The sequence below is a fragment of the Mesoplodon bidens genome (assembly GCF_964165515.1).
Source record: "Mesoplodon bidens genome assembly, chromosome: 20".
In the NCBI taxonomy this organism is placed as follows: domain Eukaryota; kingdom Metazoa; phylum Chordata; class Mammalia; order Artiodactyla; family Ziphiidae; genus Mesoplodon; species Mesoplodon bidens.
In genome coordinates this window covers 2,755,989-2,827,776 of record NC_138181.1, presented here as the reverse complement: position 1 = coordinate 2,827,776, position 71,788 = coordinate 2,755,989, and the positions used below count along the sequence as shown (strand labels likewise).

General features: G+C 45.2%; 1 protein-coding gene and 2 pseudogenes across 3 annotated transcripts; 2 read left to right on the top strand and 1 right to left on the bottom strand.

The window, feature by feature from the left end:
- The first annotated feature begins 36,700 nt into the window (after positions 1-36,700).
- Positions 36,701-43,255, top strand: LOC308608139 (uncharacterized protein C2orf78-like). Its single transcript, XM_081220832.1, has one exon. The coding sequence runs from the start codon at positions 36,961-36,963 to the stop codon at positions 38,308-38,310; it is 1,350 nt and encodes a 449-aa protein (XP_081076958.1). The 5' UTR covers positions 36,701-36,960; the 3' UTR covers positions 38,311-43,255.
- On the bottom strand, positions 41,070-59,849 carry LOC308608140 (RNA/RNP complex-1-interacting phosphatase-like; annotated as a pseudogene). Its single transcript, XR_014017939.1, has 6 exons — positions 58,166-59,849; positions 56,687-56,762; positions 55,577-55,709; positions 51,915-52,042; positions 48,536-48,592; positions 41,070-43,504 (listed from the first exon to the last, which is right to left on the bottom strand). The product of XR_014017939.1 is annotated as an RNA/RNP complex-1-interacting phosphatase-like (transcript).
- Positions 43,544-46,829, top strand: LOC308608186 (RING finger protein 11-like; annotated as a pseudogene). Its single transcript has 2 exons — positions 43,544-46,434; positions 46,654-46,829. The product of its transcript is annotated as an RING finger protein 11-like (transcript).
- Positions 59,850-71,788: the final 11,939 nt, after the last annotated feature.

Below are 71,788 nucleotides of genomic sequence, written 5' to 3'. Positions count from 1 at the left end.
ATATAAAGGGATTCACAGAGTGAGGACTCTTTTATCTGGCTTTTTTCACTCAATGTAATTATTTTGAGAGTAATTCATATTTTTGTGGGTATCAATAGTTTATCACTTTATTTTGCTGAGTAGTGTTTCACTGTATGGGTATACCACAGTATATTTATTCATTCACCTGTTGATGGGTGCTCGAGGTTGTTTCAATTCTGTCTATTAAAAATAAAGATGCTATGATGATCCATGTACAAGTCTTTGTATGAGCATATGCTTTCATTTTTCTTGCATAAACATCTAGGTGAAGAAAGGCTGGATCATACAGTAGGTGTATGTTCAACTGATAAGGAAACAGCGAAACTGTTGACTGAGGTGACTGTACTATTTTCCTTCCCACTAGCAGTGTAAAAGACTTGCAGTTCCTACACTGCCTCACCAATACTTGGTGTGGTTGGACTTTTCTAATTTTAGCCATTCAATAGGTGTGTAGTGGTATCTCCTGGGACTTTCATTTTCATTTAGCTAATAATTGATTACATTGAGCAACTTCATGTGCTTATTTGCATCCGTACACCTCCTTGGAAGGATCTCTTTTTTAATATTGTTACCCATATTGTTAATTTTTAATTTTTTTCTAATTACTGAATTTTGAGAGTTCTATACATTTTAGAGATACAAGTCTTTTCAGGTATATAATTTGTAAATATTGTCTTCCAACCTGTGGCTTTTCTTTTATTAATAATGGCTTCCAAAGATGAAACCCAATTTATCACTTTTTTTCTTTTATGGATCTTGTTTTTGGTGTCATCTCTAGGAAATCTTTGCTTAACCCAAGGTTAAAAAGATTTTGTCCACGTTTTAGAGATTTATGTTTTGATCTACATTTAGTTAATTCTTTATATGGTGTGAAGTAAGGATCAAAGGTCATACTTTTGCATATGGCTACCTAGGGACTATATCCATGTACTACATGCTTCCAGCACCATTTGTCAAGAAGACTATCCTTTCTCCTCAAAATTGGCTTTGCACCTCTGTTGAAAAATAAATTGTCCTTATATGTGTGGATATGTTTCTGGGATCTACATTCTATTTGATTGATCTATTATATCTGACTCTTGGTTATAATATATTCTTTCACTGATTTATTTTCACTTGCTCATGAAAATAGTCTCCCAGCCATATAGCCTTACCATTTGACTGGACATACCTAGGTATACCTGAAATGCATTTGATAAATCGATGGAACTTGCACTCAAACTAGGGTTACTTTCCAAAAACACTTGAAATATTGAGGTGTAAAAACGATGTACTCTACAGCCTTCCTGCCTCAACCAAGTGTATGTTAACACATCCCTACACAAGCTATTTTGCATGTGTATGGGGCTGTAGAGTCTGAGGTGTATGAGAGTGGTATGTGCTGTCTATCCCAAATGATCATCATAGAAGGCAAAGGAAAGATTAAGGAAATAGATAGGAATAGTCAAATGCCAAATGTAACATATTTCTCATGCATTTTTAATATTTACATTGAGATAAATAAGCAAATTATTATAAAATAAAATACAAAACTTTAGAGAATATTTCAAAATGCTCTTTTTTGCCAGATGCAACAAGATAATAGGAATAGAGGAATTTTCTGGAACCAGCTTGTCTTTCCTTCTTTTGTCACCATCGAGTGATGGGGTTGTATTTTGTTCAGTGTATTGTACATGTGGGTGTGAATAAGATGGAACTTGTCTCAAAAAGAGAAATGAGCAAAGAATATATGTTGTCAACTTGTCTAAAACATTTTTTCGTATTCTGACTCATTTTTCTTTGTATTGGCCTTTCAAGGCATTTTGTTTTTTAATTTGACTATAAAAAACTTGATAACTTCAGTGAAATCCCATGAAGATAATATAAACAACAGTAATGGAAAATGAAAAGATGATAATAGCAACCAGCACTGTGATATTTCTTGTCAGTGTTCTTTACTATTTAGAATAGTAACAAATCCCATATTAATTTGACTTTTTGAACTTTGGCCTTTACTTTGGTGGAAGAAGTTCCTTTCACTTTGCTTATTACCTGTGTGCAGTTAAAAACAATTAATGACCATACTTTGATATGATCATCTTAGAGTTGTATAGAGGGAGGATAGTTATGTAACTATTTATATATCTTGGGTTCAAGGAAGTTTAAAGGCTTGATATTTGAATCCTGTGGAATGTATCCTCCTTTCCCAGTGGGAAATGAACATATACATGTACTTAATGTAGTTTAAACTAAAGCAACACATTTTCGTAGAGGAACCTTCTATTCCAGGCATGTTTAGGTATAGGGAAGGGGAACAAGAGCTATAAAAGATAATTCTTGTCTATAAGGAGTTTACAGTTTAGGGGGATTGAGGGCACTCAATGACTCAAGGAGGATGAGCCTGATGCAGGTGGCTACAAGGTCACCCTTGAATAAACCCTGCTTTAGGAAGGACCAGCCTACTCTTATTCTGTTAAACTCTTTAATGTGGTGCCCAATAAACCTGAATATCAATCTCAAACGCCACTTTAGAAATGTTTCCAGGGGTGCTAACAGCCAACAAGTTAATATGATTCCTATACACTTGACACAACTCACCAGAGGTCTTGAGTTCGGTGAGCATATTGACCTCCTTTAAGAAAGATCGCCCATTAAACTTCGAATGCTACCTTCTAAGAGAATGAATTAAGTAATTAGTGATATTCAGGTTCAGAGTGGAAGAGAAAAGATGTCTCACCTTGAGTAGAACATTTTGTTGGATTCTCCTTAGTGGCAAACAATAAGGAGAACACTAACTAACTAAGACTCTGAATAAGTTGAGAAATAAGATGAAAGCCTAAGATGGAGGTCAAAATGTCCCCTAGATTTAAGGATAAACTTAGGCTGAAAGAGAAACTATTGAAAAAGATGTAGAAAATGCTAAATATTTCACAAAAAATTATTAGAACAAAAAATCTATTAGAATAAACCAACTTAGCAAAGTTTGTTTGCAGAATATGAAATCAACATACACACATCACTTGCAGTTCTGTACATTAACAATGAACAATCTGAAAAAGAAATTAGGAGAACAATTACATTTACAATACCATCAAAAAGAATAAAATACTTAGGAATAAGCTTAACCAAAGACATGAAAGACTTGTACACTGAAAACTACAGCAGTACTGAAATAAATTAAGGAAGACATAAATAAATGGAAAGACATCCCATGTTCATGAAGTATTGTTAAAATGTTCATGTTACACAAAGCTATCTACAGATTTAATACAATGTCTATAAAAATCCCCTATTTTTGCAGAAATAGAAGAAATGACTCCAAAATTGATATGTAACCACAAAGGACCCTCAATAACCAAAGCAAACTTGAAGACCTCACACTTTCTTTTGAAATGAAGTTTTCTTGCTATTGTGGGTTAAAAATCCAAAGTCCTAAGTGTCCATTAATTATCCTCCTAAATTTATATTTTGGTTCATTCTCAGTGACAGGGCTTTCAGTGCCTGAGTGGCATTGAGGGCCCCTTCAATATCTGTAGCTTGGACTCCTGTCACTGACATGGTGTGGGTATCTCACAGCCTTGGCTGTTTTACGAGCTTATCAAGTCCCAGATGAACCATGCTCAGAAGGGCCCCACACTTGCTTGGTTTCATGCTCTGATATTGCTGTCTTAATATTCTTAATGATTTTATCTTTGAACTTGCGTTCTGTAAGTAAAGTTTATGGGACAATAAAATATACGCATGAGCAGAGGAGACATGTGCAATATATGTGTCTGTCACCATTCCTGCTGCCCCATTCACATCTAATTTTCACCCTGTTTATGGTGTGCTTTCCATGACATGTTTATTTGGAACCCATTTGGAGTCTTACTGAGTTCCACCAGAATTCTGTGCTACTGGTCACATCCAAGACTAAGTGAAGGTGTTAACAGGTCCGGAGGCCATGCTTTCCATTTGAATCTGAACTTACTTCTAACACAGAAAGAAAGTGTTGTTTTTTTAAGAAACAAGAAGGTCCAAGGAATCTTATCATACCCTTTCTTATTCGTGTTACTTCCCAATATTAGCCAAACACTTCTGCTGAAAAAGATGACATGTATGAAAAAGAAAAGAGAGAACAACCCACAGAACCGATTTAGGGCTCACCCTAATCTAGTATGATGTCATCTTATCTCGATTCAATCTGAAAAAGAATTTACTTGGGCACATTCACAGGTTCCAGGTGAACATGAATTTGGGGAGGACACTATGCACCCCAGTGCAAGTACTTTCAACAAGACTTTATCTTTGCAGTTGGAACAAGAGGCACTATATTTTCATTTTGCACTGGAGCCCACACATTATGTCACTTTTTACTATTTCCTATGTTGGAAACTGGGGCTTCATGACATAGCCAAGTGAGTCTGTCAACTGAATTTTAGAATTATCCAGACTTACCCACTTTGTTGCAGCATGTTGTTTCCAGGCAAACCCATGTGAGAGGAGCATGTCCACAGTGGAGCAGAGAACTTTTGTTTCTCTATCACCAGACTCACTCCCAAGACGAAGGAAAGAAGAGCTTCCCAACTTTGCCAGTCAAGTAGATCACCTCACCTAGCCAGTGTCAGTGAATATAAGAGCAGGGAGGTTAAAAGTTATACTAATCAAATTCCCTTCACATGCTAGTACCATTAGGAATGATAAGGGAAACTGTCACTCATGCTCCCCTGTTTTTTTAATCTCTTAACCAACTCAACTATGCCTTGAAGCCTATAATTAATGGAATATGCCTCTCTCTTCAGGAAAAATAATAGACATTTATCAGGACAGTCTTGCTCATGCTTTTATGGGGCTACTCATTTGAGTGGCCTCTGGGAACTGCTGGTGGACGACTTAGAGTTTCATCCCAGAAGTCTCTGATATGGATGAGAAATTGCATTAATTTAAATTAACTCCAAGGCTACTCATATCCAATGATCAGAAACAACTTTTTGTTCTACCAGCCATCCACAACACAGCTAACCATAGACATTTGATGAGGTCAAATGAAAAACTAAGATTAAATACATAAAAGCATCCAGTAATACAATTCAGAAATCATAGAAATGTTGCAAATTTGAAAGTACACCTTTGCCAGTATCAAATTCTTCACAGAGAAATTAAAAGGGCACACATTACACGCCCTTATGAATTAAGGTTTCAAAGTATTAAATCCCAATTTTGAAATCAAGTTTCCTTGTTACTGTGGGTTAAAAATCCAAAGTCCTAAATGTCCATAAACCATCCTCCCAAACGTACATTTGGTTCATTCTCAGTGACAGGGCTTTCATTGCCTGAATGAGACTGAGGCCTCCTTCAGTATCTGTAGCTTGGACTTCTGTCACTGACACGGGTGTGGGTCTCTCAGGGCCTTGGCTGTTTTATCAGTTTATCAAGCCTCTCATGAGCCATGCTTTTAAAGAGTCTAAAGAGTTACTAAGATACAATTTGATTTTACAGCACTATCCCCAAAATTTAAAAACAATCTCAAAAGCAAGCCAATCCCCCTCTCCTAGAAGAGTGAAACTAGGCACATTTTTGTTCCCGGAATCCAGTAAAGAATTTGACCAAAGAACATAGCAGAAACTCAATGGCATTTGAGAGAAAGATAAAGTCTCTTCGGTTTTAGCCTCACTAGAATGTCCATTAGTCTATGCCATTTAACTGAAATTTCTGACCTGCGAACTTCAAAACAGGAGGAAACTTTTAGCTTGATGTTGATTTGTCACTATGAATTTGCCATGTGCAGTGCACAGCCCTGAGCATCTGTCACACATGGACTCTTGAGTTATCCTTCCTCTTTGATGACCTTGTTGTTTACACTACAGTACTGTTTATGGGTTCTGTCGAGTGGCATTACACCTCCAGTTCTGATGTGGAGATTTGACAGTCCTATGCCATCATGGCCATTTTCACTGCCTCCTTCTATGGAACTGCATAGACCAAAGGCAGCTGCCTTTAAGAGAACATTTCTTTCTCCAACATAATTGACAAATCCAGTGTCAGCTTGGGCCCACATGTAAAGGGAGTCACGAGCCTATGGTAGACCCTATGTGTCAATGCCAACAAGTTCTATAAAACACGTTTTCCTTACAATTGAGTCTTTGTCTCAGTCAAGCCTGCTTGGGAAAAACTGTACATGAAGAGTAAGGCAAGGTGGACGGCTGCCTGAGACTTTCCTGCCCTGTAAACTCCTATACACTCTCAAGTCAAGTGCCAGGTAAAGGTCTCTGTATACTAAAAATCCTCCAGGTGCCTTATTCTTTCCACTCCAGGTATTGCTCAGTCACCTGCAACTCCCTAACGCCCCTTTCCTTTATGTCAGACCATTATTTAAGTGGCTCGAAAGCAGCAGCCAATCTCCCACACCATAAGCTGCAGCCATCGGCCAAAATCAAAGTATCTTATGGCTGGTGTAGTGGGTTGGATGGTGGCCCCCAAAAGGATATATCCATGTCCTAATCCTTGACTGTTACCTCATTTGAAAAAAAGGTTTTGCAAATATCATTAAGGATCTTGAGATGGGATTTCCATCCTATATTATCTGGCTGGAAACAAGGTCACCTGATCACAAGGCCAGGGAAGTGAGGTGAGGGTTGTAAGGGATGTGATGGGAGGGAGGTGTGGGAGGTGACGTGGGAAAGGTGAGGTGAGGGAGGTGAGGTAAGGAGAGGTTTGGGAGTTAAGGTGAGGGACGTGCTGTGATAGAGCTGAGGGAAGTGAGGTGAGGGAAGTGAGGTGAGCGAGGATAGGTAAGGGTGGTGAGGGAGGTGAGGTGAGGGAGGTGAGGGAGGGAGGTGAGGTGAGGGAAGTGAGGGAGATGAGCTGAGGGAGGCGAGCTGAGGGAGGTGATGGAGGTGAGGTGAGGGCAGTGAGTTGAGGGAGGAGAGTTGAGAGAGGAAATGTGAGGGAGGTAAGGGAGGTGAGGGAGGTGTGGGTGTTGAGGTGAGGAGAGGTGAGGGAGGTGAGGTGAGGGAGCTGAGGTGAGGAGAGTTGAGGCAAGTGAGGGAGGTGAGGTGAGGGAGATGAGGGAGGGAAAGAGGTGAGGAGAGGGATGCTAGGTGAGGAGAGATGAGGGTGGTGAGGGAGGTGAGATGAGTGAGGAGAGGTGAGGGTGGTGAGGGAGGTGAGGTGAGGGAGTTGAGGTGAGGAAGGTGAGGGAGATGAGGGAGGTGAGGTGAGGGGAGACGTGAGGGCAGTGAGGAAAATGAGGGAGGTGAGCTGATGGAGGTGAAGTGATGGAGGTGAGGTGAGGGGAGCTGAGGATGATGAGGTGAGGGAGGCAAAGTGTGGAAAGGCAGGGAGGTGATGGAGGTGCTGTGAGGGAGGTGAGGTGAAGGAGGTGAGGGAGGTGAGGTGAGGGAAGTGAGAGAGGGAGGGAGGTGAGGTGAGGTAGGTGAGGGAAGGTGTGAGTTGAGGTGAGGGAGGTGAGGTGAGGGTGGTGAGGGAGGTAAGGGAGGTTAATTGAGGGAGGTGTGAGGGTGGTGAGGGAGGTAAACTGACGGAGGTGATGGAGGTGTGGTGAGGGAAGTGAGGGATGTGAGGTGAGGGAGGAGAGGTGAGGTGGGTGAGGGAGGTAAAGTGAGGTAGGTGAGGGAGGTGAGTGAAGTGAAGTGAGAGAGGTGAGAGAGGTGAGGTGAGGGAGGTGCAGGAGGTGAGTGTGGTTAGGTGAGGAAGGAGAGGGAGTTGGGAAAGAGAGGGAGGTGAAGGAGGTGAGGGATATGAGGGAAGGGAGGTGAGGTGAAGGAGGAAAAGTGAGGGAGGTGAGAGATGTGAGGTGAGGGAGGTGAGATGAGGGAGAATAGGTAGGGGGTCGAAGTGAGGGAGGTGAGTGTGAAGAAGTGAGGGAGGTGAGGGAGGAGATGGAGGTGGGGGGAGGGAGGTGAGGGAGGAAAGTTGAGGGAGGAGAGGTAAGGTAGGTGAGGGTGGTGAGGTGAGGGAGTTGTGGGAAGTTAGGGAGGTGAGGGAGGGAGGGAGGTGAGGTGATGAAAGTGAGGGAGGTGATTTGAGGAGAGGTGAGGGAGGTGAGGTGAGGGAGGGAGTGAGGGCAGGAGGTGAGGGTTGTGAGGTGAGGTAGGTGAGGAAGGTGAGGGTGGTGAGATGAGAGAGTTGAGGGAGGTGAGGTGAGTGAGTTGAGGGAGGTGAGGGAAGTGAGGGAGGTAAGGAGAGGGAGGTGAGGGAAGTGAGGTGAGGGAGGTGAGGTGAGGGATATGAGGTGAGGAGAGGTGAGTGTGTTGATGTGAGGGAGGTGAGGTGAAGGAGTTGAGGGAAGTGAGGGTGGTGAAGTCAGGGAGGTGAGATCAGGGAAGTGAGGTCAGGGAGGTGATGTAGAGGTGAGGGAGGTGAGGTGAGGGAGGAGAGGGAGGTGAGGTGAGGGATGTGAGGGAGGTAATTGACGGTGGTGTTTTGAGGGGGTAGAGGTGAGTGAGGTGATGGAAGTTAGGTGAGGGAGGTGAAGTGAAGCAGGTGACAGAGGTGAGGTGTGGAGAGGATGGGGAGGTGCAATAAGGGAGGTGAAGTGAGGAGATTTGAGGGAGTGGAGAAAGTTTAGGTGCGGGAAGGGGAGTGAGGGATGTGTGGGAGGTCAGAGAGATGACGTTAGGTTGTGGAGGTAGGTGAAGTGAGGGAGGTATGGTGATGTGAAGAGAGGTGAACAGTGAGGGAGGTGAGGACAGGGAGGTGAGGGAGGTGAAGTGAGGGAGGTGAGGGAGGGAGGCAGGTGAGGTGAGGTAGGGGAGGGATGTGAGGGAAGTGAGGTGAGTGAGGTGAAGGAGGTGAGGTGAGGGACGGAGGTAGGTGAGGTGAGGGAGATGTGGTGAGGAGGTGAGGGAGGGAGTGAGGTGAGGGAGATGAGGTGAGATAATTGAGGGAGGGAGGGAGGTGAGGTGAGGGAGGTGAGGTGAAGGAGTTTAAATGAGGGAGGTGAGGGAAGTGAGGTTAAGGTGGTGAGGGAGGTGATGTGAGGGAGATGAGGGTGGGAGGGCAGTGAGTTGAGTGAGGAGAGTTGAAGGAGGTGAGGGAGGGAAGGAGGTGAGGTGAGGGAGGCGAGGGGGGTGAGGTGAGGGAGGTGAGGGATGTGAAGTTACGGAGGTGAGGGAGGAGAGGAGAGGTGAGGGAGGTGAGGGGGGTGAGGGAGGTGAGGTGAATGAGGTGAGGGAGCTGAGGTGAGGGAGGTGGGTGAGGGAGGGAGGTGAGGTGAGGGAGGTGTGTTGAGGGAGGTGAGGGTGCGCTGGACATGAGGTGAGGGAAGTCAGGGACGTGAGGGAGGTTATGTTAGGGAAGGGTTGTGGGCGGTGAGGGAGGTGAGGTGAGTGGGGTGAAGGAGGTGATGTGAGATAGGCGAGGGAGAGAGGGCAGTGAGGTGAGGAAGGAGAGTTGATGGAGGTGATGGAGGGAGGGAGGTGAGGTGAGGGAGGCAAGGGAGGTGAAGTGAGAGAGGTGAGGGAGGTGAGGGATGTGTGGTCAGGGAGGGAGGGAGCTGATGTGAGGTAGGTGAGAGAAGTGAGGTGAAGGAGTGAGGGAGGTGAGGTGAGGAGAGAAGGGGGAGGTGAAATGAGGGAGGTGACATGAGGAGATTTGAAGGAGTGGAGGAAGGTTAGGTGAGCGACGAGCGGCGAGGGATATGAGGGAGGTCAGAGAGATGATGTGAGGTTGTGGAGGTAGGTAAGGTGAGGGAGGTATGGTGACGTGAGGAGAGGTCAGTAGTGAGGGATGTGAGGTGAGGGAGGTGAGGGAGGTGAGGGAGGTGAGGTGAGGGATGTGAACTGAGGGAGGTGAGGAAGGTGAGGTGAGGGAGGTGATGGAGGTGATGTGAAGGAGGTGAGGGTGGTGACATGGAGGAAAGTGAGGTGAGGGAGGGGATGTAATGAGAGGTTTGGAAGTTAAGATTAGGGAGATGCAGTGATGGAGGTGAGGGAGGTAAGGTGAAGGAAGTGAGGTGAGCGAGGATAGGTGAGGGAGGAGACGTGAGGGTGGTGAGGGAGGTGAGGTGAGGGTGGTGAGGTGAGAGAGGAGAGGTGAGGGAGGGAGGGAGGTGAGGTGAGGGAAGGGAGGGAAGTGATGTGAAGTAGGTGAGGGAGGTGAGTTGAGGGAGGAGAACTGACAGAGTTGAGGGTGATGAGCTGACGGAGGTGAGGGAAGGAGGCTGAGGAGAGGGATGTGAGGTGAGGAGAGATGAGGGTGGTAAGGGAGGTGAGGTGAGTTAAGAGCGGTCAGGGTGGTGAGGGAGGTGAGGAGAAGTGAGGGAGGTGAGGAGAGTTGAGGGAGGTGAGGGAGGTGAGGGATGTGAGGTGAGGGAGGATAGGTACGGGTTCAAGGTGAAGGAAGTGAGGGAGGTGGGGAGGGAAGGATGTGTGTGAAGGAGGTGAGGGATGTGAGGTGAGGGAAGTGAAGTTGGTGAGGCAAGGGAGGAGAGTTGAAGGATGTGAGGGATGGGAGGTGAGTTGAGGGTGATGTGATGAGGTGAGGGAGGTGAGGTGAGGCAGGTGAGGGAGGTGAGATGAGGGATGTGAGGGAGGTGAGGTGAGGGAGGTGAGGTGAGGGAGGTGAGGGAGGTGACGGAAATGAGTGAGTTGAGGTGAGGGAAGTGAGGGTGGTGAGGTGGGTGTGGCTAGGTGTGGGAGGTGAGGAGAGAGATGTGAGGGAAATGAGGTGTGGAATGTGAGGCATGGAGGGAGCGGAAGTGAGGGAGGTGAGAGAGGTGAGGTGAGGCAGCGAGTGAGGTGGGGGGTGAGGGAAGTGAGGTGAGGGAGGTGAGGGGGGGTGGGTGGTGAGGTAAGGGAGGTGAGCAAGCTGAGGTGAGTGAGGGAGGGAGGTGAGGTGAGGTAGGTGAGAGAAGTGAGGTGAGGGAGGGAGGGAGTTGAGGTGAGGAGAGGAGAGGTGGGGGAGGGTATTTGAGGGAGGTGAGGTGAGGAGATTGGAGCGAGGGGAGGAAGGTCTGTTGAGGGAGGGGGAGTGAGAGATGTGAGGGAGGTGAGGGAGATGATGTGAGGGTGTGGAGGTATGTGAGGTGAGGGATGAATGGTGAGGTGAGGAGAGATGAGCAGTGAGGGATGTGAGGTGAGGGAGGTGAGGTGAGGGAGGTGAGGTGAGGGAGGTGAGGGAGGTGAGGGAGGTGAGGTTAGGGAAGTGTCTTAAGAAAGGTGATGTGAGGGAGGTGAGGTATGGAGAGGTTTCAGGGTTAAGGTGAGTGATGTGAGGTGATTGAGGTTAGGGAGGTGAGGTGAGGGAAGTTAGGTGAGTGAGGATAGGTGAGGAAGGAGAGGTGAGGGTGGTGAGGGAGGTGAGTTGAGGGTGGTGAAGTGAGGGAGGAGAGGTGAGGGAGGTGAGGGAGGGAAGTGAGGTGAGGGAAGTGAGGGTGGTGAGGTGAAGGAGGTGAGGGAGGTGAGGGAGGAGAGGTGAGAGAAATGAGGGAGATGAGCTGGGGAAGTGAGGTGAGGGAAGTGATGGAGGTGGTGTGAGGGCAGTGAGGTGAGGGAAGAGAGTTGAGGGCAGAGAAATGAGGGAGGTAAGGGAGGTGAGGTGCCGGATGTGTGGGAATTTAGGGAAGTAAGGGAAGGAGGGTGGTGAGGTGAGGAAGGTGAGGGAGGTGAGATGAGGAGAAGTGAGGAAGGTGAGGGATGGGAGGTGAGGTAGGGGTTGAGTGAGGTGAAGAAATTAGGGAGATGAGGGGAGGGAGGTGAGGGGAGGGAGGTGAGGGGAAGGGAGATGAAGGAGGTGAGGGAGGTAAGGTGAGTGAGGAGTAGTGAGAGGTGCAGGAGGTGAGGTGATGGAGGTGAGATGAGGCGAGGTGAGGGAGGTGAGGTGAGGCTGGTGAGATGAGTTGGGAAAGGGAGTTGAGGTGAGGAAGGTGAGAGGATAGGGAGTTGAGTTGAGGGAGGAGACGTGAGGGAAGTGCGGGAAATGAGGGAGGTGAGTGATGTGAGGTGTGGGAGGTGAGATAGGTGAGGTGAGGGATGTGAGGGAGGGAGTGAGGTGAGGTGAGGGAGGTGAGGGTGGTTAGGTAAGGGGGGAGAGTTGAGGGGTGTGAGGTGAGGGACGTGAGCTGAGCGAGATGTGGTGAGGTGAGGGAGATGAGGGAGGTGAGGGAGATGAGGGAGTTATGGCAGGTGAGGAGAGAGAGGTGAGGGAAATGAGGTGAGGGATGTGAGGCATGGAGGGAGGTGAAGTGAAGGAGGTGAGGGATGTGAGGCATGGAGGGAGGTGAGGTGAAGGAGGTGAGGTGGGGTGAGGGAATTGATGTAAGGTAGGAGAGATGATAGAGGTGAGGGAGGTTTGGTGGTGAGTTGAGGGAGGTGAGAGAGGTGAGGTGAGGGAGGGAGGGAGGTGAGGTGAGTGAGGTGAGATGACGGAGGTTAGGTGAGGAGATTTGAAGGAGGGGAGGCATGTTAGGTGAGGGAGGAGGTGTGAGGGATGAGAGGGGGTGAGGGAGATGACGTGAGGGTGTGGAGGTAGGTGAGGTGAGGGATGTATGGTGAGGTGAGGAGAGGTGAGCAGTGAGGGATGTGAGGTGAGGGGGTTGAGGGAAGTGAGATGAGGAGAGGTCAGGGAGGTGAGGTGAGGTAGGTGAGGTGACAGAGGTGATGGATGTGAGCTGAGGGAGGTGAGGTGAGGGAGGTGAGGCCCTCTGGTGTGAGGTGGATATTGCTTGGTGCCTCATCCCCTTGGTTATGTTGGCCGTTTGGTGTGATGTATTTCCTGCCTGGCTCCCATCCCCTTGGTGATGTGGGCCCTCTGGTGGGAGGTGGAAACTGCTGGGTGTCTCATCCCCTTGGTGATTTTGGCCCTCTGCTGTAGGTGGTTCCAGCCTGGTTGCCATTCCCTTGCTGATGTTGGCCCTCTTGTGTGAGGTCACTGCTGCCTGATTCCCATCCCCTTGGTTCTGTGTGCCCTCTAGTGTGAGGACACTCCTGCCTGGTTCTCATCCCCTTGGTGATGTGGGCCCTCTGGTGTGAGATGGATCCAGCTGGTTGCCTCAAACTCTTGGTGATGTGGGCCCTATATTGTGGGGTCACTCCTGCTTGGTACCCATCCCCTTGGTGATGTGGGCCCTGTGGTGTGAGTTCGATCTTGAAGGGTTCCTCATCGCCTTGGTTATGTGTGCCCTCTGGTGTAAGGTCAGAACTGATGGGTTCCTCACATTTTTATGATGTGGGCCCTATATTGTGGGGTCACTCCTGCTTGGTACCCATCCCCTTGGTGATGTTGGCCCTCTGGTGTGAGGTGGATCCTGCTGGTTGCTTCATCCACTTGCTGAAGTGGCCCCTCTGCTTTGAGGTGGTCCTTGCTGTGTTCCTCGCCATTTTATGGTGTGTTTGTGGTAGCTCCTGCTTGGTTCCAATTGCCATGGTGATGTTGGCCCTCGGGTGTGAGGTGGATCCTTCTGGGTACCGATCCCATTGGTGATGTGGTCCCTCTGGTGTGAGGTGGAACCTGCTGAGTGCCTCATCACCTAGATGATGTGGGCCCTCTAGCGTGAGGTCAGTTCTGCCTGGTTCATATCCCCTTGGTGATGTGGGCACTCTGGTGTGAAGTCAGTCCTTCTTGATTCCCATTCCGTTGGTGATGTGGGCCCTCTAGGGTGTGGGCACTCTGCCTGGTTCCCATCCTTTTGGTGATGTGCGCCCTCTGGTGTGAGGTGGAACATGCTGGCTTCGTCACATTTTTATGTTTTGGGCCTTCGGGTGCAAGGTCACTCTTGCCTGGTTTCTCACCTTTTTATGATGTGGTCCCTCTGGTGTGAAGTCACTCCTGCCTGATTCCCATCCCTTTTGTGATGTGGGCCCTCTGGTGTGAGGTGGATCCTACTGGGTGTCTCTTTACCATGGTGATGTGGGCCCTCTGTTGTGAGACCCCTCCTGCTTGGTTTCTCAAATTTTTATTTTGTGCGCCCTCTGGTGTGAGGTCACTACTGCCTGGTTCCCATCCCCTTGGTGATGTGTGCCCTCTGGTGTAAGTTCAGACCTGCTGGGTTCCTCACATTCTTAGCATGTGAGCCTTCTTCTCTCAGGTCTTTCCTGCCTGGTTCCCATCTCCTTGGTGATGTTGGCCCTCTGGTGTGAGGTGAATCCTGCTGAGTGCCTCACCTCCTAGATGATGTGGGCCCTCTAGCGTGAGGTCAGTTCTGCCTGGTTCATATCCCCTTGGTGATATGGGCACTATGGTGTGAAGTCAGTCCTTCTTGATGCACATTCCCTTGATGATGTGGGCCCTCTTTTTTGAGGTCACTCTTGCCTGGTTCCAATCCCCTTGGTGATGTGGGCCCTCTGGTGTGAAGTGGATCCTGCTGGGTTCTTCTTCCCCTTGGTGATGTGGGCCCTCTGCTCTGAGGTGGTTCCTGCTGCGTTCCTGGACTTTTAATGATGTTGTCCCTCTGGTGTGAGGTCAGTCCTGCCTGATTCCCATCCGCTTTGTGATGTGAACCCTCTGCTCTGAGGTGGTTCCTGCCTGATTTCCATCCCTTTGGTGATGTGTGCCCTCTGGTGTGAATTCACTCCTATCTTGTCCCCATCCCCTTGGTGATGTGGGCCCTCAAGAGTGAGATGGATCCTGCTGGGTGTCTCATCCCCTTGGAGATGTGTGCATTCTGGTGTGATGTCACTCTTGCCTGGATACCATCCCCTTGGATTTGTGGGCCCTCTAGTGTGAGGTGGATCCTCCTGGGTGCCTCAAACTCTTGGTGATGTGGGCCCTATGTTGTGTGGTCACTCCTGCTAGGTTTCTCACATTTTATGATGTGGGCCCTCTGTTGTGAGATGACTCCTGCCTGAATCCCATTCCCTTGGTGATGTGGGCCCTCTGGTGTGACGTGGAACTCCTGGCTTCCTCACATTTTTATGTTATGGGCCCTCTGTTGCGAGGTCTCTCTTGTCTGGTTTCTCACATTTTTATGGTGTGGGCCCTCTGGTGTGTGGTGGATATTGCTTGGTGTCTCATCCTCTTTGTGATGTGGGTCCTCTTGTGTGAGGTGGTCCCTGCCTTGTTCCCATCCACTTGGTGATGTGGGCCCCCTGGTGTGAAGTGGATCCTGCAGGGATGCTCTTCAACTTGGTAATGTGTGCTCTCTTGCATTAGTTCACTCCTGCTAGTTTTCTCAACTTTTTATGATATGGACCCTCTGCTATTAGGTAACTCCTGCCTGGTTCCCATTACCTTGGTGCTGTGGGCCCTCTGGTGTGAGGTGGATCCTCCTGGGGACCACATCACCTTGGTGATATGGGCCCTCTGGTGTGAGGTGGTTCCTTCCTGTTTTCCATTCCCTTGTTGATGTGTGCACTCTGGTGTGAGTTCACTCCGGCCTTGTTCCCATCCCCTTTATTATGTGGGCCCTCTGGTGTGAGTTGGATCCTGCTGTGTTCCTCATCCCCTTGGTGTTCTGGGCCCTCTGATGTGAAGTGGATCCTGCTGGGTTCCTCTTCCCCTTGGTGATGTGGGCCCTCTTGCGTTAGATCACTCTTGCTAGGTTTCTCACCTTTTTATGATGTGGGTCTTCTGGTATGTGATAACTCCTGCCGGGTTCCCGTCCCCTTGGTGATATGGGCCCTCTGGTGTGAGATGGTTCCTCCTGGGTTCCTCACCTTTTATGATATAGGCCTTCTACTTTGTGGTAGCTCCTACCTGGTTCCCATCCCCTTTGAGGGCCGTCCGGTGTGAGGTGGATCCTGGTGCATTCCCATCCACTTGGTGACGTTGGCCCTCTGGTGAGTGTTCACAGCTGCTGGGTTCCTCATCTTTTATGATGTTGGCTCTCACGTGTGAGGTCATTCCTGCCTGGTTCCCATGCCCTTGGTCATGTGCCCCTTGTGGTGTGAGGTGGAATCTGCTGGGTTCCTCATCCCATTGGTGATGTGGGCCCTCTGGAGAGAGTTCAATCTCGCCTGGTTCCCATACCCTTGGTGAAGTGGGCCCTCTGTTGTGAATTGGATCCTGCTGGGTTCCTCATCCCCTTTATGATGTTCACCCTCTGGTGTGAGGTGGTTCCTGCCTGGTTCCCATCCTCTTGGTGATGTGGGCTATCTAATGTGAGGTCACAACTGATGGGTTCCCTATCTTTTTATGATGTGGGCCCTCTGCTGTGAGATCACTCCTGCTATTTTCTTATCTCCATGGTGATGTGGGACCTCTGCTGTGAGGTCACTCTTGCTTGGTTTCTCACCTTTTTATGATGTGGTCCCTCTGGTGTGAGGTGGATATTGCTTGGTGTCTCATCCTCTTTGTGATGTGGGCCCTCTGGTGTGAGGTCACTCTTGCCCAGGACCCATCCCCTTAGTGATGTGAGGCCTCTGGTGTGAGGTGGATCCTCCTGGGTTCCTCATCCCCTTGGTGATATGGGACCTCTTGTGTGAGGTGTTCCCATCCTGGTTACCATTCCCTTGGTGATGTGGGCCCTTTGGTGTGAGGTGGTCCCTGCCTGGTTCCCATCCACTTGGTGATGTGGGCCCTCTGGTGTGAAGTGGATCCTGCAGGGATCCTCTTCAACTTGGTTATGTGAGCCCTCTTGCGTTAGTTCACTCCTGCTAGTTTTCTCACCTTTTTATGATGTGTGTCTTCTGGTATGTGGTAACTCCTGCTGGATTCCCATCCCCTTGGTGATGTGGGCCTTCTGGTGTGAGGTCACTCCTGCTTGGTTTTTCACCTTTTTATAATGTGGACCCTGTGGTGTGAGATCACTCCTGCCTGGTTCCCATCCCCTTGGTGCTGTGGGCTTTCTGCTGTGAGGTCACTCTTCCTTGGTTTCTCACCTTTATTTGATGTGGGCCCTCTTGTGTGAGGTCACTCCTGGTTGGTTTCTCACATTATTATGATGTGGGTCCTCTGTTGTGAGTTCACTGCTGCCTGGTTCCAATCCTCTTGGTGATCTGTGACCTCTGGTGTAAGGTCACAACTGCTGGGTTCCTCACCCTTTTATGATGCGGGCTCTCTGCTGTGAGGTCAATCCTGCCTGGTTCCCATCACCTTTGTGATATTGGCCCTCTGTTGTGAGGTGGATCCTGCTGGTTGCCTCATGCCCTTGCTGAAGTGTGCCCTCTGCTGTGAGGTGGTTCCTGCTGGGATCCTCCCTTTTTATGATGTGGGCCTTCTGCTGTCAGGTAGCTCCTGCCAGTTGCCAAATCCCATGGTGATGTTGGTCCACTGCTGTGAGGGGGCTCCTTCTGGCTACTGATCCCCTTGCTGTTGTGGTCCCTCTGGTGTATGGTGGATCCTGCTGAGGGCCATTTCCCCTAGGTGATGTGGGCCCTCTAGTGTGAAGTCTTTACTTCCTGCTTCATATCCCCTGGGAGATGTGGGCCCTCTGGTGTGAGGTCACACCTCCTGGGTTCCTCACATTTTTATGGTGTGGGTCCTCATATGTGATGTCATTCCTGCCTAGTTCCCAGGCCCTTGGTGATGTGCACCTTCTGGAGTGAGGTCACTCTTGCCTGGTTACCATCCCCTTGCTGATTTGGGCCTTCTGGTGTGAGGTGTATCCTGCTGGGTGCCTCATCCCCTTGGTGATGTGGGCCTTCTGGTGTGAGTTGGCTCCTGCTGGGTGACTCATCACTTTGGTGATGTTGGCCCTCTGGTATGAGGTTGTTCCTGCCTGATACCCATTCCCTTGTTTATGTGGACCCTCTAGTGTGAGGTCACAACTGATTGGTTCCTCACCTTTTTATGATGTGAGCCCTCTGGTGTGAGATCACTACTGCCTGATTCCCATCCACTTTGTGATGTGGGCCCTCTGGTGTGAGGCGGATAGTGCTTGGTGCCTCATCCCCTTGGTGATATGTGCCCTCTGGTGTGAGTTCCTTCCTGCCTTGTTCCCATCCCCTTTATGATGCGGGTCCTCTGGTGTAAGGTCGATCCAAGTGGGTGCCTCTTCCGCTTGGTGATATGGGCTCTCTGGTATGAGGTCACTCAAGCCTGAGTCCCATCCCCTTGATGATGCAGGCCCTGTGGTGTGAGGTCACTGTTGCCTGGTATCCATCCCCTTTGTGATGTGGGCCCTCTGGTGTGAGGTGTATCCTGCTGGGAGCCTCATCCCCATGGTGAGGTGGACCCTGTGGTTTGAGGTGTTTCCTGCCTGGTGTCTATACCCTTGGTGATGTGTGCCCACTGCTGTGAGGTCACTCTTGCTTGGTTTCTCACCATTTTATGATGTGGGCCCTCTGGTGTGAGGTCGTTACTGCCTGGATCCCAACCCCTTGCTGATGTGGGCCCTCTAGTGTGAAGTGGATCCTGCTGGGTTCCTTTTCCCCTTGTTGATGTGGGCCCTCTTGCGTTAGGTCACTCTTGCTAGGTTTCTCACCTTTTTATGATGTGGGTCTTCTAGTATGTGGTAACTCCTGCCGGATTCCCATCTCCTTGGTGATGTGGGCCCTGTGGTGTGAGGTGGATCCTAAAGGGTACCTCATAGCCTTGGTGATGTTGGTTCTATGTTGTGTGGTCACTCCTGCTGGGTTTCTCACTTTTCATGATGTGGGCCCTCTGCTGTGAGATCACTCCTGCCATTTTCCCATCCCCTTTTTGATGTGGGGCCTCTGCTGTGAGGTCACTCTTGCTTGGTTTCTCACCTTTGCATGATGTGGTCCCTCTGGTGTGAGGTCACTCCTGCATGGTCTGCATGCCCTTTGTGATGTGCACCCTCTGGTGTGAGTTGGATCCTACTAGGGACCTCTTTACCATGGTGATGTGGGCCCTCTGGTGTGAATTCCCTCCTGCTTGGTTTCTCAACTTTTGATTATGTGGGCCCTCTGGTGCGAGTCACTCCTGCCTGGTTCCCATGCCCTTGGTGACGTGAGCCCTGTGGTGTGAGGTCGATCCTAAAGGGTTCCTCATCGCCTTGGTGTTTTGTGCCCTCTGGTGTAAGGTCAGAACTGCTGGCTTCTTCATATTTTTATGATGTGGGCCCTCTGCTGTGAGGTCATTCCTGCCTGGTTCCCATCCCCTTGGTGATGTAGGTCCTCTGGTGTGAGGTGGTCCCTGCTGGTTGCCTCATCCCCTTGATGAATTGGGCCCTCTGCTTTGAGGTGATCCCTGCTGTGTTCCTCACCCTTTTATGATGTGGGCCTTCTGCTGTGAGGTAGATCCTGCTTGGTTCCAATTGCTATGGTGATGTTGGCCTTCTGGTGTGAGGTGGATCCTGCTGGGTACTGATCCCTTGGTGATGTGCCTCATCCTCCAGATGATGTGGGCCCTCTAGCGTGAGGTCAGTTCTGCCTGTATCAGATCCCCTTGATAATGTGGGCACTCTGGTGTGAAGTCAGTGCTTCTTGATGCACCTTCCCTTGGTGATGTGGGCCCTCTGGCGTGAGTTCACTCTGCCTGGTTTCCATCCCCTTTGTGATGTGGGCCCTCTGGAGTGAAGTGGATATTGCTTAGTGCCTCATCGCCTTGGTGATGTGGATCATCTGTTGTGAGGTCACTCCTGCAGGGTTTCTCAACGTTATATAATGTGGGCCCTCTGGTGTGAGTTCACTCCTGCCTGCTTCCCATCACCTTGTTGCTATGGGCCTTCTTGTGTGAGGTGTATGCTTCTAGGTGCCTCATACCCTTGGTGATTTTGGCCCTCTGCTGTAGGTGGTTCCTGCCTGGTTCCCATCCCCTTGCTGATGTTGGTCCTCTGCTGTGAGGTCACTGATGCCTGATATCCATTCCCTTTGTGATGTTGTCCCTCTGGTGTGTGGTGGATCCTGCTGGGTGCCTCAAACCCTTGGTGGACCCTATGTTGTGTGGTCACTCCTGCTGGGTTTCTCACTTTTTATGATGTGGGCCCTCTGTTGTGAGATCACTCCTGCCTGATTCCCATCCTGTTTGTGATGTGGGCCCTCTGGTGTTAGATGGATATTGCTTTGTTCCTCATTCCTTTGGTGATATGGGCCCTCTGGAGTGAGTACACTCTCACCTGGTTCCCATACCCTTGGTGATGTGGGCCTTCTGGTGTGAGGTGGATCCTGCTGGGAGATTCCTCCCCTTGGTGATGTGGGCCCTCTCTTGTGAGTTGGATCCTGCTGGGTTCCTCATCACCTTGATGATGTTCACCCTCTGGTGTGAGGTGGTTCCTGCCTGGTTCCCATCCTCTTGATGATGCAGGCTATATACAGTGAGGTCACAACGGATGGGTTCCTCACCTCTTTATGATGTGGGCCCTCTGGTGTGAGGTCACTCCTGCCTGATTCCCATCCCCTTTGTGATGCGGGCCCTCTGATGTGAGGTGGGTCCTACTGGGTGCCTCTTTAACATGGAGATGTGGGCCCTCTGGTGTGAGTTCCCTACTGCTTGGTTTCTCAACTTTTTATGATGTGGGCCCTCTGGTGTGAGGTCACTCCTTCCTGTTTCTCATCCCCATGGTGATGTGCGCCCTGTGGTGAGAGATGGATCCTGCTGGTTGCTTCATCCCTTTGCTGAAGTGGTCCCTCTGCTGTGAGGTGGTCCCTGCTGTGTTCCTCACTTTTTTATGATGTGGGCCTTCTGCTCTGAGGTAGCTCCTGCTTGGTTCCAATTGCCTTGGTGATGTTGGCCTTCTGGTGTGAGCTGGATCCTGCTGGGTACTGATCCCTTGGTGATGTGGTCTCTGTGGTGTGAGCTGGATCCTGCTGAGTGCCTCATCCCCCAGATGATGTGGGCCCTCTAGCGTGAGGTCAGTTCTGCCTGTTTCATATCCCCTTGGTGATGTGGGTCCTCTGGGGTGAGATCAATCTGTCTGGTTCCCATCTCTTTGGTGATGTAGGCCCTGTGGTGTGAGGTGTATCCTGAAGGGTTCCTCATTGTCTTGGTGATGTGTGCCCTCTGGTGTAAGGTCAGAACTGCTGTGTTCCTCACACTTAGAAGATGTGGGCCCTCTGATGTGAGGTAATTCCTACCTGGTTCCCATACCCTTGGTGATGTTGGCCCTCTGGTGTGAGGTGAATACTTCTGGTTGCCTCATCCCCTTGCTGAAGTGGGCCCTCTGCTGTGAGGTGGTCCCTGCTGTTCCTCGCCTTTTCAAGATGTGGGCCTTCTGCTGTGAGGTAGCTCCTGCTTGGTTCCAATTGCCATGGTGATGTTGGCCTTCTGCTGTGAAGTGGATCCTGCTGGGTGCGGATCCGTTTGTGATGTGGTTCCTCTTGTGTGAGGTGGATCCTGCTGAGTGCATCATCCCCTAGATGATGTGGGCCCTCTAGCGTGAGGTCAGTTCTGCCTGTTTCATATCCCCTTGGTGATGTGGGCATTCTGGTGTGAAGTCATTCCTTCTTGATGCACTTTCCCTTGGTGATGTGGGCCCTCTAGGGTAAGATCACTCTTCCTGGTTCCCATCCCCTTGTTGATGAGGGCACTCTGCTGCGAGGTCACTCTTCCTTGGTTTCTCACATTTTATGGTGTGGGCCCTCTGGTGTGAGGTGGTTTCTGCCTGATTACCATCCCCTTTGTGATGTGGGCCCTCTGGTATGAGGTGGATCTTGCTGGGATCCTCATCCCCTTGATGATATTCACCCTCTGGTGTGAGTTCATTCCTGCCTGGTTCCCATCCCCTAGGTTATGTGTGCCCTCTAGTGTGAGGTCACTCCTGCCTGGTTCCCATCCCCTTGGTGATGTGGGCCCTGTGGTGTGAGGTCACTGATGCCTGGTATCCATCTCCTTTGTGATGTTTTCCCTCTGGTGTGAGGTGGATCCTGCTGGGTGCTTCAAGCCCTTGGTGATGTGGGCCGTATATTGTGTGGTCACTCCTGCTGGGTTTCTCCCTTTTTATGACGTGGGCCCTCTGTTGTGAGATCACTCCTGCCTGATTCCCATTCTGTTTGTGATGTGGGCCCTCTGGTGTTTGTTAGATGAATATTGCTTGGTGCCTCATCCTCTTCATGATGTGGGCACTCTGGTGGGAAATCAGTCCTTCCATATGCACATTCCCTTGGTGATGTGTGCCCTCTGCTGTGAGGTCACTCTTCCTTGGTTTCTCACATTTTATGATGTGGGCCCTCTGATATGAGGTGGTTTCTGCCCGATTCCCATCCCGATTGTGATGTGGGCCCTGTGGTATGAAGCGGATATTGCTTGGTACCTCATCCTCTTGGTGATGTTGATCATCTGGTGTGAGGTCACTCTTGCTGGGTTTCTCAACTTTATATAATGTGGGCCCTCTGGTGTGAGTTCACTCCTGATTGCCATTCCTTTGGTGCTATGGGCCTTCTTCTGTGAGGTGTATCCTGCTAGGTGTCTCATCCCCTTGGCGATTTTGGCCCTCTGCTGTAGGTGTTTCCTGCCTGGTTCCCATCCCCTTGCTGATGTTGTCCCTCTGGTGTGAGGTCAGTTCATTCTGTTTCCCATCCCCTTGGTTATGTATGCCCTCTAGTGTGAGGTCACTCCTTCCTGGTTCCCATCTCCTTGGTGATGTGGGCCCTCTGGTGAGAGGTCACTGCTGCCTGGTGTCCATCACCTTTGTGATGCTGTCCCTCTGGTATGAAGTGGATCCTGCTAGGTGCGTCAAACACTTGGTGATGTGGGCCCTCTTGTGTGAGGTCACTCTTTCCTTGTTACCATCCCCTTGGTGATGTGGGCCATCTGGTGTGAGATGGTTCCTGCTGGGTTCCTCACGTTTTATGATGTGGTCCTTGTACTGTAAGGTAGCTCCTGCCTGGTTCCCAACCCCTTTGTGATGAGGGCCCTCTGGTGTGAGGTGGATCTTGGTGGTTTCCCATCCACTGGGTGACATTGCCCTCTGGTGAGTGGTCACATCTGATGGGTTCCTCACTTTTTTATGTTGTGGGCCCTCATGTGTTAGGTCATTCCTTCCTGGTTCCCATGCCCTTGGTGATGGGCGCCCTCTGGTGTGAGGTGGAATCTGCTGGGAGACTCATCCCTGTGGTGATGTGGGCCCTCTGGTGTGAGTTGGATCCTGCTGGGTTCTTCATCCCCTTCATCATGTTCGCCCTCTGGTGTGAGGTGGCTCCAGCCTGGTTCCCATCCTCTTGATGATGTGGGCTATCTAGTGTGAGGTCAAAACTGATGGGTTCCTCACCATTTTATGATGTGGGCCATCTGGTGGGAGGTGGTCCCTGCCAGGATTCCATCCCCTTAGAGATGTGGACCCTCTGGTGTGAGTTCACTCCTGCATGGTCCCCATCTTTGTGATATGTGCACCCTCTGGTGTGAGTTGGATCCTACTGGGGGCCTCTTTACCATGGTGATGTGGGCCCTCTGGTGTGAGTTCCCTCCTTCTTGGATTCTCAACTTTTTATGATGTGGGTGCTCTGGTGTGAGGTCACTGCTGCCTCGTTCCCATGCCCTTGGTGATGTGGGCCCTGTGGTGTGAGGTCGATCCTAAAGAGTTCCTCATCGCCTCGGTGATGTGTGCCCTCTGTTGTAAGGTCAGAACTGCTGGGTTCCTCGTATTTTTATGATGTGGGCCCTCTGCTGTGAGGTCATTCCTACCTTGTTCCCATCCCCTTGGTGATATTGGCCCTCTTCTGTGAGGTAGTCCCTGCTGTGTTCCTCGCCTTTTATGATGTGGGCCTTCTGCTGTCAGGTAGCACCTGTTGGATCCAATTGGCATGGTGATGTTGGCCCGCAGGTGTGAGGTGGATCCTGCTGGGTACCAATCCTCTTGCTGATCTGGTCCCTCTGGTGTGAGGTGGAACCTCATGGCTTCCTCACATTTTTATAATATGGGCCCACTGGTGTAAGGTGGATATAGCTTGGTGTCGCATCCCCTTTATGATGTGGCACTCTTCTGTGATGTCATTCTTACCTGGTTCCCATCCCCTTGGTGATTTAGGCCCTCTGGTGTGAAGTGGATCCTGCTGGGTGCTTCATCATCTTGGTGATATGGGCCCTCTGGTGTGAGGTGGTTCCTTCCTGTTTTCCATCCCCTTGGTGATGTGTGCACTCTGGCACAGTCACAGTCTAACCAAGTTTCATTCCACAAGCATTTATTTACAATTCTGAAAGCTTCCACATAATTACAAATGGGACAATGGTAGTAAACTACTATTTGGATAAAGAAAAGATACAAGTGAGAACAACATAGTTTACAAACTTACAATTACACACATTCAATTTGGTCCTAAGTCATAAAATATTCTTTTGCAATTTATGAAAAATATCCAACAGGCATGTAATGGCCAAAAAGTACAACTGATAGAAATATCTATAGACATGACAATGTACAAATTGTGATATAAATCTATCAGAAACTAGAAAATCTATGTTGGCCTTATAGTTCCAGCTTGCTAAAAGATACAGGCTTTGGGTGGGAACACAAAAAAATCCAGACCTGGCCATAACAGGGTTTCCAGAAAGTATGGGAAGTAGCAAAGAGTAGGCCTCTCGATGGGAGTGGGTGCAACATGAGATGAAACAATGCCTTAATGGGTATGTAGTATGCTGGCATGGAAAATATAGGAGAAAGGGATATTTGGAGAATCAGACAGCTATTTGACACTAACAAAATCGATGAGTATCCCATAGGGCCTCAGGTACCATGCAAGGGTTTGAGGGATTCCAGTATTTAATTAAATCACAATGTGACAATGGGAAGAATTAAGGAGAGCCTCAGGGGTAGATGAACTGGGGATGTTACACCAAGACATGTCTCAGTTAACCTGATGGTTTCAAAATGCAGGAAGTGGGTATACGGGACAAGACAATACCCTAACTCTAAGAATAAAGGTTTAGGTCAGGGTAGGGCCTGATGTTCCTAAGTGTTGAAATAGAGCTCTTTAGTTTCTTCCCCCTACATGTAAGATTCTTTTAGAGGTTAAGATGAAGCTGAGCCTGCAAGCAACAGTTAAATGCCTGGAACTAAGGAGAGAAAATAAGTTACATAGGATCAGAACCAGGAAAAGCCTAACTAAGGGTTTGCCTCAATAAAATTGAATGTTGGAACTGAATATTTTAATATGTAAACATTTTACTGATACCAAATTGTGCATTACCACACTTCCCCCAATCTCACACTACCCACCGTAACCTGCAGTAGCTATGGGTCCCTTGATTTCCATGGAAATATAGAGAAAAGAGACACTGATCTGGCTTGATGGTATTTAGTAAGTTGTTAGCCTCACATCACATATTAGTATCATGTAAGTAGGCCATCTGAAGTAGGAAGATTAGGGGAAAAACCCTGCAAAAAACTTAAAAGCTTAAGCCACATCTCTATACAACAACACCTTTCACAATTTCTTCTCAGATAAGCATCATCCCCATCAGTGAAACAACTCATATCTCATAATAGGAAAAACAGGCCTAAAAATTAAATGTGTGTCTTTGGAGGTCCCATCTATGGAATATCTTCATGGTACTAGAAAAGTCCCCAGGAAGATCAATCGTTGCACCCCTCCCTGAAAGCTTACCACTAAGGAAAATAACTGGATCCATAGGTTTCCTCCCTCAAACCAGCTAACCTCACATATAAATCAACAGCAACTCAGCCCTTACTCACAGTATCACAGTCACAAGAGTGGTTAGGGAGAAAAGCACTAACCGCGGGAACTAAAACAGAGGCAATCCAGGCCACGTTGGGCTGATGGGAGATATCTGCTCCTTACGCTTGGGTGCATTATGCGACTCATCACAATGCCTTTTTCACAGACACTTTTTAAACTTTCTCCACAAAATCCAACAGGTCAAGTTCGTTCATGATGCTTCAAGATAAACAATCGTCACGAGAAAAACATGCAATATGTCTTACAATGTTGGAGTCCTTAAAAATATGAGAAGGAAATGACCATGTAGACAAAACCAGAGCATTAAAAAAATCTGTATTCTACAAATATACCAGTGAATTCTATTAAGAATGTAATATGACATAAAACACAATAAGAAATACATGTAAGACTGTTCTCTTTAGTGTACAGAATTCATGGCAGTTGCTGCACTACTGAGCTACTTATATCTATGACTGTCTTTTCTGGTCATACAAAATGCGGCCAAAGTGTGTCTACTTGTTTCCCACAGAAACCAACAAATCTACATGAATCTCTTTTCTCCTGGGCCCTTTCACCTTATCTGCTCCCAGTTCTCCAGCAACGTCCTCTTCCTTCTCTAATTATTCTCCTCTTCATTTTGCTTGGCCTTGCCCCCAAGCATACAAGACAGAGAATCCTAGAGGTCCAAGATTCTAGAGTGGCTGTTTGCAAGGGGGAGGAGATTACAGTAACTGCCACACTGTACATACTTTTGTGCAAAGAAAAAGGGGCAGTATTCAGAATATCTCTCACATATAAAAGAGCTGCATGGCAGGATGCCAGTGTGGCCCAAGGAACCGGATGTAGCAAATTATGGGCAAAAAAATTGCAACCAAAGGCTGGAAGAGGGAAGGTCTGCAACCAGCTCTGTCTCCTAGCTCTCTGCTATTTGCTTCCAATGGGCAGAGTCTATTCTGTGAAGCATCAGGCACTGAAAAGAAGGCTCCTGCTGCTGGAAGTTGACAGCAAGTAACATCCATGAGGGTAAGAATGCAAGATCAAGGCTTGTCAGAGAAACAATGCCGAAAACGGGGGAAAAAAAGAAAGAAAGCAGAAGAGAAACGTAAGTCAAACCTGGCTAAGCCTAGCCCAGCCCAAGGAAGGCAGGAGTCAAGGAGAAGAAACTAAAAGAGAAGAGCCTTGGACCACAACATTCTCCACAAGGTACACTCAACAAACTTCACCCTGCTCTTTAACCAAGTTACAAAAAGAGCTTCTGAATCCCTACTTTTGCTCCTTAAAAGCTGCTATAAGTTCATGAATTAGACAGACATGAATTCAGAACAACTGTTAAGAGTTCAAACTAGATGGCTCTTTCCTTCCTAAGGATATTAATAAGATATATAAATAGCTCTAAGTATATGATACATTAAATATAATACTCTGTAGAATATAAGTAACTGTTTGTTAATTATATTAATGAACGTAAGAAATGTTGCAATGTTTTCCCTAACGTAAGAGCCTGGGGGAAGAAAATCTGTCTTCTAGGATTTCCTCCCAAGGGCTCAGAAATTTAGGTGGTGTTTTAGCTCTCCTACACCCTCTCCACCCATCCCCACCTTCCTCTTGGGGATTGGACCTCCCCATTGGCTATCTCATACCTTTCAACTGCCTGCTTTCTGACATCATTCTTCTACCAAACCTACTACTACTTGGTAGGGTCTTGGAGTTTCCGTGGAGTTGTCTGTAAATAAATTTGGATAACCACAAGTGACCAGTGACCTTTGTACTGGACACTTGCACCGTTCAGCTGCAGCCAATCAGACATCCATTGGTGTTTTCTCTTCATCCCTTGCATGTGCATTTGATGTTTCCTCTTCTTCTCTGACCATGTCAGGTAAGAAAAGAGACAGTTTAGAGTTTTTCGTTAGATTTATTTTGCCCCTAAATTTAGTACTAGATTCAAAATAGCATGGAATAATGAGGGAAAGTATTGAAGTACAAGTCTGGAGACCTAATTTCACTTTTGACTTTGGCATTTACTATCTGTGTGACTTTGGACAAATCATTGACTGTCTCACAACGCCTGATTTTTTCCTTCTCTGTTATGTTAGGATACTATATTGGTTGATCACTCTGATCCCTTTCTGTTCTAATATTGAGTCTTAAAGGGTACCCATGTAGAAAATGAAATCAGAGCCTTTTCAAGAGTGTTTCAACAGAAACACAGAAAAGCCAGGTGACATAGAAAATGAGCAATATATACCAAGATGTTTCATCTCTAATGGTCTCCCTCCACTAATATTTCGACTAGTTGAAAAGAGAAAATAGGGAGAGAGGATGGAGAGTACTGGGCTATAGGGAGGCCCAGAGTCAAACATAAGGAAGTTTAGCATTGTTTTCATCAGCCCACACCGACAGGAACCAAGTGATAGGAAAACATATAAGAATGAAGAGGGAAAGCATAGAGGAGCTCTCAAGTAAAACGGAGTTTGCAATGGAATGTTGAGGGGAACCAAAGATTTTAAATTAAAGGAGAAACAGCATAGAGTGAATTCTGCTCAGAGCAGGGCAAAACAAAGTTGATTTTAGCAAATCCTTATTTTAATTCCACCCTGGGCACCCATGCCAGCACCCAGCTGGGTTTTGGGAGCAGAGTGGCTGCCCAAGACATGAGCTGCATCTTTCCAGCTCTCAGCATTACAGCAGGAACCAGGGGGCCCCCGAGCACCACACACAGCAATGGGGGAAGCGTGGGCCTGAACTCTGGGGCCCTCCTCACCAGAGCTACCCCCATGGTGACCACGGGACCCAGCAATAAGCATCGGTTTGAGGACATTACTGCTCCCATCTTAAGTCACATCCCTGGGGGCACACCCAGGCAGGGCCCCCCTACTTGAAGCAGAGGGTGCAGCCCATGCCCAGCCAAGGCTGCCTTTAGGGGCGTGTTGGTTCCGGCCTCTACTCCTAGCAGCCTCACCTCCACAGTGGGCACAGCAAGCTGCCACCTTGCTGTTACGGCAAGGTGCTTGGCTGGACATAAAACCACTGGGACATCAACCAAGTCATTCTCCTCCAGGCCGAGATTCATTACCTTGGGGTGTAAGAGGAGAAAGTTGGCCTGAGTCAATAAGTTTGGGTAGGGTCCTCCCAGGCTGGGGCTCGTCTGGAACCTGTTTCGATGTGAAATGGATGACTTAGCCCTAACCTCTGTAATGCTGGAGCAAACTGGGCATGCAGAGATACAGCATTCCGTTCCCACCCCCGGCCTGCAGTCTTCCCCCCAAAGGTGGATGGTTTGAGGCTGTTGCCCCATCCCAGCGCTCAGAGTCCTCAGGACAGTAAACAAGAGGCCCTGGCCTCGTCCCCTTCAGTCCTGAAACAAGGGGATGCCCCCTGTTGCCTGTAGCTGACTCCTCCCCTCTCCCTGTTTTCCTTCCAGAACCCTTGTGTTGTCTTCATAACTTGTAAGAAAGCTTTGTTCTTGTTCTTTTGCATAACACTCACATGTCTGTGATCTGCAGATCAAGTGTGGAAAAGCACTGGCTTGTGTGAGTGGTGACATGGAAAGCCAGACCTGTTTACAGTTTCCTGTGGACCCACTCATAGGGTGTGGAGAATAGCACAATGTGATGGCTACAAGGACTGACCCCTGAATATTAAAAGTGTGTTTTCAGTTTAAGTGATGCAGCCCAGGATAAAATGAGCCCAAGGTAGGGATAAATAGGGAGGATCATCCTTGTCTGTTGGAATTGCTACTTCTCACCCACCTCTGACTTGGAGGGGGCTAGGTCATCCCGAGTGTACAACAGGAGCCCACACTCTACACACTAGTCTTTTCTAATGCAGCAAATCTCTTTTCTATTTTCTACTTTTTTACTTTTAGAGTCCTAGGCAAATCACCTACATACATATCTCCCCTAAAGAGTATGGGCTTGGCATCAAAGTTTCTGGAATGGGTCAAACAAGGAAAGCTTTAATTCTAGGATGTGACATCTCCTGGAGTAATCTGTGACATTCTGCTTTAAAGAAAGCAGAAGGACTCCATGAATGCATCTCTTCCCTTTTCCAACAAATCAAGATGAAAGGGAGCTATCTGCAGAGGAAAGAAGTAAACATTAATTTTAATTATAAGAGATTAAAAGACTTCCAGTTTGTGGTCCAATATGTTTGGAGCTTAGAGATCATGAGTTCTGTCATCACATTAAGAGAAAAGCTGAACAAACTGAAAATCAACCATTCTTAAATCCGTCAGAGAACTGAGATCACATGGCAAGTTATCACCCCCACAAGAACTAGATAAGTGAATACAGAGAATCTCATTTTCACAAATCACAGGACTCTGCTAGAGCCTAGATCTGGGGAGCAAAACTAAAACTGCAATTGATGAATTTCTGGAGGCTCATTGTGGACATGCTTAAAAACTCCAGCAGAGGGGGCAGTTTTACAAGGCCCTCCATCCTTTCATGGATTATGCCACCAGGAGTCCCACCATGATCTCAGGGTGAAGATCAAAGAAGAGCAACAGCCCCCCCGCAGTCTGTTCTCCATAAGGAAGCCTTCCCTCAAGGGAGACTGTTTTACCAGAGCACCCACCCTAGTTTCTATCAGATCGTAACTAGCCTGGAGAAAGGAAGTCCCCATATCTAGTGCTCTTGAGCTTTCCATGTGGAGGAAAGGAAGTACCCAACACCAGCTCCCTCTAGCATTCTCTTACCTAATGGGAAATATAGTTTGAAAAACACCTGTAAAGGTTAAATCCCAGGGACACAGGCTGAGATCTAATCACAGAACTGTAGACAATTCCCCTTCCCCTACATTCCCCCTCCACTGCATTAATAGGGCTCCTGTATCAAAATGGGATTTCAACGGAAAGAACTTCAAGTCTCAGATCTTAATGAAGAAGTCTCAAGGAAACCCCAAAGAGAGCAGGGAACACAAAATAAACTGAAAAAAAGAAACCCCTGAAGAAAACAAAGGACCCCGGAAGAAATGATAGCTTCTGGCACCTATGACTAGCAACAAATGGTAAACAGTTTAATTCCTAAAACATAAAAACTCACATTAAAGGCCTATTTACCTCAGTTGTTTTTACCGAGTATGTTATGTCTAGCTTTCAACCAAAACTTAGAAGTCATACTCAAAGGCAAAAAAGGGCAAAAAATATTTGAAGAGCAAGCATCAGAACCACTAGGTGCAATGGGTAAAACCGTGGCTAAACAGATAATTTTGGCCCTCTTGGGATTTAACTGTTCATGGAAAAGACATATATTAAACAGATAATGACATAAACATTTAATAACATTTAAATAAGTGCTCCAAAAGAGAAATGAAAGGTTTCATTAAAAGACAAAACAGGATGATTCTAACCAAAGTGGCTCAGAGAAATGCTAAATCCTTAGGGAGAATAACGGTACAAAGGCCAGCTGAGAAGCATGTTAACTGGAGTGTGAAGGGAAGAAAGAGGTTAAGCCTCCAGCCTTGGAGGCTCTTTGAGGGTTTTGCATTGAGCAGCCATAAGAGGGTTAAGCAAGGGAGTGACATGATTAGATGTGCCTTTGGCAGCTGCATAAAGAATGAGTTGACAGGGTGAGAAACTGGAGGCAAGGAGGAATCCAAGCAGGAAATAATGGTCACTGGAACAAGGCGGATCCTCATTTTAACCATTATTTTTATTGGATGCATTGTATTACACTGTAAGGAATTTCATAACTTTTATTCATCTAAAACCCTCTACAGATGGACATTAAGGTTGTTTACAAATTTTCGTATTGAAAATTACAAACGTTATAATAAACATCCGCATGCAGTTACTTCCCTGTTGGAGCAGTGGTTAAGAATCCGTCTGCCAGTGCAAGGGACATGGTCTTGAGCCCTGGTCCGGGAAGATCCCACATGCCACGGAGCAACTAAGCCCATGCGCCACAACTACTGAGCCTGCACTCTAGAGCCCGCGAACCACAACTACTGAGCCCACGAGCCACAACTACTGAAGCCCGTGCGCCTAGAGCCCATGCTCTGCAACAAGAGAAGCCACCTCAATGAGAAGCCCACACACCGCAACTAGAGAAAGCCCGTGCATAGCAATGAAGACCCAACGCAGCCATAAATAAATAAATAAATAAATGAACTAAAAAAGAAAAACAAAAAAATCCTCATGCATATATCCTTGACTACCTTTTTCTTTTCTTAGACTAAGTTCCTAAAATCACTTCATCAATCTGCCAAATTGCCCTCTAGGAAGGATGTATCAGTTTTCACTCCCTTTATTATGTATTTCCTAAACTCTTACCAAACTTGGGCATTTAGTTTATTGTGAAGAAAAATTATATGATTTTTATTTTAATTTGCATTGCTTTGGTTATTTACTATTTTGAACAATTGTTTTTCTTCTTCATGAACTGCTCCCTATGTATTTTTGTCCGTTCTTCTATTGTTTTCATTATTCTTTTCTTATTGATTTATAATAATCTTTGCATAGTACTAATATAAGCACAGCAAAGCACCGTGCTAGATGCCCTACATATGTTATCTTGTTTTATCTTCTCAGCAACTCTATGAAGTAAGTACTATTATTGTGCCCATTTCCAGATGAGAAACCTACTGCAAAGATTAATTAGTAACTTGCCCAGGGTCACGTAAGTAGTAAGTGATGAAGCTACAATTTGGATTGTTGTCTGCCAGTTCCAAAGCCTGCTGACATGTTAACTAAGGCACTATGTCCTGTATATTGACCCCCTTGTTGTGTCAGGTGTTATAAATATGTTTTTCCAGTCTGTACTTTGCCAATTAATTTCATATATGTTCTTTCCTAATATACAAAATTTTAATTTTTTATGAATTAAAATTCATTTTCTTTATAGAAGAAACCATATATTGGATACCTACCACAGGAAGGCAATATAGTATACTAGTTAGGAGCACATTCTCTAGAGTTAGCTTGCCTATATTCATATCCTGGCTTAACCACATGTTGACCATGGACAGCAGACAACAGCCACAGGTTTTCTAAATCCTTTGACAGTTTCCCCACCTTCCTTTTTTTATAACAGTAATTTTTATAAAAAAAATGTTTATTTATTTAGGCTGCACCGGGTGTTAGTTGTGGCATGTGGGATCTTTGTTGTGGCATGCACACTTCTCACTGTGGCATGCAAAATCTTCACTGTCACATGCATGCGGATTCTAGTTCCCTGACCAAGGATCAAACACAGGCCCCCTGCATTGGGAGCGCAGAGTCTTACCCATTGGACCACCAGGGAAGTCCCTCAGCTTCCTTTTGTGAAGTACCTATCCTTTAGCATTGCTTTGAAATGCTGCTTTTTCACGTGCTTATCATCACAGTATGCTAAATTTTAATATATAAGAAATCTTCACTTTGCACAGTAGTGCCAGGCTGTAAACATGATCCTGCACTTTGAAACCATGCAAAGAGATCTTAATAATCAAGTGAGGGGAGGGGCTTCCCTGATGGCACAGTGGTTAAGAATCCACCTGTCAACGCAGGGGGCACAGGTTTGATCCCTGGTCAGGAAGATCCCACATGCCGTGGAGCAACAATGCCCCTGCGCTCCAACTGCTGAGCCTGCGTTCTAGAGTCTGTGAGCCACAACTACCGAGCCCACATGCTCTAACTACTGAAGCCCGCGCACCTAAAGCCTGTGCTTTGCAAGAAGAGAAGCCACATCAATGAGAAGCCCGCACACTGCAACAAAGCGTAGCCCCCACTCACCGCAACTAGAGAAAGCCCATGCACAGCAACGAAGACCCAACGCAGCCAAAAGTAAATAAACAAATAAATAAATAACTTTAAAAAATAATAATAATCAATGGGGGAAATTACCACTCTTCCATGACAAATGTTTTAACATTAAAAACTCTCCTACAATTATAAATGCACAATGAAATGAAAAACTAGTAAAACTAATATTTATTTAGTACATTGAAATCCAAAGCATTTAGAAGATTTAAGAATTAAATTTCTTTCTTTGTAAAATGCTTATCAAGAGTAGTTTGACTAGTGCTTGCCTCTCTCTTCTTGTCTTGTAACATGGAGCAAGCATCTACTCTAAGTCTTGGTGAATGGTCATACTCCTTTCTAAGTTTGGAACACCTTCCAACATTTTATTCTTTGAACTTTCAATCTCACGAAATCTGAGAATTCCTTTTATGTGAAGTTGTTGCTGACAGCCACTTTCCTCATTTATGTGGATAAGCTTGCCCTCACTAAGTCCTTCTGGCTGCATATCTATACTCTTTGAAGAAAGAAGTGTTAACTTCCTCATGATACAACTCCATGTATGCTCAATTTGAATTTCACTTCCAGCATTATCACTTCTCATTTATTTGCTGCACTTTCATTTTGTGGGCCAATTCTCAATTATCTTTTTTTTAAATGTCACATGGGTTTATCACTGGAAGACAAGGAAGCAACACAGCTACATTCTTTGCTGTCGATGAATGAACTGAATAAGAGATGTGCAGTGACTAATTACCAACAGACTTTAAAAAGTGACATGATTGTTCATTCATGGATGCATATCCAACATGATCCAAGTTGATTCTGACAGTTTGCGTTTATGGAGGAGAGAATTTTTGGAGGAACTTCACCATTTTTACTTATGTCACCTGTTCCTTTTGTAACTATTTCTAAATTTATTAGATAGAAAGTTGTGGAAAGGGATTTCCCTGATGGCGCAGTGGTTAAGATTCTGTGCTCCCAATGCAGAGGGCCTGGGTTTGATCCCTGGTCGGGGAACAAGATCCCACATGCATGTCGCAACTAAGAGTTTGCATGCTACAACTAAGCTGGTGAGCCGCAACAAAGGAGCCCTCAAGCCACAACTAAGACCTGGCACAACCAAATAAATAAAACAATAAAATATATTTTTTAAGTTGTGGAAAGAAGCATCCAGTACTGTAAACAAGACTCCTGCTGCTGGAAGTTGAGAGCAAGTAACATCCATGAGGGTAAGAATGCAAGATCAAGGCTTGTCCTAGAAACAATTCCCATAATAAAAAAAAGAAAGCAAAAGAGAAATGTAAGTCACAAGTCCAACCTGGCCCAACCTAGCCCAGCCCAAGGAAGGTAGGAGTCAAGAAGAAACTAAAAGAGAAGAGCCTTGGACCACAACATTCTCCACAAGGTACACCCAACAAACTTCACCCTACTCTTTAAGCAAGTTACAAAAAGAGCTTCTGAATTCCTACTTTTGCTCCTTAAAAGCTGCTATAAGTTAGTAGTTAGACAGATATGATTTCAGAACAACTGTAATAGTTCAAACTAGATGGCTCTTTCCTTCCTAAGGATACTAATTAAATAAGATATTTATAGCTCTAAGTATATGATACATAAAATATAATACTCTGTAGAATATAAGTAACTGTTTGTTAATTATATTAATGAACGTCTGTAAGAAATGTTGCAATGATTTCCCTAATGTAAGAGCCTGGGGGAGGTAAATCTGTCTTCTAGGATTTCCTCCCCAGAGCTAAGAAATTTAGGTGTTGTTTTAGCTCTCCTACACCCTCTCCACCCATCCCCACCGTCCTGTTGGGGATCGGACCTCCCCATTGGCTATCTCATATCTTTCAACTGCCTGCTTTCTGACATCATTCTCCTACCAAACCTACTACCACTTGGTAGAGTCTTGGGGTTTATGTGGAGTTGTCATAAATAAAGTCGGATCATCACAATGGACCAGGAACCAGTCACCAGTCACCAGTGTCCAGTGACATTTGTACTGTTCAGCTGCAGCCACTCAGACATCTTCTGGTGTTGTCTCCTCATCCCTTCTATCTTCAGGTGATGTTTCCTCTTCTTCTCTGGCCATGTAACGTAAGAAAAGAAACTTTTTAAAGTATTTCGTCAGATTAATTTTGCCCCTAAATTTAGTAGTAGATTCAAAATAGCATGGAATAATGTGGGAAAGTATTGAACTACAAGTCTGGAGACCTAACTTCACTTTTGACTTTGGCATTTACTACCTGTGTGACTTTGGACAAATCATTGACTGTCTCACAACGACTGATTTTTTTCTTGTCTGTTATGTTAGGATACTACATTGGTTGATCACTCTGATCCCTTTCTGTTCTAATATTGAGCCTTAAAGGGTACCCATGGAGAAAATGATATCAGAGACTTCTCAAGAGTGTTTCAACAGAAACACAGAAAAGCCAGGTAACATAGAAAACTAGCAATATATAGCAAGATGTTTCATCTCTAATGGTCTCCCTCCACTAATATTTCGAATAGATCAGAAAAGAAAATAGGGAGAGAGGATGGAGAGTACTGGGCTGTAGGGAGGCCCAGAGTCAAACGTAAGGAAGTTTAGGATTGTTTTCATCAGCCCAGACTGATAGGAACCAAGTGATAGGAAAAAATATAAGAATGAAGAGGGAAAGCATAGAGGAGCTCTCAAGTAAAACGGAGTTTGCAATGGAATGTTGATGGGAACCAAAGATTTTAAATTAAAGGAGAAACAGCATAGAGTGAATTCTGCTCAAAGCAGCGCAAAACAAAGTGGATTGTAGCAAATCCTTATTTTAACAGACTAAGGAGGAAAGTAAGCCCAGAACAGGGTAGCACCAGGAAAGACAGATTATCAGAAAAGTCATACTCAGTGTTTTTTTCTTTTATTGCCTCTCTGAATACAGTTGGCACTTGATACTTTTAAATATAAACATTTTAGAAATATATTTTAGTAATGATGCTTCCTATATACAAGAAACCAAAGTGGTTATCTAGGGGTCTGCTTTTCAATGTTTTATTCGTTCAAATTTTTAAACTATGTAGACATATTACCAATTAAAAATTTTAAATGATATCTTCTAAATTGAATCAGAAGGACTATTTCCTTTGTGCGATATGCAGGTTCTACGGCAAGGTTGCTTTTCATCTTCACAGTAATTTCCCTAACACAGAGAGCACATTGATCAACAGCCACTGTTCGTTTTTAGATCTTAGCTACCTAAGAAGGAATAGAAAAAGTAGAGCCCCACATCTCTAATCCCACATTGAGGGAATGTCCAGTGGTTAGGACTCAGTGATTTCACTGCCAGCACGACGTGGCGCGGCAAAGAAAAAAAATCTGCATTTATCTAAAACAATATTGTGGAGTCCTTTGGATTTTCCTACATTTGAAAATCTTTTTTAATTGGATTCAAGTGATGATGGTTTTTTTAGGTTTTGGGATGTCATCTTCTTGGATGCTGAAGATGATTATAATCTAAGTTCTAGGATACATACAAAAACCTTCTTGATACTTTTTAAGCTTCCTTTCTGCTTATGACATAATTCTATATTTCTATATAGAAATTTCTATATTTCTATTCTTTGAAATATATATTTCTACCAGGCTTAATACCTGTTACTTGTTGGGTAAAAATACGAATGAGCACAATAATGAAATTCTTTTATACTTATTATTTGGCTGTCTGCTTTGTACCAGTTTCAATTGAAATACTTGTCTATATGTAATTTGCCTACCTATACATTCACATTGATTGAATTTTGTTGCTTGTTATGCATTTTTACTAATATATCTTTAATTCTTTGAAAGGTCTTGATCAAACCAAAGGTCCCGACATGATGAAAGCCAAAGACACCAGAGCCATTCATCTTAAGATGAATCAGGTACAGGAAAAGCCAAGTGTCCTAAAGGTTCCCTCTGATCAACCCAGGAAGAACAAACATAAAGCCTCTGAGCCTATCAGTGGTGCTCCCAAGGCCAAAATCCAGCCAAAGAATCCTGAGTGCCTGTTAGGGGGAGAAGTGGTTCCATGCAATGCTGCAGTCAGTGACAGGGCTCCTCTGAACACGGCCAAGCATTCCAAAGGCAAACCTCAGAAAACTGCATCCAGAAAGATCAGCAAAACTAAGAGCCATGGGCAGGAAAAGACCACAAGGGCCAGGGGAAGAAAGAAGGCTGAAGAGAATAAGCAGTCAGGGAACAAAGTCAAGGCAGAAGAGAAGCCAAGAATTCCCCAGATGAAGCGGAAGGAACACCAAACTGAGCTTATCCAAGAGAACTTCAAAAAGCCTCGAACCTCCCTAGGCATGTGCATGCTGGAGTCTGTGAAGGTTTTTCATGCACTGGGGGAGAAGAATGACAAGAAAACTGGGCTCTCTTCCTGTCGGGTCTTGGGAAATTCAAGCAACCCTAAAGACCCCCAGTCACCCCCACCTAGCCAGCCATGGCAGCGTACCCCACGTGAGGGTAAGAGCCCTGAGAAACCTCAAGTCAAAACCCAGAAGCCAGACAGCAGTGCTGAAACAGAGTTTCCATCTCCATCCCAGGATCACTTGCCTCCTCGTGGGAAGGTCAAGTTGATACCTCTGCCTTTTTCTGCCTGGGACAAGCCTCAAGCTCGACCTGCTCCTCGGAGGCCACAGTCTCTGGTCTCACATCTGCCTACTGTGGCAGACCGTGCCCAGACTGCCTCTACTAACTCAGCTCAACCTGCTGCAGCCACTTCATCCCAGCCAGCTCCTGCCTCTTTGCCAGGTCCTGCCAAACCAGCTCAGCCAACTGTGACCAACCCAACCCGTCCGGGTTGGACCGACCATACCCAGCCTAGTGTCCCTCAGTCTGTTGCTCCTAGGCCTGCACCCTACAAAACTTCATCTGGCGCTTCGCTCCAGCGGGAGCCTGTTCCCCCTGCTGTGACTAAGCGCCACTCCCCACCCAAGCTCCAAACCGCATTTCTACTCCAAGACTTCAGCAAGCAACGAAGACCATGGAGGGAACCCAACGTTTCTGAGCCAGTCATGTCAAAGCCCATCGAACAAGAGCACAGACCAGAGCGGGAGGCCATGAAGAGGCGGGCTCAAGAAGAACGTGTGAATGCTGCCAAATACACCTCTTTGGGGAAACTGCAGTTTTTCACTGAGAGGCAAAAAGAAATGGAAATTGCTTACTACTACGGATATTTATAGTAAGAGCTGCTGGGATTGTTGGTGCCACCTTGGGTACCAGCTGTTCTTCATTATATAAATAAGATAGGTATAAATTTCTCTATTTATTTTGATATATTTAAAAAAATAAAACTGAATAAGTAAATATAAAAGAATTAATAGATGAGTAATAAAGCTTTTGAATTTTGAGATGCTGATAACTCTGGCGTGCTTTAATTTTTTTGGTTTAGTTTTGTTTTTGATGGGGTTGGAATCAAAGTCTGCATGAGAAAGGAAGGACTGAAAGTCGGATGGGAGAATGAAGGAAAGGGGAGGAAAGGGGTAAAAACTGAGGAAAGAGGAAGGAACGTGGCCCAGGGCCAGGAAGGTCGAAAGAGATTCATGGATTTAAGAAAGGATGCAGGAGTGAGGGTGAAAGGGCAGAAGTGAAAAGCAGGGTCAGAGGTCAGGGTTGAAAGAACAAAATGTGAGTAGAGCTGAAGATGACGGAAGGTGAGTCTAGGTTTACTAGAAGAAATAGAAAAAGTCTATTGGGGAGGTTGGCCTTAAGTCTCACAACCACCACAGAGGTATTTAAGAAAACAAGAGGTTCAGGACACATGTCTGAAAGGTTTGAGTTGCCTTATGCAGGTGTGATTATAGTGGGGGTATAGGGAAATCTCCCAGAGAGGTGGCTAGGGCTCAGAGTTATCCTAGGGGCAGCTGACGATAGGGGCAGGGCCAAGGGAAGTGCTGCATCAGGAGGGAAACGAATAGGGCCTGGAATGCAAGTCACCATGTACTCAACACCTAAGCACCAGGGCAGCTAATGCACTATTCAGTTAAGCCTGGCAACGACAGGCAAGGCCAGTATTCCTGTGCCACTTCACTTAGGTGAGGTGCAGCAAAGGGCTGAGGTCACATTGCATGTGGAGGTATAAGGCCTCAATTTGAGGCCCAAATGCCTCTGAAGTACTCAGTATTTGCAAGTGCCTGCAGGCGTCCAACGTGGCTTTCAGAGCACAGCATGCTGAGGTTACTGGTGGACGAGATCAAGCTTCTGGACAGGCCTAAGTATTAACTTGAGGGGCTTCCTTCATTGACGGGGGCGTGCCACCTTCTGTAAACATCACCATCAAGTGAAACGCTCAAGAAAAATCCTACGGACGCGTCCACTGTCATGGGTGAGAGCTGTGGGGCACGGGCACTGGGCAATGGCTCTAACAGCCACAGGACACAGGCACCCAGCGGTTCAGGGGCTCCCTGGGAGGCCTCGTGGGGCAGCTCGAGGGAGTGAGGCTGGGAGATAGTGGCAGGGGTGGGCGTCAAAAGGAATGACGTGGGGAGAAAGGAGAGATGGAGGCAGTGAATAGTGGATAGTGGATAGTGAAAATGGGAAAACTGGCAATTTTCATTTTCAAAATTATTTTTTTGAGATGTCATTCACATGCCATAAAATTCGCCTCCTGAGACTGCAAATTCAGTGTCATTTCGTACATTCTCAAGCCTATGCAACCATCACCGTCATCTAACCCATCACGTATTCATCACTCCAAAAAGAAGCCCCTGTAACCATCAGCTGGCTCTCTTCATCCCCTCCTCCTTCAGTCCCTGCAACCATTCATTTCCTTTCTGTCACTATGGTTTGGCCTTTTCTGGACATTTCATGAAATAATACAAATGTGGCCACTCTGTGGGGCTTCTTTCACTTAGCATAATGTTTTCAAGTTCGTCCATGTCGTAGCATGTGTCACTACTTCATTCATTTTTACGACTGTATAATATTTCACATATACACCACATTTAAAATTTCCATTCTCCCATTGATCGGCATTTCGGTTGTTTACACTAATAATCTCCATTTATTGACAGTTGATTCTGTGCCAGGCAGCACCAGGTTAAGTTACTGACCTTATTTCACAGATAAAGAGGCTTGGAGAGTGTGAAGAGTTTGCCCAAGATTAAGAGCTAGTAATTGGGGGAACTGGGGTTTGAACTCAGACGACCTTCAGAGGTACGAAATTCACATGACAGAACATTAGAAAAGGTACACAGGGGTATTCAATGAAAAGTCACCCTTTTCCCCATGTTCCTCAGCCACACATTTCCCCCCTCAGAGGCATCTGCTTTTGCCATGTTGTGGATCCTTCCAGAGAACTATTTATACCTCAACATGGATGTATCACAATTTATTGACTCATCTGTCCCACGGATTTGATATGTCACTTTTATGGTATAATTGATTCTTATACGTACTTATATTACTCTTTTCAGAGCTGTCCTGACTCCTTTTTGCCTATCTTTTATGTTTTCCATTTCTCTAAAATTCTTTTTATGTTCTATTTGATTTAAAAAACATTTTTCCTTGTCTTGTTTGTTTCTCTTAAGGCACTATCCATTATGCTCATTCACCTGTATTGTTTTATTTAATTTATTTCTTTTTGGAGGTGTCGGGTATTAGTTGCAGCATGTGGGCTCTTTGTTGCAGTGCATGGGCTCTTCCTTGCTACTCGTGGGCTCTCTAATTGTGGCGTTTGTGCTCCACAGCATGTGGGCTCAGTAGTTGTGGTGTCGGGCTTAGTTGCCCTGCGGCATGCGGGATCTCAGTTCCTCAAACAGGCATCGAACCTGCATCTCCTGCATTGGAAGGCAGATTCTTAACCACTGGACAACCAGGGAAGTCCCCACTCTTTTATTATTTTAAATTTAGTCGGCTTTTCTAAATTTTTTTCTTTTATTTTGAATTCTGTCCTGAGTTCTATCATCTTACCTAGTTCTGGTTTATGCTGTTCATTCATCTGTTTATTTTATTATGGTAAAATATACAGAAAACAAAATTTAGTAGTTCAACCATTTTCAAGTATACAATTCAGTAACGTTAAAGACACTCACAGTGCTGTGCAGCCATCAGCACTATCCAAATTCAAAATAATTATGTCAAGGTCTTCCCTGCTGGTGCAGTGGTTGAGAGTCCACCTGCCGAGGCAAGGGAAACGGGTGCATGTACCAGTCCGGGAGGATCCCACGTGCCGTGGGGTGGCTAGGCCCGTAAGCCATGGCCACTGAGCCTGTGCGTCTGGAGCCTGTGCTCTGTAACGGGAGAGGCCATATCAGTGAGAGGCCCGTGTAACACAAATAATAATAATAAAAATAATTATGTCAAAATATTGAGCAGGACCTCAGAAAGATAGAGGCAGGAGCATAGTTTCTGAATCTCTCCAAACCCTTTCATGGAAGAAGATCAAGTAAAACCAAACACCCATAGGTGGCATTTATCAGCATTTACCATCTCCGGAACTTTTTCACCATCACAAACAGAGACTCTATAGCCATTAAAAAGTAACTTCCCATTCCCTCCTCGACACACGTTCTTTCATCTTTTCCATTGTTTTTCCTAACATCTTTTAGCCAACTATGAAATAATAGGTTACAGTTTTGATCTGTTTTTCGGACCTGTTTTTTCCAACTTGATTTTATTGTCTGAAGAGATGCTATGCTGCTCCTTATTCTCTTTTTTTTTTTCTTACACTACCTCGGTATGGGACTTGATCCCAATCCTTTTCTTTTATTGATTTTTGAATGAAAAAGGTTTTAAAGCGCTTTGAAAAGGATGTGAGAGGCCAAGTGGAAACATGTTCTTCATGGCTGTTTCATCAATGCTTCACTTATACTCTTTTGAAATAACTGTTTTCCAGGTGGCATAAACCAGTGGGCTTTATCATTGGACAGAGTGCAGGGAAAGGACCCCACGAAAGCTGATCACTGTAGCAAAAATGATTTAGTTATGATTTCACCCAAGATTAGTCACAACCCAGACTGGGAAACTCAATGAACCAGAGAGGAGGTCTAATGCCATCTTTCCTTCTCTCTGCCTCAGCTCTCAAGGGTTGGTCACCTACATGTTATTAGTAATTATTAGTTGGTTTCTGTTCATAATTACTATCAGAAGACACAGCACTTATGGTCCTAATTACACTGCCCAGCTATGCACCATTCTTCTTCGTTTTGGCTTCCCGTCCACCAGCAGGAACCTCATTTATTTTTGTTCTCCCTTCACCACAGCCCAGTAATGTTTGTGAATGACTCTCAGTCTCACCAGAATCTGTATCTCTCACTCTGCCCCAACATCCCACTGCATCATTCGCTCCCTGAAGTGTACTCTAGAAATTTAGGTAACCTGGATATTTTACCACTGTTCACCATCTCTTATGAAACCAGAAGAAGAGCAGCTTTCTTATGGAATGACAGAGCCCTTGTAAAGAGAAAACACCAGTCTGCAGGAGAAAGGGAAGAAGACAATGATGGAAATAGTTTCTGGAAAACTATTTTTACATTAGGTTTTGTTTGTTCCTGGTAAATAAATGGAAATCTTCTAAACATTAAAAGAAAATCTAGGGCTTCCCTGGTGGCGCAGTGCTTGAGAGTCTGCCTGCCGATGCAGGGAACACGGGTTCGGGCCCCGGTCTGGGAGGATCCCACATGCCGCAGAGTGGCTGGACCCGTGAGCCATGGCTGCTGAGCCTGTGTGTCCGGAGACTGTGCTCCACAACGGGAGAGGCCACAACAGTGACAGGCCCACCAACAGCAAAAGAAAAAAAAATCTAAACAACTAAATTCAATAATATAGGAATATAACATTTTAAAAATTATTCTTTGGCTGTGCAGCATGTGGGATCGTAGCTCCCCAGCTAGGGATTGAACCCACGCCTGCTGCATTGGAATGGCAGAGTCTTAACCACTGGAGCACCAGTGAAGTCCCAGGAATATAACTTTTAGAGGAGAAGTTATAAACCCCTTGGTTATATGAACTGCAGATTTTTTAAACTATGAAGTCATGTATTTTAAATCAGTTGGAGCTTTAAAGAAAGGAAAAAAGGAAAGAAGAAAGGAAGGAAGGAAGAAAGAAAAACGGACTTCCTTTGTTGTGCAGTGGATATAATATCAAAAATAAATTAATTAATTAAATAAATTTAAAAAAGAAAAAAAATGCTGAAATCCACTGACTAATTTTAAGGCTGTCATATCTATTTCCAGATACATCCCTGTATAAACTTTTAGTAAAAGGTTATCTTATGTCAGAAGAAATGAATTACAAACTTTTCTCGTTTTCCAAAATTTGAGAAATTCCCGTACACTTCTAACTTCAAATTTTATAAAAACGGAAAAGTAGTGAAAAGCCTTATACTTACATCCAATTGCAGCATCTGGCCTCATGCCTTCTGTATCAATCAAATATCTACAAAACAACAAAATTTGAGTCATTTGTAAATAAAAAGAAAAGAAAATCAAGTCTTTGCAAAAAAGGTCCAATTTTGCTTTACAAATATATATATAAAAATCCTAAGAAAATATCAGCACATCTAATCAATAATTATTAAAGAATGATATACACCATGACTACAAAAAGGCGTTACTCCAAGGACGCAAGGATAACGCAACTTTAGAAGAGCTATTAATATAATTATTTACAATAATACAAAAATTTAATTAATAAATGAAAGAGAATAATATACAGGACCAAACTGGCAGATGTTAAAAAGTTATCTGATAACATGCAACAGTCAGTTTCGGTGAAAATGCTCTGTACGCTAAAAACAGGAGACTTAATATGACAGAGTATTCATCAAGAACCAACAAATAACAAAAGGCAAATCAGGATAAATATGAAGATCATATCTACAAAACCCTATCTAACCAACCATCGGAGCCAGAAACTTAGGAATCACCATCACTGATGGCTATTTCTCCCTCGCCCTCATCCTCAACCCACCACCAGTGCTAACAATGATACTGCTACATACCTCTAGAATCTGTGCACAGCTTTCCACCAAAATGACCACCATACCCTGCTCCAAGCCACCATTATCCCCAATTTCTACAACAGTCTCCTAACTTGTTTCCTCTCTTCCACTCTTTCTCCCTGCAGTGCATTCTCCTCTCGGTAGCAAAATGATAGGTTGAAAGGGCAGTTGGGTATGTTCCACACACTCACCTTCAACAAAAAAAGTTCAATTGTTTTCTATTACTCTTAAAGTCTGAAACCTTAAACATAAGCCCGAACAATTGAGCTCCTACCCCACACTTGTAGCTCCATTATAATCACATGCTCCCCCAACAGCCCCACTTTCCAGGCCAGTTCCTCCAACACAGCATATGCTTTCCTCTTATAGGGTCTTTTGCTATTCCTTATGCTCAGAAATCTCTCCACAATGTCCTTATCTGGTTAATTCCTACTCATCCTTCAGATATCAGCTGAAACATCTGTAAATAAACCTTCTCTAATCTCCATGATGAGATCAAGTCCTCCCTAAAATATGATCTCATGGTACCATGTTCTTCTCCTTGGCACCTGTCAGAGTTGTAATTTTACATGCAGAGTATGATTCTTGAATATCTATTCCCTCTCTGGACTGTTAGAATTCACAAAGCGCAGGTCAAGTCTCTTCACTCACAAAATTTCACAAGTCTTTTTGCTAGCACCCAGCACAGTGCTTAAACATAACACATGCTCAATAAGTATTTCCTGCATGAACAACCATAAACTGCTACAGTGTAGCAACATCCACCAAAAGCATAAGGACATAAACTCTGTGATGCAGAAGTTCCATTCTGAATGAAGTAAACTGAGACAAAGCATATATATTGAATGGTGCTCACACAGGAATGTTCATTACTTTCACGTTTTATAATATCAACAACTTCTGGCTTTTATATGTTCATCAGTGAGCAAAGGAACGATGCAGCATTAAAAATAAATAAGTAAACAAATGGGACCTAATGAAACTTAAAAGCTTTTACACAACAAAGGAAAGTGTAAAGAAGATGAAAATACAACCCTCAGAATGGGAGAAGATATTTGCAAGCGAATCAACAAAGGATTAATGTCCAAAATATATAAATAGGACATGCAGCTCACTATCAAAAAATCAAAAAACCCAATCAAAAAAATGGGCAGAAGACCTAAATAGATATTTCTCCAAAGAAGACATAGAGACGGCCTCCAAGATGGCCAAGAGGCACATGAAAAGTTGCTCAACATCACTAATTATTAAGGAAATGCAAATCAAAACTACAATGAGGTATCACCTCACACCGGTTAGAATGGGCATCATCAGAAAATCTACAAAGAACAAATGCTGGAGAGGCTGTGAGGAAAGGGAACCCTCTTGCACTGCTGGTAGGAATGTAAACTGATACAGCCACTACGGAGAACAGTATGGAGGTTCCTTTAAAACTAAAAATAGAATTACCACATGATCCAGCAATCCAACTACTGGGCATATACCCAGAGAAAACCATAATTCAAAAAGACATATGTACCCCAATGTTCAAGGCAGCACTATTCACAATAGGTAGGCCATGGAAGCAACCTAAATGCCCATCGACAGATAATAGGCTAAAGAAGAAGTGGTACGTATATACAATGGAATATTACTCAGAGATAAAAAAGAACGAAATTGGGTCATTTGTAGAGACGTGGACAGACCTAGAGACTGTCATACAGAGTGAAGTAAGTCAGAAAGAGAAAAACAAATATTGTATATGAATGCATATATGTGGAATCTAGAAAAATGGTACAGAAGAACCGGTTTGCAAGGCAGAAATAGAGACACAGATGTAGAGAACAAACGTATGGACACCAAAGGGGGAAAGTGGGGCAGGGCGGTGGTCGGTGGTGGTGAGATGGATTGGAAGATTGGGATTGACATATATACACGAATATGTAAAAAATAGATAACTGGTAAGAACCTGCTGCATAAAAAATAAATAAATGTTTAAAATTCAAATATAAATTTTAAATAATTAATTAATTAGTTAATTAAAAAAAAAGAATGAGGTTGGAAGACTGTCAAAACAGCACACGGAACACACACTCAAGCCCTGGAAGATGAGGAAGTGCCTTAAGACCCCACTTCGGATGACATCTCCCTGCCTCACAAGTCTCAGTCCGACTGGGCTAGCTTTGGCAAGGGGACGGAGCTGGGTCAGGAGCTGCTGCTGCCATATCTGGATCAAGTTCCAGTTTTGGTCTATCATTCAACACCTAGCCAGACTCGCCTAGCAACTCAGCTGAGAGGAACCAAATAGGATAGCTCAAAGAATAGGCTCACACAGCATCAGCCTAAAGGTGTTTATGACCCTGGAAGAAATGGATCAGAAGAAAGGATCCGGGGGACTTCCCTGGTGGTGCACTGGCTAAACACTCCACACTCCCAATGCAGGGGGCCTGGGTTCATTCCCTGTTCATGGAACTAGATCCCACACGCATGACGCAACTATGAGTTTGCATGCCACAACTAAGGAGCCCAGCGGCTGCAACTAAGACCCGGCACAAACAAACAAGAAAAAATCAATCAATAAAATAAAACCAATATTAAAAACAAGATCCGGGAGTGTGTGATCTGTATGATGGACTTTGCTTATGAGAACCCAGTTTGATTTCTGCTGTGTATGCAGATCACCTGGGCTGTACAGATGACTGGCTGATGAGATCCCTTACGTGCCCCTCCTGCATGGAGACAGCTGATGCAGCACTGCTTTTGTCCTACGCGTCTAACTGAGCCCGTGTCTCTCATCTGACTTCAAGAGAACCATCATTTTTGGTGGTTTTGATCTTTTGTCTTTGAGCCCAAAGAGCCGGGGATTAGGAATTAAGATCATGCATGAAAGTTTCCTAAAAATTCCTTAACAGCTGCAGATGTTGGGGAAAAGTATGTGATAGTTTAGAAATCTAGCGGGAAACGTAGGATGCTATTTTTATGGAAAGCCTTCACCCAGGGTTTAAAAATATAATTGTATTTAGATCTTGTTATTGCTCCAGTACATAGGATTTGTGTAAAGTGTTACAGCACCTATATATGTTTTAATTCTGTGTCAAGGATTAGCATAAAGACAGTGGTTGTTTTTCCTAAGTGAGATAACATTCTGCTTCCCCCTATCCAAATTCTTTTCTGAAGTTGCTGGCATCTCGGTCAAGGTTTTACTTAATAGCTACATTTTATAACACTGGCACACAAAAAAAGTAGTTTTAAGCTTGGTTGCATAGTTCTTGTTTTTAAGAATAAACATAGAGCATTTGTTTTTTACTTTATAGGAACTCCACAAGTTAAGGTCCCATTATTCTTTTGCTGTGATTGTTGTTACTATTGATGGTGCTCTTTTCTGTCTTTGCTGGTTCTTTCTAATCTATCATTTGTCCTTATTGGCATACGATCATCTCAGGGTCACAACATGGCTGCTGTAAAACCAAGTATCATATTCTAACAAAACAAGGAGGAAGCAAAAAAAGAGTCCAAATGGTCATTTTCCTAATGCATATTTATCTTTTTCAGAGAAAAATATCATTCTCATAAGCACAATAACAGCCTTGCCCTCATTACTCATTTGCCAAAACAGACTGATATGACCATTCATAAGACAATTTATGGCAAAGAGGGGTATGATAATGATTGCCTCAGCCTAACAAGGATTTATCCACTAAAGCTGAATGCTTCACTCCTCAAAGAAATCAACACTTTTCTACATACAAAACACAAGTCTCTTGAAGGGTTCTTCATAAGTGCATTATTGAAGAATTTGGTATGTCATAAGCACTTAAGGATTTGACATTCAACTGTAGTAGTGTCCATGTTGGTTAATTTTCTTACAAGCCCCATGATGAGTTTGAGAAAAACTCAAAGAATCAGAGTATCAGGTTCTATTAAATTCTTACATGTATCTTGCTTAAGTTTTTGTTCATTAATTTATATCCAACTACCTAAAGCAAATTTGGAGGAAAAAAATAATAAATAAATAAATAAGTAAATAAATAAGATTGAGGTCTCCAAATATTTTCATAGAAATATGTCCACCATATATTAAATTATAAACCAGAATGTCTAAATACTATACCATTAAATCACATGTACATACAGTTCTGTATATCCAACGGTTTCATATCCTACAGATATGGAAGGCCGACAATACTACACCATTTTACATTACGGGACTTGAGCATCCGAGGATTTTGGTATCCATGGGGAGTACTAAAATCAATCCTCTGCAGATACCAAGGGACCATTGTATATGCTTATATCTGGATTTTTTATGTCTCAAAATATATGTGCTAAATTGTTACTGGTCATAAACTCTGAGTACGGGGCAAAATTGCCTTCCACTTCATACATTTCTCTGACTGCAATTTTTGCATTCAGCTTACATTAACTTACATTACTACTGTAAACAGAACAATTTAAACATGGTCTGCCTCTTGGGGTTGGCCACTCACCTGCAGATGAGGTAGCCAGTCCTGTTTAAATCAGGGGTACAGTGGACACCAATAAGTCTGTATATAAAAAGGGAATATGGAATTAAGTAAGCAAAGTAGAAACACTAAAAACAAGTTATACAATTTTCTGAAGAGTAGCCTTTATTAGTTACCACAACACGACCACTATCCTGAAAAGGAAAAACTCTGAAGAAAAGAGTGTCTTTGCAGGAACATACTATAAAGAATTAAGTAGTATAAAGTCAAAATTCATTGTGTTTGGGAATTTTTGCATAGTCTCCAATCAGATGCAATTGTATGGATGGAGAATGTCCATCAGGAACTGATTTGACTATAGTAAAATTGAGTGGAAAAAAAACAGGCTATCAGAAGAATGGAATTTGTTTTTGAGGGAAAGAAATGGAATGCCTTCACTTTTAATGCTCAATATTAAAAAGGACAAACAGATTCTGAAGGGCTCTTGGGGTCCCAAAGCACCTCCATTCCTTCTCTCATTCACTGCTCCTCACATGCGACGGGTCTACGTGCCTGAGCAGGTCTCAGGTGGGTAGCACCGTGCTTATTTCACAATGAAAAAGTAAGGCTTCAGACGTAAGCCTAAGCTGCACAGCAGGCAAACAGAAAAGAGACTAGAATCGAGTCTCACATTTTTGCAATTATGCCACAGTATTTCGTGGACCAGTACTTAATAAAATTATATGAGGAAGTAAATAAAAACAACAACATGTAGCTGATCTCTGCAAAAGGTATGTATGTGACTACGTGGTGTCTGGCATTCGTCATCTCCTGCCTGGATTACTACCGCCCTACAATTCTAACAATCACTCCTATTTCAACTGATCTTCCACATGGAAGATGTTACCTTTCTAAAATAGGAACTTGGCTGGATTGCTCTGTTCCTTAAATATCTTCACTTAGCACAGAATAAAGCCCAAGATTTTAGCACAGCATTGAGTACTCTTTATAAACAAATACCAGTCTGTCTCTCCAACTGAATGACAAGTTCAAACTAAATTACAAGGACCTACATCATCCACCTCCCTCCTTTCCCCTGCCAGCCTCCCTGATCCCATTCTCTACTGCTCTGCCCTCACTCACTTTCCCCTGTCCAGCCACACTGCCCTCCATACTATTCCTCAAATATGCCAAGCACAGTCGTGCCTCAGGGACATTGCACCTACTTTTCCTTCTGCTTCAGAACACACCCTCCCAACACATCTCCGCTCTCCCAGATATCTAATGGCTTTTTTCTCACTTCAAGTCTCTGCTCAATTGACATCGTAATAGAGGGGACTTCCCTGATCACCTACCACATTCCCTCACCTCTTCATCTTGTGTTTTTCTATTCTCCAAAGCATTTACCACCACTTGACACTCCACATATTTTCTTATTTACTAATCTCTCTCCCGCACTAGAATGTAAAATACATAAGGGCACGAACTTGGTTCTGTTCCTACTGCCTCGAACAGTGCCTTCAACTTAGAAGGTGTTTTATAAATATTTGCTGAAAAGGAATGTATGAGTTCCTTGCCCTTTCACACTACACTCTAGTCACACAAGAGGCTGCCCCTCCAGAGCACAAGTTCAAGCCCTGTGCCTTCGGTACCTGTTCGCAATAGCTCAGCTGTCCTTTCCTCATTCCAGCAAAATCCTCTTCCACGAAGCTCAGCTCAAACGCTGTCTCCTCAGTCAGGCCTTCCTCAGTTTCTCCTCTATATTCCTGCTGCACTTGATTCTTTTATTATAATTAACCCACTTAGAGTCACTACATGTTTATCTTCCAAGATAACTGTAAGTTGCTACTGAACAAACACTTCTAGTCACCTCTGTATCCCCGTGCCCGAACAACAAACCTCTAAGGCTCTCGGCGTTTACTGAAACAATTTATTTTCTGAGTCTCTTCGAATTCTAGGGAGTGGATAGTATCGTCTCCTCCTCATTACCAGTGAGCCTGGCATCTGTGGGAGGGGCTTATAGCAGAGGAAGCCACCAATGGATCATAACTAAGGTCCTGAGACTGCAATGGCAGAGAGCATGGTGAAGTTAGCCCACTGCATGCAGAAGACCCACAGAGGAGTCAGCATATGCAATGGACTACACTTGGTATAACCTGTGAACAATCAAGGCTGACAAACGTGCTCTCATGCACTTGTAAGGATCTTCTAGCCCACGCGGATCACACAGAACACACACAAAGGAGCCTGGAGGAAGTGAGGAGGCCGGCAGCTGCACCCTAACATCTTAAGAGGTAACATTTCTGTGACTACAGTTTACACAAATCAGAAAATTTGCCTCCTTTCTAGACACCCTGGATATCACAGGCAAGGCCAAGCCTCTCAAGTTTTAAAGCTAAAGTACAGGGAAGATCTGTGAATAGGGCTTAAGATATTTAAGAGCTAGGACCTGCATTAAGCAACCAGCTTATAGAATGAAAATTTATCTTGAAATTCCAGTCTCTCCCTCTCTTTCTCACCTCCTAGCCCCTATCTTCCCACCTCCATCTCTATTCCTTCTTGCTACTCCCTGTTTTATGTATATGTCTTTATCATTGTTTATATATATGGAATATGTACTGTCTGTTAGGTTTATTTAATAAAGTGAACACTCCTCAGGCTAAATTTAGAAAGGAAAAAACGAACACTTTCTCATGTGGTTCAGTGGTGATCCAAAGACAAAAGATACCTCAGTCTTAAAACATGGCAAATACCATGTTCCTTCTGATAGTTAGATGGTAGAAAAAGGCAAGTGGATCCTTAAAATTCAGACGCTATTAAGACCTAGTATCAAGAGAGTACATCTTAAAGCAGAAACAAGAAAACACCAGCCTTTTAAGTTCTTCCTGTCTGTCAAGATAAGAATAAGAGGTGGCAGTGTTCTTCTTCACTTGCACCCAAAGTATAAAAGCAGCAAAAATATCTTAAACACATATGATGAGGAAGACACTCTTCTGGTCCACTCTGCTTTGTTTGGCTTCTAGGGATCTGTCCCACTCCGAAATTTTGCTTTATGTTTTCTCTTTTATATACACTAAGAACCTGAGAGTCTTAACCTTTTCTTCCACCTCTCAACCAATAAATAGGACCAAACAACATTTTTATTTTTTTATGTCTTTTCCATTCAAATGTTTAAAAAAGAGATAAGTAAGCTAGTTCAGTTCATATTTCTCACAAAATTCACTTTCCAAACTAAACTAAATTGTTTGTGACCGTAAACAGGAAAAACACCATATTGTATCAGCACCAAATGACATTTCCACCTTCATGTTACCAAACACAACAGGCCTAATGTCACAACTATTAAAAATGTTAAAAATCCCAACCCCACTCAAAATGCATACCAAAGTTCAGGTAAAGGGAAAAAAAACAAAACAAAAAGAACTCGCCATTATCTTTATTTTCTTTCAGAAATCCACTAACAGCACATTGAAATTTAATAATAGTATCATCATCTGGCACCGGATGCCCAATTGTACAAATGTTTAAATAAGGAATAATTTCTGGTAAGTCCTATAAGGCAAAACCATGAAAATATGTATTATTTCCTTTGTAGGGAAAGAATAAAAAATTAATTAGAGAAGGCGGAATATAAACCAAGAGAGGACATTAAACTTAGTATGTCAGTCATTCTGATAAGAGCCATTTTCTCCAAAGCTGCTTTAACCAGTAAGTATCACTTGATTTTCATTAAAACTGCAGAATGGACAGTTACTAGGCATGCAAAACGAAAAGCAAATCTATGTGAATGAATGCACATGTAACTCAAAATGATATAAACAGTTCTACCTATATTTATGTTCTATCTTACATTTCAGGGGCCATACAGAGGCTGTGATCTAAGTAGAATAGTAGAACAGAATCAGAAGAACTTGGATTCGAATTAGAAAATAGAGCAAATTTCAGACAGTGTTGAGAACTGGTATTCTTGGGGTGGGAGAAAGTAGACTATCAATAGAAGACAGAAAAGGATAAGTGAAAATTCTCTAGTTCTGAATTTAAATGGAAAGTAGCAGTATGAACCTATGACATATTTTAGAAATAGTAGCAACAAACATACATATTTCCTAGCTCTGCCTACTGAAAAAGTCTAGAAACAACTGATGTCATGTCAAAAGGACTCAGGAGTCACTGAGAAGCTCCAACTGGCCCAAGATAGGGCCTAAGTTACAATAATAACTATAGCGGAGTCCACAGTGATATGAATAAATAAATTTTAAAAAATTGATCACCACTGGAGGATATTTGTGAATCAACTCATTATTTTGAAAACTGTTAAATTAAAGAAGAGAATCATGCCTCTACAACTGGGCAACCAAATAGTTGATGAGGGGAATCTTCTCCTTATAGAAATATATCCAGCTTATAAGTGAAAAAAAGAAAAACAGAATTCACCATTTTATTTATTTATTTATTTAATTTTCAGATACGTGGGCCTCTCACTGTTGTGGCCTCTCCCATTGCGGAGCACAGGCTTTGGACACGCAGGCTCAGCAGCCAAGGCTCATGGGCCCAGGCACTCTGCGGCATGTGGGATCTTCCCGGACCGGGACACGAACCCGTGTCCCTTGCTTTGTCAAGAGGACTCTCAGCCACTGTCCCACCAGGGAAGCCCCCACCATTTTTGGAAGCCTTAACTGAATTAATGGATGTAGGTATGAATCATCAGTGACTGCTAATATCACAGAAAGAGAAAATTATACGTCTCCATGGAAGAACACATCATCACCTATGACACTGTCTTGCCAAAACAAAACACGCAAGCTTCATTCTGATCAACTACCAATTTACAGGAAATAAAAGGATTGAAGAATATGTTAAGAACACATGGAATGTAACCATCAAAATCTACATGGGACAAATTACGTGCTTTCTTTAAAAATAAAATTCAAGGAGGAAAAAAAAGTGAGAAAGACATGGAGGGAGAACCTATAGATTAAATAAGACTTCAGAGATCTAACAATCAACGGCAAAGTGTGGACCTTATCTGGATCTAATGTAAAATTCTTAAAAACAATTTTTTATGACATTTAGGAGACAACTGCAAATTTGAGCACTCACTGGGTATTTACTATTAAAAAATGATATTAAGGAATAAATGTCCTATATTTTAAATATACATACCAAATATGTATAGGTGGGGCTTTCCTGGTGGCACAGTGGTTGAGAATCTGCCTGCCAATGCAGAGGACACGGGTTCGACCGCTGGTCTGGGAAGATCCCACATGCCGCGGAGCAACTAGGTCCGAGAACCACAACTACTGAGCCTGCACGTCCAGAGCCTGTGCTCCACAGCAAGGTAGGCCGCGATAGTGAGAGGTCCATGCACCGTGATGAAGAGTGGTCCCTGCTTGCCACAACTACAGAAAGCCCTCGCACAGATACGAAGACCCAACCCAGCCCAAAGATAAATAAATAAGTAAATAAATAAATAAATAAATAAATAATTTTTTTAATGTATAGGTATAATTACATGTTGTCTCGGAGCTGCTTCAAGATAACATGGAATGGGGTGAAACAGGTGGGGGTATAGATAAAACATGACAGCCATCAGTTGGTAAATATTAAAGCTGGATGAGTTCATGGGTATACAGGGAAAATTTACAGTATTTTGTATACTTTTGTATATGTTTAAAATTTCTGATAATTGTTTAAAAACAAGACGACACTGTAGAAAACCATTTGGCAGTTTCTCAAATGTTAAACGTAGAGCTACCATACGATCCAACAACTCTGCTACTACCTACACTGCACAGCTAAAAGGACAGAAAGCAGGGATTGGAACAAATATTTGTACACCAATGATCATAGCAGCATGATTCACAATAGCTACAAGGTGGAAACAACCCAAGTGTCAATCAACCGATGAATAACAAAATATGGTATATACACACAGTGGGATTTATTAAGGCAAAAAAGGAATGGCATTTTGTTACATGCTATAACATGGATGAACCTTGAAAACACTAGGCTTAGTGAAATAACCCAGACATAGAAGGATAAATATTGTAGATTCCACTTACACGAGGTACCTAGAAGAGGCAAATTCATAGACACAGAAAATAGAATAGAGGTTACTAAGGGCTAGTGGGAGGGAAAATGGGGTTGTAACTGTTGGACGGTTACAGAGTTTATGTTGAGGATGATGAACAAGTTTGAGTTATAGACAGTGGTGATAGTTACACAACACTGTGACTGTATTTAATGCCACTGAACTGCATATTTATAAATGGTTAAAATAAATATGATTTATGTATATTTTACCACAGTAAAAAAAAGAGGAATAACTGAGTTGAAATTTCAGTTCTTCCTTGTCCGAGTATCAGTTTCATCGTCTGTAAAATTAGTAATTGTAGTTGTCTATCCTCTGAGCTTAGTGCAGAGTAAGCACTCAGAAGGAGATCTCAGTACTACTTCCACTTCAACAGCAAAGCATTGTTGTGAAGATTAACTAAGTCAATGGATATGAAAGAACTTTCTAAATGGCTATACAAATATTAACAAACTTTAGGTGTTACTGTCTCCCAAGGCCATGGGACAGGTCAGAAGAAGGATAATTCTTTTGCACTGGTATGTCCTACATGGGGCAAGAGAATATATGGGTTTCTGTACTCTCTCAGAAGGTATTAGGAAAAGAAAGCATAAAACTTAGAGAACGATTGTCTTTTACCCTGATGCTTAAACATGCTCAGGCAGCTGCTTCAAATAAGTGCTAAAGACATAATGGACATACCTTTCTTTCCTTTTAGGCTACTAATATTCTTGCTAAAAGTTTACTTCGTTTTCAAAACATAGAACATGGAAGCTTATAGAATTTATTCAGCATATCTACAGCCTACTGCCAAATACTATAGTTCAATTCATATCTTTCATCTCATTTTGAAACAGCAATTACAAATGTGTATTTAAGGAAACCACTAGCTTCCCTTTCTGAACCCATGAAAAGAAGGCCAGGATTCACCTTAGCATAAGATGATAACTACTGAATTACTATGAATTATGACAGTAACAGAAAGAAGGTCGTTTTCAACTACGGGTTCCATTTACCTCTGGCTTATAATAGCGGCACGTGTACGGTAGGTCAATTATCAGCCCGAGTTCTTCATTCTGTTCTTGGATTATGTTAAAAAAGATGCAAGGGGGAAAAACATTCTTCTGGAGCAAGATTCTTTTCAAAACTCTGTCAGAAAGTATAAAATAAGAAGGAACATGTGTTTAAAATCCTTTACTATATTATCCATTTATTCAAACCCTGTAATGCTAACATATGAGATTCAAAGTAAAGCTTCCTCCTCTGGAATTTAAAAGCGATATTATAATCCTTTCTTCCAGAGAGATTAGACAGAAGAAATAAGCTCCCTTCTATATATTTATTTCTATGTGTGTTTATTTCATGTTGGTCTCCTAACTGGGCTGTAAATTCCCAGAAGGCAGGGACCACATCAATTTTGCCTACCACTGGATTGCCAGCTCCAAGCAGAGTGCCTGTAAGTAGACACATAAATAAATACTTCTTCAATACCTACCTATATGAAGGATGGCTTGCACTGCTAAATATTCTTTTATGTATTTGGCTTATTTATGTTCTCTGTTCCATTGATCTGTTTGGTTATTCAAGTGCCAGCAACACACTTTTCTTTTTAAATTAGTAGACTAGTTTTAGAGCAGTTTGACATTCACAGCAAAACTGAGCAAAAAGTACACAGTTCCCACTTATACCCTCTCTCCTTCACCCACACAGCCTTCCCCATTATCAACATGCCATACCAGTGTGCTTCATTGGTGAGAATTCATGAACCAACACTGACACATCATTATCAATCAAAGTCCATAGTTTATTGCATTCATAGTACAAGTAACTGACCATTTCTTTATTTCTAGTATAGTCAACCCCAAACATTTACATACTGAGATACATATTGCTGTCTTAATCATTACTTTATTCTTTATTTATAGTTAGGGCATTCCATTGGGATTTTTTTAATTAAGTACAGAACTAGGTTGTATTTATCTATAAATTCCATTTCTGGATAGTAAAGGAGGTATTAAAAAGTATTTGCTATAAAAAGGCAAAATGGAGTATGACGGTGTTGAGAGCCAGGGCTCTATATGGTGAATTCAGATTTCTGGAAGAATACGGTAATAACTTTTGCTTACCTTTTTTAAAGGAACTTTGAAAGCAATGAAACGAGTCCCAGGCATCCGCTGTCCAACTGGGAGATAGTCCTTCCAACTATTAATACATTTTTGTTAGGCAAATTTTATGTTATGCTGTTTCCCTGCATAGGATGAGTGTGCCCTGAAAATGGAAAGCATACCCCTCTATAGTAGGTCCCTCTTCTTTCTGCTTTGCATTTTGCTGCTCCACTTATTCAACCCCACCTTGTAATAAGCTATACTTCCCTTGTTCCTGTTTCCCCATCTTGAAAACAGATAAAAGGCAACAAAACAATGCAAAGCTCTCAACAAATAAGGGATATCTAAACCCAGAGATGGCCAGAACTTCTGTATCCCTGATACAACCTAGCCCGGTGTTGACTACAATGGTATCATTAATACATGCATGTTGACTGAAAGTGTTGGAACTCAATTCTTCCACTTCACAGTTTTGTTTTAGTCCTCATACAAAACCTGATAATAAAATTCGTAATGCTAGGAATCACAGTGAACAATAATATCTGAACTGATTGCTGTAAGATGAGTGAGAACTAAGGTTAATTCAGTGTATCTGAAGCAAAGAAAGTGGGGGCAATAGTGGCACAAGATGGGGCTAGAGAAGCAGAGAGGATTCTAGACCAAGAAGAGTCTTAAAGGCCAACGGTGTCTTTTCTATTCTCAAAACAATGGTTTTGAGCGCTGTCTATGAGCAATGTTCCAACTTGCTTTTAAGGTTTCTTGTGTGAAGAATGGATTGGAAGGAAACAAGAAATATGGACACGAGTTAGGACCTAATTGCAACAGACAGGCAAGTTCAGTATTAGCATGTTGAGGAAGAATTGACAGATTCAAAAGAAACTCAGGAGATAAACTGAAGCGGGCTTAATGGGCTATGAGATGGAGGAAAGGAAGGACTTAGGGAATTAAAGGGTTTACTGCACACATGAGCAAAGTCCCAAATCAATCATTTGAACGTACAGAGGTAGATCTCTCAAATGACACCGGTTAGCAAGCAACAGTATGACCTTTATAATTCCCAGACACAAGACAAATCAACTGTTTCGATGAAAAATTCGGCAGTACCCGTGCGTTTTTTCACTCAACTTAGTTGCAGTTCCACTTACTCACATTTTCTCTGCCAAAACAACACAGCTTGTGGAATAGAAGGGGACTCCATATTGGTAATTAAGGAGTGTCCACAACACTCACAGTCCCATCTTAAAAAGCAGTCCCTCTGCATTTTACCCGAGGAGAAATGGCCAGAGCCTCCCTTTTAAAATGGTGGGGGGAAATCAGAACATCTCACACTGTCCCTTTCAACCACTGTGAACTGAGCCGCCAGACGACCAATACCCCCTATAACACAGCGCGGACGGGGCAGCGGCTGGGGGCAACAGTGACAGGAGACAGCAAGACACGAAGCCCAGGCCCAGGGGCTCTTAGCTCCACCGGCAACGCCCAGGGGCCGAGGCATATTACCTTTCCGGGATGTGCTTTCCGCCCTTCCTCCTGGCCGACGAACGTCCGGAAAAGCCGCGACGATGACCCCAGCGCATACGGGCATGATGCCACTGGCTCATGTCACACCCAACATGCCAACCACCCAACGCCAAGAGTGCCAAAGTCGCCAACCTGGCGGCCCTGGTGCCAGCACCCGGCCCCGAGCCACAAACGCCCAGGCAAAAGCCCACGCAGCAGCCCACGCAGCTCACGCACCCCTTTCTACTGCGCATGAGCCACGGCCCGTCCAGATGACGTCATCACGCCGGCGGACTGAGTCGCTTCATTAGGGGAGAGGACTCTGACGGCTGCAATTTCCTCCTTAGCCGGAGGCTGGCAGCAGACGTTCATTAGTTCGTGTGTGTACCCTTCAGAATTCCACTCGTATGGGACATGGAAAGTTGTCCCACTCTCCCAGTTTCTTGTGTGGTTTTTTCAGATATTTCCCAAATGCTTACATTCACACTTGTTCTATCTTGTACGTATTTCTACGTAATGGATATCCTGTATTTTATAGAAGAGCAGTAAAGTATACACAGTCTACAATCTGTCTTGGATACTGATGTTCCCAGTCAATTTTTGCGTACATCTCTTCTATTCTCTTTAATAGCTGCGTCACATTACATAATTTACATGGCCAGTCCAATATTCATGGACTTTTAGTTGTTTTCAGTTTGGGGATATTTTATTTGCTTTTTGTTTTTGACCTCTGTTACAGATAGGCTGCAATGTGAACCTTGTTATACATGTGTAGAGCTATATATAAATTTCTAGACGTAGAATTTCTGGAATGAAAGAGATGCAAACTTAAAATATTGAAAGATTTTCAATCAATCTAATCTGCCTCATCAACCTTCAAAAATATTCTATCAACTTATACTCCACTCATAGTGAAACATTTATTGGGTTTCTATTATGTGACTGGTATTATGCTGGAGGTTGGTTGACAGTATGTATTTACATTTTAGACAATACCACAAAAAGCCTGAGAGAGATAAGAGTGGAGCTCAAGTATAACATTTCCTCACAGTAGCAGGCATAGGGATGTGTGCCTGTTAGAAAGACTGTGAATCCTGCCACAAGTGGAACAGCAAAGAACAGCATGTCCTACAGTACGTCTGAAGGTATAATGGCATACTAAATACCATTGTTATTTATAATAACAAGTGTTGTTTGTTAGTTTTACTTTTTAGTTTCTAATTTCTGAAAGTATCTTACATGCACTGTTAGTAATCTTCACAACCATTTGAGGTGGGTAAACTGAGTCAGGAAGCTCAGAATTATTGAATGAATGAATGAATGAATGAATGAATGAATGAGTAAAAAGATCACTACCTTTAACGTATGTGGGACAGTCATAATCTAACCAAGTTTCAATCCACAAGCATTTATTTACAATTCTAAAAACTTCCACATAATTACAAATGGGACAATACTAGTAAAGTACTATTTGAATAAAGAAAAGATACAAGTGAGCACAACGTACACAACATACAAACTTACAATTAGGCACAGTCGATTTGGTGCTAAGTCGTAAAATATTCTTTTGCAATTTATGAAAATTATCCAATAGGCTTGTAATGGCCAAAAAGTACAACTGATAGAAATATCTATAGACATGACAATGTACAAATTGTGACATAAATCAATCAGAAAATAGAAAATCTATGTTGGCCTTATAGCTCCAGTTTGCTAAAAGACACAGGCTTTGGCTGGGTAAACAAAACAATCCAGACCTGGCCATAACAGGGTTTCCAGAAAGTATGGGAAGTAGCAAAGAGTAGGCCTCTCAATGGGAGTGCGTGCAACATAAGATGAAACAATGCCTTAATGGGTATGTAGTATGCTGGCATGGAAAATATAGGAGCAAGGGATATTTGGAGAATCACACAGCTAAGTACTTGACACTAACAAAATCGACCAGTATCCCATAGGCCCTCAGGTACCATGCAAGGATTTGAGGGATTCCAGTACTTAATTAAATCACAATGTGACAATGGGAAGAATTAAGGAGAGCCTCAGGGGTAGACGAACTGGGGGTGTTACACCAAGACATGTCTCAGTTAACCTGATGGTTTCAAAATGCAGGAAGTGGGTATAGGGGACAAGACAATACCCTAACTCTAAGAATAAAGGTTTAGGTCAGGGTAGGGCTTGATGTGCCTAAGTGTTGAAAGAGAGGTCTTTAGTTTCTTTCCCCTACATGTAAGATTCTTTTAGAGGTCAGGATGATGCTGAGTCTGCAAGCTAAAATAAAATGGCTGGATCTAGGGAGAGAAAATAAGTTACATAGGCTAGGAACCAGGAAGAGCCTAACTCAGGGTTTGCCTCAATAGAACTGAATGTTGGAACGGAATATTTTAATATGTAAATAATTTACTGATACCAAAATATCTTACCACACTTCCCCCAATCTCACACCACCCACCCTAACCTGCAGTAGCTATGGGTCCCTTACTTTCCTTGGATTCCATATAGAGAAAAGAGACTGATCTGGCTTGCAGGTATTTAGTAAGTTGTTAGCCTCACATCACATACTAGTATCATGTAAGTAGGCCATCTGAAGTAGGAAGCTTAGGGGAAAAACCCTGAGAAAAACTTAAATCTTCAGCCACATCTCTATAATACAACACCTTTCACCATTTCTTCTCAGATAAGCATCATCCCCATCAGTGAAACAACTCATATCTCATAACAGGAAAAACAGGCCTAAAAATTACACGTGTGTCTTTCGAGGTCCCCTCTACAGGATATCTTCCTGGTACTAGAAAAGTCCCCAGAAAGATCAATCTTTGCACCCCTCCCTGAAAGCTTACCACCAAGGAAAATGACTAGGTCCATAGATTTCCTCCCTCAAACCAGCTAACCTCACATATAAATCAACAGCAATCAGCCCTTACTCACATTATCACCGTCACAAGAGCAGTTAGGGAGAAAAGCACTAACCACGGAAACTAAAACAGAGGCAATCCAGGCTAAATTGGGCTGATGGCAGATATCTGCTCCTTATGCTTGGGTGCATAATGCGACTCACCACAGTGTCTTTTTCACAGACCCTTTTTACACTTTCTCCACAAAATACAACAGGTCAAGTTCGTTCATGATGTTTCAAGATAAAAAAATCATCACAAGAAAAACATGCAATATGCCTTACAATGTTGGAGTCCTTAAAAATATGGCAAGGAAATAACCATTTTAAAAAATTTAAAAAAAATTAAATAACCATTTAAACCATTTAAATAACCATTTAAAAAAATCTGTATTCTACAAACATACCAGTGAATTCTATTAAGAAGGTAATATGACATAAAACAAAATGAGAAATACATGTAAGACTGTTCTCTTTAGTGTTCAGAATTCATGGCAGTTGCTGCACTATCGAGCTACTTATATCTATGACTGTCTGTTCTGGTCATACAAAATGCGGCCAAAGTGTGTCAACTTGTTTCCCACAGAAACCAACAAATCTACATGAATCTCTTTTCTCCTGGGCCCTTTCACCTTATCTGCTCCCAGTTCTCCAGCAACGTCCTCTTCCTTCTCTAATTATTCTCCTCTTCATCTTGCTTGGCCTTTCCCCCAAACATGCAAGACAGAGAATCCTAGAGGTCCAAGATTCTAGAGTGGCTGTTTGCAAGGGGGAGGAGATTACAGTAATTACCAAACTGTATATACTTCTGTGCAAAGAAAAAGTGACAGTATTCAGAATGTCTCTCACATATAAAAGAGCTGGATGGCAGGATACCAGTGTGGCCCAAGGAAACATAGGTAGCAAATTATGGGCAAAAGAATTGCAACCAAAGGCTGGAAGAGGGAAGGTCTGCAGCCAGCTCTGTCTCCTAGCTCTCTGCTATTTGCTTCCAATGGGCAGAGTCTATTCTGTGAAGAATCAGGCACTGAAAAGAAGACTGGGATTCTCAACCTTATATGATGTGGGCCCTCTGGTGTGAGTTCACTCCTGCCAGGTTCCCATCTGCTTGGTACTCTGGACCTTCTTGTGTGAGGTGGATCCACCTGGGTGCCTCATCCCCTTGATGATTTTGGCCCTCTGCTGTGAATTCACTGCTGCCTGTTTCCCATTGAATTAGTGATGACGGCCGCTCATGTTAGGTCAGTTCTGCCTGCTTCCCATCTCAATGTTATTTTTGCCCTCTAGTGTGAGGTCACTCCTGCCTCTTTCCCATCACCTTACGGATGTGGGCCCTCTTGTGTGAGGAGGAACTTACTGGGTTCCTCACTTTTTCATGATGTGGGCCGTGTGGTGTGAGGTCACTCCGACCTGGTTCCCATCCCCTTTGTGATGTGGGCCCTCTGTTGTGAGGTCACTCATGCCTGGTAACCAGACCCTTTGTGATGTGGTCCTTCTGGTGTGATTTGAATCCTCCTGGGTGTCTTAAACACTTGGTGATGTGGGCCCTATGTTGTGTTGTTCCTCCTGCTGGGTATCTCACCTTTTTATGATTTGGGCCCTCTGTTGTGAGGTCAGTCCTGCTTGATTCACGTCCCGTTTGTGATGTTGGCCCTCTGGAGTAAGGTAGATATTGCTTGGTGCCTCATCTCCTTGATGATGTGGGCCCTCTGGTGTGCGGTGGTCCCTGCCTGTTTTCCATCCGCTTGGTGATGTGGGCCCTCTGGTGTGAGTTCACTCCTGCCTGGTCCCCATCCCCTTTGTGATGGGGGCCCTCTGTTGTAAGGTGGACCCTACTGGGTGCCTCTTTACCATGGTTATATGGGACCACTTGTGTGAGTTCCCTCCTGCTTGGTTTCTCAACTTTTAATGATGTGGTCCCTCTGGTGTGAGGTGGATCCAGGTGGGTTCAGATCCCTTGGTGATGTGGTCCTTCTGGTGTGAGGCAGATCCTGCTGAGTGCCTCATCCCCTAGAAGATGTGGGCCCTCTAGCGTGAGGTCAGTTCTGCCTGTTTCATATCGCCTTGGTGATGTGGGCCCTCTGGGATGAGGTCACTCTGCATGGTTCCTATCCCCTTCAGGATGACGGCCCTCTGCTGTGAGGTCACTTTTCCTTAGTTTCTCACATTTTTATGATGTGGGCCCTCTGGTGTAATGTGGTTTCTGCCTGATTCCCATCCCCTTTGTGATATGCGACCTCTGGTGTGAAGTGGATATTGCTTAGTGCCTCATCCCCTTGGTGATGAGGGCCCTCTGGTATGAGGTGGATCCTCCTGGGTTCCTCATCCCCATGATGATGTTCGCCCACTGGTGTGAGGTGGCCCCTGCCTGGATCCCATCCTCTTGATGATGTGAGGTCAAAACTAATAGGTTCCTCACCTTTTTATGATGTGGGCCTTCTGCTGTGATGTAGCTCCTGCTTGGTTCCAATTGCCATGGTGATGCTGGTACTCGGGTGTGAGGGGGATCCTGCTGGGTACCAATCCCCTAGATGATGTGGGCTCTCCAGCGTAAGGTCAGTTCTGCCTGGTTCATATCCCTTTGGTGATCTGGGCCCCCTGGTGTGAGATGGATATTGCTTGGTGTCTCATCCCCTTTGTGATGTGGGCCTTCTGGTGTGAGGTGGATCCTCCTGGGTTCCTCATCCCCTTGGTGATGTTGGCCCTTTTGTGTGAGGTGGTCCCTGCCTGGTTCCAATCCCCTTGGTGATGTGGGCCCTGTGGTGTGAGGTGGATCCTGAAGGGTTCCTCATCGCCTTGGTGATGTGTGCCCACTGGTGTAAGGTCAGAATTGCTGGGTTCCACACATTTTTATGTTGTGGGACCTCTGCTGTGAGGTGGATCCTGATGGTTGCCTCATCCCCTTGGTGAAGTGTGTCTGTGCCCTCTGCTTTCAGCTGGTCCCTACTGTGTTCCTCGCCTTATTATGATGTGGGCCTTCTCCTCTGAGGTAGCTCCTAGTTGGTTCCAATTGCCATGGTGATATTGGCCTTCTGGTGTGAGGTGGATCTTGCTGGGTACCGATCCCTTGGTGATGTGGTCCCTCTAGTGTGAGGAGGATCCTGCTGAGTGCCTCATCCCCCAGATGATGTGGGCCCTCTAGCGTGAGGTCAGTTCTGCCTGTTTCCTAACCCCTTGGTGATGTGTGCACGCTGGGGTGAAGTCAGTCCTTCTGGATGCACATTCCCTTGGTGATGTGGGCACACTGGGGTGAGGTCACTCTGCCTGGTTCCCATCCGCATGTTGATGAGGGCCCTGTGCTGTGAGGTCCCTCTTCCTTGGTTTCTCACATTTTTCAGATGTGGGACCTCTGGTGTGAGGTGCTTTCTGCCTGATTCCCATCCCCTTTGTGATGTGGGCCCTCTGGTGTGAAGTGGATATTGCTTGGTGTCTCATCCACTGGTGATATGGGTCATCTGGTGTGAGGTCACTCCTGCTGGTTTTCTCAACTTTATATAATGTGGGCCATTTTGTGTGAGTTCATTCCTGCCTGGTTCCCATCCCCTTGGCGCTATGGGCCTTCTTTTATGAGGTGTATCCTGCTAGATGCCTCATCCCCTTGGTGATTTCGGCCCTCTGCTGTAGGTGGTTCCTGCCTGGTTCCCATCACCTTGCCGATGTTGGCCCTCTGGTGTGAGGTCAGTCCTGCCTGGTTCCCATCCCCTTGGTTGTGTGCCCTCTTGTGTGAGGTCACTCCTTCCTGGTTCCCACCCCCTTGGTGAGGTGGGCCCTCTGGTGTGAGGTCACTGATGCCTGGTATCCATCCCCTTTGTGATATTGTCCCTCTGGTGTGAGGTGGATCCTGCTGGGTGCTTCAAGCCCTTGGTGATGGGGGCCCTATATTGTGTGGTCACTCCTGCTGGGTTTCTCTCTTTTTATGATGTGGGCCCTCTGTTGTGAGTTCACTCCTGCTTGATTCTCATCCCCTTGGTGATGTGGGCCCTCTGGTGTTAGCTGTATATTGCTTGGTCCCTCATCCCCTCGGTGATGTGGGCCAACTTGTGTGAGATGATTCCTGCTGGGTTCCTCACCTTTTATGATGTGGGCCTTCTACTGTGAGGTAGCTCCTGCCTGGTCCCCATCCCCTTTGAGATGGGCGCCTGCTGGTGTGAGGTGGAATCTCCTGGATTCCTCATCCCATTGGTAATATGGGCCCTCTGGAGTGAGTACACTCTCACCTGGTTCCCATACCCTTGGTGATGTGGGCCCTCCGGTATGACGTGGGTCCTGGTGGGAGCCTCATCCCCTTGGTGATGTGGGCCCTCTCGTGTGAGGTGGCTCCTGCCTGGTTCCCATCCCTTCTGTGATGTTTGGCCCTCTGTTGTGAGGTGGATCCTGCTGGTTGCCTCATCCCCTTGCTGAAGTATGTCCTCTGCTGTGAGGTGGTACATGCTGGGATCCTCCCTTTTTATGATGTGAGCCTTCTGCTGTGAGGTAGCTCCTGCCAGTTTCCAATTCCCATGGTGATGTTGGCCCTCTGGTGTGAGGGGGATCCTGCTGGGTGCCTCATCCCCTAGGTGATGTGTTCCCTCTAGTGTGAAGTCAGTCCTTCCTGTTTCATATCCCCTTGATGATGTAGGCCCTCTGGTGTAAGGTCACACCGGCTGGGTTCCTCACATTTTTATGGTGTGGGTCCTCATATGTGAGGTCATTCCTGCCTAGTTCCCAGGCCCTTAGTGATGTGCGCCTTCTGGTGTGAGGTCACTCTTGCCTGGGTACCATCGCCTTGCTGATTTGGGCCTTCTGGTGCGAGGTGTATCCTGCTGGCTGCCTCACCCCCTTGGTGATGTGGGCCTTCTGGTGTGAGTTGGCTCCTGCTGGGTGACTCATCCCTTTGGTGATGTTGGCCCTCTCGTGTGAGGTGGCTCCTGCTTCATTCCCATTCCCTTGTTTATGGGGGCCCTCTAGTGTGAGGTCACAATGGATGGGTTCCTCACCTTTTTATCATGTGGGCCCTCTGGTGTATTGTCACTTCTGCCTGGTTCCCATCCACTTTGGGATGTGGGCCCTCTTGTGCGAAGTCACTCCTGCCTGGTTCCCTTTCCCTTTGTGATGTGGGCCTCCTGCTGTGACATGGATCCTGCTGGGTCCCTCATCCACCTTGTGATGTGGGTCTTCTGGTGTGAGTTCACAACTTATGGGTTCCTCACTTTTTATGATATGGGGTTTCTTGTGTGAAGTCACTTCTTCCTGGATCCCATCTCCATGGTGATGTGAGCCCCCTGTTGTGTGGCCACTCCTGCTAGGTTACTCACCTTTTTATGATGTGGGCCCTCTGGTGTGAGGTCACCCTTCCTGGTTCCCATTCCCTTGGTGATGTGGGCCCTCTGGTGTGAGTACAAAACTGCTGGGTTCCTCAATTTTTATGATATGGGCCCTCATGTGTGAGGTCACTCCTGCCTGGTTCCCATGCCTTGGTTATGTGCGCCCTCTGTTGCGAGGTGGATCCTGCTTGGTTTCTCATTCCCTTGGTGATGTTGGCCCTCTGGTGTGAGATCACTCCTGCCTGGTTCCAATCCCCTTCGTGATGTGGGTCCTCTGGTGTGAGGTCTATCCGGCTTGGTCTCTCATCTGCTTAGTGATGTGGGCCCTCTTGTGTGAGGTCACTCCTGCCTGGTTCCTGTCTCCTTGGTGATTCCTTTGGGAAGAAAAGGAGTTTTCTCTCCTAAAACCTGCTGCTTCCAAGGCCTGGTAGGGAGTTCATGCTGTGATTCTTATACCTAGGTGTAGACACACCGTGAGACCTTGCCTTGAGGTAAATCCCTGAATAGCCCTGCTGAAGCGGAGGCATGCAGCAGTTTCCATGAGATCTTCGTCGCAATTCTGGATTCAAATTATTATTTTTTCGATATGAAGGCTTCACACTGTTGAGGTCTTGCCCGTCGTGGAGCACAGACTATACACGTGCAGGCTCAGCGGCCACGGCTCACGGGCCCAGTCGCTCGGCAGCATGTGGGATCATCCTGGACTGGGGCATGAACCCGTGTCCCCTGCATTGGCAGGTGAACTCTCAATCACTGTGCCACCAGGGAAGCCGCAAGTTCTGCATTATTTTAATGTCATTACACCTTCCTGGACACTTAGGACCCTTGCATGGGCACCCTGTTCCCTACAAAAACACTGAGGACCGGCAGGCTCCACTGGCCTGCTCAGAAACATCCATGCTGGGAAGCCCTTCAGAGTGACTCTGTGTATGCCGAGTGTAGGGCAACACACGGCATTCGTCCTTAGGACAGCTAGATTTCCTCAGCCATCCAACAGCTGCAGGAAATCTGTTTGTTCACGTCCTACGTGCCATGGAAGTCTTCCTCATTGCCCTCATCTGAGCTGTACTTAGAAAAACAATCTGCTTCGCCTTCCTCTTAAGAACTCACACCCGACGACACCATACCAGCAGGAGAATGCCGGCTTGCATTCCTACTGCAATTAAAGCACAGTTCTTCCTTTTACACTGCAGCAATTTAGAACAGGCTAAGGCCCGATAGCCAACCTAGAGTGTTCCTTAGATGAGGGAGTTCGCTACTTGCTGAACAATCTGTGAAGAAAAGATGATTTAGGAAAGGGAACAGTGTGTCGCTAGAGTCTCCTTAGAATTGTTAGAAATCACGAGGATATACGCTAAATGTTCCCTGGAAACGGAGGCCAGATGGCACAAGCTTTGTTGCCCATTTTTTTTGTTTTTTAATCTTTTTTTTTTTTTAATAAACACGGGCCCATCACTCTTGTTGTCTCTCCCGTTGTGGAGCACAGGATGCTGATGCTCAGGACCAGCTGCAAGGGAACACGGGCCCAGCTGCTCCACGGCATGTGGGATCATCCCGAACTGGGGCAGGAACCCATGTCCCCTGCATTGGCAGTCGGACACTCAAACACTGTGCCACCAGGGAAGCACCAACTTCTGCATTATTTTAATGTTATCACACTTTTCCGGACACTTAAAACCCTAGTGTGGGCACGCTATTCCCTGCAAGAACACTGTGTAGTGGGAGGCTCCACTGGCCTGCTCAGAAACACCCAGGCCCGGAAGAGCTACAGAATCACTCTGTGTATGCCGAGTGTAGGGCAACACACTGCACTCTTCCTTGGGACAGCTAGATTTCCTCAGCCATCCAACAGCTGCAGGAAATCTGTTCTCTAAGGTACTACATGCCATGGAAGTCTGCCACATTGCCCTCATCTGAGCTGTACTTAGAAAAACAATCTGCTTTGCCTTCCTCCTAAGAACTCACACCCAATGACACCATACCAACCGGAGAAAGCCGACTTGCATACCTACTGAAAGCAAAGCACAGTTCTTCCTGACATTCTGCAGGATTTTAGAAAAGGTTAAGGCCCGATAGCTTACCTAGAGTGTTCCGTGGACAAGGGAGTTCGCTACGTGCAGAACACCCTGTGAAGAAAAGTTGATTCAGGTAAGTGTGACCAGTGTGTCCCTAGAGTGTCTTATGACTTTTGAGAAATCACAATGATAGAGGTTGCGTGTTCACTGGAAATGGGGGCCTGATGGCACAAGCCTTACTTTCCCATTTTGAAATCTCCATTCATGCTGCCTTGAAGCTTCTGAAAAAAAAAAAGTGTTTTTGATGGGCCTGTAGACCCGGTATGCAAGGCTCAGGGAAGGAAAGTAATTTTCTCTAAATAAACCGGGTGCTTCCATATCCTGGTTAGCAGCTCATCCTGTCATGCTCTACAGCAAAAGAGAAATTTGACGTGAGTACTACCTCAAGAAAGGCCTTGAATAGCCCTGCTGAAGCGGAAGCATGGAGCAGTTTCCATTAGGTCTTAGTCACAGTTCTGCATCATTTGAAAGTTAGTACACTTTTCCGGACACTTAGGACCCTCGCGTGGGCACCCCGTTCCCTACAAAAACACTGAGGAGTGGCAGGCTCCACTGGGCCTGCTCAGAAACATCCAGGCTAGGAAGCCCTTCAGAGTCACTCTGTGTATGTCGAGTGTAGGGCAACACACGGCACTCGTCCTTGGGACAGCTAGATTTCCTCAGCCATCCAACAGCTGCAGGAAATCTGTTTGCTCATGTCCTATGTGCCATGGACATCTGCTTCATTGCCCTCATCTGAGCTGTACTTAGAAAAACAATCTGCTTCTCATTCCTTCTAGGAACTCATACCCGAAGACCCCATAGCGACAGGAGTAAGTCGGCTTGCATTCCTACTGCAACTAAAGCACAGTTCTTCCTGTCATTCTGTAGGATTTTAGAAATGGCCAAGGCCCGATACCTTTCCTAGCACGATCCTTGGACGAGGGTGTTCGCTCCATGCAGAACACCCTGTGAAGAAAAGTTGATTCAGGTAAGTGTGACCAGTGTGTCCCTAGAGTGTCTTATGACTTGCTAGAAATCACAATGATAGAGGCTGCGTGTTCACTGGAAATGGGGGCCTGATGGCACAAGCCTTGCTTTCCCATTTTGAAATCTCCATTCATGCTGCCTTGAAGCTTCCGAAAAAACAGTGTTTTTGACGGGCATGTAGATCCGGTATGCAGGGCTCAAGGAAGGAAAGGTATTTTCTCTAAATAAACAGGGTGCTTCCATATCCTGGTTAGGAGCTCATCCTGTCATGCTCTACAGCAAAAGGGAAATTCGACGTGAGTACTTACCTCAAGGTAAGGCCTAGATTAGCCCTGCAGGAATGGAGCATACAGGAGTTCTTTGAGGTCTTAGTCACTGTTGAGCTTTCTTTGAACTGTGGTACCATTTTAAGGAATCCAAGACCCTTCGGGGGTGCACCCGTTTCCCTACAACATCACTGAGGACCTCCCTGCCCCGCTGGGCCTGCAGAGCAACACCCAGGCCAGTAGGCCCTTCAGATGCCTTCTGTGTATGCCGAGCAAAGGACAACACACAGCACTTTCCCTTGGGACTGCTATATTTCCTCAGAAATCCAACAGCATCAGGAACACATTTCCGGCACGTACACTGTGCCATGGAAGTTTTCATCTTTGCCCATCTCTGAGCTGCACTGGGGAAATAGTCTGCTTAGAATTCCTTTAACGACCTCCTTCTGAAGTGACTCTATGCAAGGAGAAAGTCCGCTTGTGTTCCAACTGCAAGTATGGCACAGCTCTTCGTGTAACACTGCACCCTTCCGTGAGAGGCAAATGCTTATAGGCCTAACTAGAGCCTTCCTTGGTTGAGGCAGTTCGCTCCATGCAGAACACCCTGTGTATAAAAGTTCATTCTGGGAAGGGCCCAAAGTGTACACTGTGGGAGAAATGCTGCTGGTGTTCCACCTGCAACTAAAGGAGACTTCTTCGGGTAAAACTGCTGTGTTTTGGGAGAGGAAATGCTTAGAGACCTAACTAGAGCCTGCCTTGTTGGAGGCAGTTCGCTCCACACGGGACACCCTGAGTATATATAGAAGTTCATTCGGGGAAGGGCCCATTGTGTACATTGTGGGAGAAATGATGCTTGTGTTCCACCTGCAACTAAAGCAGAGTTCTTCAGGTAAAACTGTAGTGTTTTGGGAGAGGAAATGCTTAGAGGCCTAACTAGAGCCTGCCTTATTGGAGGCAGTTCACTCCACGTGGGATACCCTGAGTATATAATGAAGTTCATTTGGGGAAGGGCCCATTGTGTACACTGTGGGAGAAATGCTGCTGGTGTTCCACCTGCAACTAAAGCAGAGTTCTTCGGGTCAAACTGCCCTGTTTTGGGAGAGGACATGCTTAGAGGCCTAACTAGAGCCTGCCTTGTTTGAGGCAGTTTGCTCCACGTGGGACACCCTGTGTATAGAAATTCATTCTGGGAAGGGCCCATTGTGTACATTGTGGGAGAAATGCTGCTTGCGTTCCACCTGCAACTAAAGCAGAGTTCTTCGGGTAAAACTGCTGTCCTAAATCATTCACACACTAGGAAGCCCCTTCACGGGTGGAGACTGCGGGTGGTGGAGAGGGGGAAGTTTCAGAGCCACAGAGGAGAGCTCAGCAACAGGGGTGCAGAGGGCAAAGCGGAGAGATTCCCGCACAGAGGATTGGTGCTGACCAGCACTCACCAGCCCGAGAGGCTTGTCTGCTCAACCGCTGGGGCAGGAGGGGCTGGGAGATGAGGATCGGGCTTTGGTCAGAGCGCAGAGAGAGGACTGGGGTTGGCAGCATGAACACAGCCTGAAGTGGGCTAGTGAGCCATGGCTGGCCGGGAGGGAGTCCAGGGAAAAGTCTGGAGCTGCCGAAGAGGCAAGATACTTTTTCTTCCCTATTTGTTTCCTGGTGCGCAAGGAGAGGGGATTTAGAGCACCGCTTAAAGGAGCTCCAGAGACGGGAGCGAGCCGTGGCTATCACCGCGGACCACAGAGACGGGCATGAGACACTAAGGCTGCTGCTGCCGTCACCAAGAGGCCTTTGTGCTAGCACAGGTCACTCTTCACACTTCCCCTCCCAGGAGCCTGTGCAGCCCACCACTGCCAGGGTCCCGAGATCCAGGGACAACCTCCCAGGGGAACACATGGGGCGCCTCAGGCTGGTGCAACATCACGCTGGCCTCTGCTGCCTGAAGGATCGCCCCGCATTCCGTACACATCTCTCCCCCCAGCCTGAGTGAGCCAGAGCCCCCTCATCAGCTGATCCTTTAACCTGGTCCAGTCTGAGTGAAGAACAGATGCCCTCAGGCGACCTACACGCAAAGGCGAGGCCGAATCCAAAGCTGAACCTCAGGAGCTGTGCGAACAAAAGAGAAAGGG

Coding starts and splice junctions, on each gene's coding strand:
- LOC308608139 (XM_081220832.1), top strand. CDS start 36,961: ATGATGAAAGCCAAAGACACCAGAGCCATTCATCTTAAGATGAATCAG.